The sequence below is a fragment of the Protomyctophum parallelum genome (assembly GCF_964188405.1).
Source record: "Protomyctophum parallelum genome assembly, chromosome: 15".
NCBI lineage: Eukaryota > Metazoa > Chordata > Actinopteri > Myctophiformes > Myctophidae > Protomyctophum > Protomyctophum parallelum.
The window spans coordinates 47,713,870-47,766,625 of NC_139710.1; the positions used below are offsets into that span (position 1 = coordinate 47,713,870).

General features: G+C 44.4%; 2 protein-coding genes across 2 annotated transcripts in view; one reads left to right on the top strand and one right to left on the bottom strand.

Annotated features, from left to right (window-relative positions):
* The window catches only part of LOC310872535 (polyubiquitin-C), a 3,074-nt gene extending 681 nt beyond the window's left edge, over positions 1–2,393 (top strand). Inside the window, exon 2 of the mRNA XM_083784491.1 lies at positions 590–2,393. Coding sequence (XP_083640617.1) covers positions 597–2,198 — 1,602 coding nt within the window. The 5' untranslated portion in view covers positions 590–596 and the 3' untranslated portion in view covers positions 2,199–2,393. The remainder of the gene's footprint in view (positions 1–589) is intronic.
* Positions 2,394–4,919: 2,526 nt separating this feature from the next.
* Positions 4,920–51,763, bottom strand: LOC310872628 (rapamycin-insensitive companion of mTOR-like). The gene is made up of 37 exons (XM_083784665.1): positions 51,710–51,763; positions 51,324–51,371; positions 48,050–48,147; positions 43,291–43,355; positions 42,281–42,412; positions 41,469–41,532; positions 39,227–39,353; positions 37,544–37,713; positions 35,848–35,915; positions 35,547–35,614; positions 34,954–35,036; positions 34,307–34,394; positions 33,735–33,825; positions 33,363–33,429; positions 32,857–32,937; positions 32,587–32,687; positions 31,807–31,975; positions 30,648–30,749; positions 30,517–30,563; positions 30,155–30,290; positions 29,058–29,257; positions 27,861–27,987; positions 27,188–27,352; positions 26,368–26,444; positions 25,190–25,268; positions 24,214–24,323; positions 23,916–24,003; positions 23,455–23,547; positions 23,243–23,349; positions 22,772–23,001; positions 20,935–22,063; positions 12,090–12,349; positions 11,096–11,308; positions 9,454–9,609; positions 8,457–8,580; positions 7,371–7,509; positions 4,920–7,030 (listed from the first exon to the last, which is right to left on the bottom strand). Exons 1-37 carry the CDS (start codon positions 51,756–51,758, stop codon positions 6,914–6,916), a joined length of 5,268 nt encoding a protein of 1,755 aa, XP_083640791.1. The 5' UTR covers positions 51,759–51,763; the 3' UTR covers positions 4,920–6,913.
* Positions 51,764–52,756: the final 993 nt, after the last annotated feature.

The following is a 52,756-nucleotide window of genomic DNA, read 5'->3' on the forward strand; positions in this document are numbered from 1 at the left end:
TAAACTCGTTCGTGACGGTATTATCACCGTGCATGTATTATTCACACGACAGTTGACGCCAGCATTAGCTGCAGTGACTAGGCGTTTCTTGTAGACCTCGCCGAGTAAAAGCCTGCCTTTTCTATTCGACGTCAAAATGTATATAATTTAAAATATTTTCTACGGGCGTGTAACATTACAACTAAACTAACCGTATCGGTCATGTAATGGATTCCCCCCCCCTCCCTTCCTCCTTCCCAAAATGGCCGATCTCTTATGATGACATCATCATTGATTAGAACAAACAATGGCTTCTATGTCAGCAGTTCTTTCCAGGAAGAGTTGATAGTTTCTATTAGCAAGCGTATACCAGGAAAGACTTCTTTTATTACAGCTCCATCGACGGCTTAACCATATCCATCTGTTCAGTATTATTTTTGAGACCATTGCCGAAACATGCCTGTTTCATGTTTTATGGGTATTTACTAAAACTACAGACACTTGAGATTTTAGACCAGCCTTGTCATGTAACTAGTCATTGGTGAGACTTGCACTGTTTAGAATTGGATAATTATATTATTTCCTGACCTAATTTTCATTTTTTTTACAGGCACAAAATGCAGATCTTTGTCAAAACCCTCACTGGCAAGACCATCACCCTCGAGGTTGAGCCCAGCGACACCATCGAGAACGTGAAGGCCAAGATCCAAGACAAGGAGGGCATTCCCCCAGACCAGCAGAGGTTGATCTTCGCCGGCAAGCAGCTGGAAGATGGCCGCACCCTGTCTGACTACAACATCCAGAAGGAGTCCACCCTCCACCTCGTGCTGCGTCTGAGGGGAGGCATGCAGATCTTTGTCAAGACCCTCACCGGCAAGACCATCACCCTCGAGGTTGAGCCCAGCGACACCATCGAGAACGTGAAGGCCAAGATCCAAGACAAGGAGGGCATTCCCCCAGACCAGCAGAGGTTGATCTTCGCCGGCAAGCAGCTGGAAGATGGCCGCACCTTGTCTGACTACAACATCCAGAAGGAGTCCACCCTCCACCTCGTGCTGCGTCTGAGGGGAGGCATGCAGATCTTTGTCAAGACCCTCACCGGCAAGACCATCACCCTCGAGGTTGAGCCCAGTGACACCATCGAGAACGTGAAGGCCAAGATCCAAGACAAGGAGGGCATTCCCCCAGACCAGCAGAGGTTGATCTTCGCTGGCAAGCAGCTGGAAGATGGCCGCACCCTGTCTGACTACAACATCCAGAAGGAGTCCACCCTCCACCTTGTGCTGCGTCTGAGGGGAGGCATGCAGATCTTTGTCAAGACCCTCACCGGCAAGACCATCACCCTCGAGGTTGAGCCCAGCGACACCATCGAGAACGTGAAGGCCAAGATCCAAGACAAGGAGGGCATTCCCCCAGACCAGCAGAGGTTGATCTTCGCAGGCAAGCAGCTGGAAGACGGCCGCACACTGTCTGACTACAACATCCAGAAGGAGTCCACCCTCCACCTTGTGCTGCGTCTGAGGGGAGGCATGCAGATCTTTGTCAAGACCCTCACCGGCAAGACCATCACCCTCGAGGTTGAGCCCAGCGACACCATCGAGAACGTGAAGGCTAAGATCCAAGACAAGGAGGGCATTCCCCCAGACCAGCAGAGGCTGATCTTCGCTGGCAAGCAGCTGGAAGACGGCCGCACACTGTCTGACTACAACATCCAGAAGGAGTCCACCCTCCACCTTGTGCTGCGTCTGAGGGGAGGCATGCAGATCTTTGTCAAGACCCTCACCGGCAAGACCATCACCCTCGAGGTTGAGCCCAGCGACACCATCGAGAACGTGAAGGCTAAGATCCAAGACAAGGAGGGCATTCCCCCAGACCAGCAGAGGCTGATCTTCGCTGGCAAGCAGCTGGAAGATGGCCGCACACTGTCTGACTACAACATCCAGAAGGAGTCCACCCTCCACCTTGTGCTGCGCCTGAGGGGAGGCATGCAGATCTTTGTCAAGACCCTCACCGGCAAGACCATCACCCTCGAGGTTGAGCCCAGCGACACCATCGAGAACGTGAAGGCCAAGATCCAAGACAAGGAGGGCATTCCCCCAGACCAGCAGAGGTTGATCTTCGCTGGCAAGCAGCTGGAAGATGGCCGCACCCTGTCTGACTACAACATCCAGAAGGAGTCCACCCTCCACCTCGTGCTGCGTCTGAGGGGAGGGCAGTAAATCATTCCATAATCTTAGATTGTCCATTCCCCATCTTGTTCTGTATCTGAGGGGAGGGCAAGTAAATCATTAAGCGCTTTTTTTCCCTCACTATAAAAGTATATACATTACAGGTCTTAAGAATCCAACATGAGGGGACCTGAGTAAAGTTTTTGTTTTTACCAAATATTGGCTCAATAAAGATTTGAAACTTTACTTAATGGTGTCGTTATTTTCAAACTGGTTTGAGAATACTATATGAATCTTTTTTTTTATGTGGTTTCAGTGGAGAGAAATTAGTGACTACATGTAGGGGCTTGAATATTTGCTATTTACTGGGACATTTTTGGTTGCAATGTATGTGCTGTGCATAGATTAGAGCACACCAGTCAGCCTGAATTAACCTTGTATTTTGTAACGGAGTCAATATAATCTTAGTGCTGTGACTGAATGGTCTGCATAGAGCAGATTGGTTGTATAATGTGAGCGATACCAAAATATACAGATGATGGCAACTAGAGACATTTTGTTCTCTCACACAACTGGAACAATGCCTGTCCCAGCTAGGTGAATCTGCATTTTTCTGAGCTTGATTTAAAAAGAAAATATCAGTATTGCCATACCAAAAATAGTCAACAATTGACAGTCTATATACCCCCCCAGTCACTACATGCATAGTGTGCAAGTGAGGCATTTACCCAATACCCTGTCGAGACTTTCGGTGGTTCATTCCTTCCAGTATCTATTACACTGGTATCTAAAGATTAAATGTCTCCAGCCAATTATGGAATGGCACATTGGCAAATATTACATTCTGTTAACGTGGTTTGATTAAAGGTTTAAAGCGCTATATCATAGCTATAGAGTAGTCTAGAATGTTTGTCCAGTAACGGTCTGTCTCTTTGATAAACAAAATACAATTTCAGATCTGTTGGATGTACCGATGAGACATTATGGCCGATATAATTAATTGCCGTTATGGCAGATGTCTATGATCTCATTCTGTATTAAGACAATATAATTTTGGCCACAAGCTTATAAACTCTGGGGGGAAAAAAGCAATGCCTCTTTATTCCAAGACTAGGGATGCGCCATTATTGAAATGTTGGCCCATATCAAAAACAGCTTTAATGTGTATTTTTATTTAAAAATGTTCCAACTCGTTTACCCTTTTGAAAGTTTCTCCAGAAAACAGAAATTGCAGCCTTCATAATCAAGGTTTTTTCAGGCTTTATGTTTCAACATAATTATAAAATATCTGCTATAAACCAATATATTTTACAGATACCAATTGCCGATTAATCTCCCATCACTAGTAACTATCCTGACCTGAGAATTGGGACTCCGGATACTGATCAATGTGTGTACTTTCAGAATATATTCTAGATCTTCTAAATAACATATTTTAACCAAAGAAAATTGGAGGAAAAAAATTTATAGCACCAGTTTGATTTCATATAGTGTTTTTGTAGCTTTTTGAACTGTTGGGTGAAAAGACTTACCTTTGTAGAATTTACATGAGTGGAAATGTGCCTAAGGCTGGCTACACAATCACACCTGTCCTGCACATTGGTTGCAGGGTGTGGGGGCTGGCTGCCTGTTTTGTGCAGCCTAGCTTTTCTGCCATCGTCCCTTCGACTCATCTGGATACGCTGAGATACAGAGGGGGGAAAGCATTAATTTGCTTCAAATAGACCTTTCTACTTCCACGTGTACTTAGAATGCAAAAGAAGGCTGCGCCATGCCAACAAAACGATCCATTCCCATTGAAAACCAATGCAAAAAGACAGCCACATAGGCAGACAGGCCCGTATTGCAGTCTGGCATAATTATGCCAGAAGGGCTGGGCAGTCATGGGGCCGGGACTGAGCCAAAACAATAAAAAAAAGTAATTTAAAACAATGCATAGTAGCGTCTTTGGGCCGGAGAAGACTACAAATGCCAGGGCCGATTTTCTGTGCCAGTCCGTGCCTGTAGGCAGACAAGGATAGGTGTGACTAGCATAATGGTGATCTCAAACCAAAAAAAACATTGACTGCAGCCCCTTGCCACAAAAGCAAGGAAGGTGCAACTGAGAACGAAATACTCATTTGGCTGGGGACCCCATGGAACCCCCTCACTCCTGGGAGAACCTCTGACCTAGACAACGCAAGACAACCATTAGACATAGAGGGGTGGGAGAGATTGAATATGATTTATCTTCGGTAAAAGTTGCAATAGAGTATTTGGTTTCCAGCTAGCAATCAATGTGTGACTTGGTAAAGACAACTTCAGTGCAAGCATACAAATGAGACTGGTACAGGTTATTAAGAGTTTGGGTATTTCATAATTTTTGTTTTTATTAACAAGTGTATCCCTTTGATAGGATTGTATGCTTCTTTAGGTCAGCAATGCCCCCAAAACATACTGTACACATTATACAAGGGAAACCACGATTCAGGCAAAAAAAAAAAAAAAAATCTTTTTAAATTATAATACAGTCTTGAGGAAAAAATATAAATAACTTTTTTTTCTTCTCTGGTTGAGCTCACTCTATGGTACAGACATATAATAAATAGATCGGTTCTGACATCACTCAGCTGATCTATCAATCATCTCTCTAAGAGTCCATTTGTGTAGCAGCATTAGAGCAAAAAACAAGCCAATGGAAACGAGACCTCCCGTTTCCCTGGAAAACCTTTTACGAATCCCCAAATCGTCGCATTAGCGCGCGCCCCCCCCCCCCCCCCCCCCCATCTCAGCCAATGATGATAGACAGTGATATTGCATTGTGTGAGAAGAACAATCCAGGGATAATCATATCTCTGCAATGTAAATGGCAACACGTAAATGGCAAATCTATCTCAAGTAATAAAAAATTAAAACAAACAAAAAAAAAGGTTTATAAGCATTTCTTTTTGAAGGACCATGGGTAAGGTGACTGACGTTGCAGCGTTGCCATGCGAGGTGCACATGCAGTGGGGTAAGTGTGAAGCACAGAGGTAAGAAGGCATAAGGACAGGTTCAGTAGCTGCTGGGTTGATACGTAGATTTTTCTAGGGCTAGGCAAGTCTAGGAGCAGAGAAAATGTCAGCACTGTTGTAGGGCTGCGATTATTGTGTATACAAGTGTATATAATATTAAGCTATACAATCGACTAAATCTATCAGTCGATTATTAGATCATGTGAACCTGTAGATCTGCTATTTGTATTTCATTGATTATTTTATTAAAATCGATTATACCAATATTAACTGTTGCAGCCCTACACCGTTGCCCGATTTACACTGGGTTTTGCACCGTGTCCCGTGTGGAAAATAGGGGGATTTACACGCTCACACACGGATGCAACGCACTGTGTGCTTGTAGATCTTCTATTTTCAGCTGGCTCGCGAAGCCAAGAGTAACATGTCTTCGTTTATTCAGCAAGGCAGCAGCAATTCTTCCTTCAGGGAGACCAGAAGCAAAACGGACTCTTTCAGGTGGAAGCCTCATATGTCCGAAGCGATCACTTTTCCGGATCCAAATTCATAAGCAGCATATCATCAAGCTCAAATTGCGGCACGTGCATCTGCAACTTTTGATGCTTTTGTTTGACGCTGTAGTAGTATGATCAAGTAGGGCATTCATTTTCAGAAAATAAAACGAGAACAAACAAAACACAAAAAGTTAGAATTATGGACATAAGAGGTTTCCTGCCCGACAGCAACGATAAGGGAAGCGGCACCTGCACAAGGACCAAGACAAGTCTGCAGAGGAGTCTCCTCTTGCTGGACCTTTGTACAACCGGCAAGCACACTCCTCCTAACGCACTGGCTGAAATCAAGGAGAGACCCTTACAGACAAAGAAGTGTAGGCGCAATTTAGCGGAAAAGCTTTTTGCGCGCATATGTATCGCGTAAGGTGGTGGATACAGTGCTTTAATAGAAAACACAATACTACTGGCGCTTGATTGTCTGAGACGGAAATGAGAAAAATACTTGGCTGGCAAGTGCTAAAAAAGGAAGCAGGGAGTAGAAGCGAGAGTTTTAGGGCACAGACCTGGCTATAACAGACTGAAGGGTTTGGAGGTGGGGGAATGCACCAGGCAGGGGCCTGAAGAACAGAAAGAACTAAATAAAAAACAACAGGACCCTCTGTGTAGTGTTTTGTTTCATTAAGTGGGAAGGGAGGAGACGAGTATGAGGTCCAAGAACATCACTGGGTTGACACAACATGCCTTATTCATTTCGTTACATAAAACACCACCTCTGGAAAGAGATAAGATAAAATGTCGATTTTTTGTTTGTTTTAGGTCATTTCTTTGTCCTGTTATATGTTTATTTTTTTGAACACAGCATCAGTCTTGGTCTTAATGATCCAGCTTGTCTGTAAGCAAAAAGTCCCACGTATTATTAGAGTGTGTTGCTTCTTGAGATTGCCACGTGTCCTTCTGAAGACAGTATTTGGTTAAACCGCTCCCCTCTCCTCAGTCTGAAACAGCATTAGGCGTGTTGAGTTACAAAAACAAAAAAAACAAAAACCTTTGTTAATAGACGTGGAGATCATTTGTTTACAGCTCTCGTTTGCTGGAAGAAGAAACGCTAACGAACGACGGGCCACCCTTCCTCTCCTGTTGTTATTCAAGTGACACGAACATGCCCAAATCAATGTCTTCTCTGGTGCCTCCTTGTGGCCTTAATCTATCTGTCAGTCAGTTTGTGGTGGTGAGGTTGGAAGGAGGAGGGTGAAGAGAAGAGGGGAGGGAGGAGGGGTGATCAGGATTCTGCAGGAGGGTCGCTGTCCTCTTCTACGGGGTTTGGGGGCGCGGTCAGGATGATCTCCTCTACGGGGTTCGGGGGCGCGGTCAGGATGATCTCCGCCTCCTCGTACATCTGAAAACACATGACATGGCAGTGAATGTGACACACGGCAAAATGGTGCACTCTAGATGAGCAGGGCAGGGTGGACAAAGTATATAATCAAGTAAAAACATGTAATTAGGTATACATTATGAAGTACATTTTCAGGAATTGTTTACGTAAGTACTATAATCAAGTAAATGTACTTAACCCATTTAGGACTGAGGCCGATTCTAAAAACGCCTTCTAAAAGTTTTCTGAAAACCTTCAAATATTTATTAAAATAAAATATAAAAATAATAATAACTAGAAATGCACACAAGCAGAGCGTGCCATAAGAGAGGGATAAAGAAAGAAAGAAAGAATCTCTCACTGGCGTGAAGTGCACATCCTGGAAGAGCTCCTGGATGAAGCGTCTGGAGGCGAGGCGGAACATGCAGTGGGCCAGGAGGTGGGACACCTCCGAGTACAGGCAGATGTCATCGAACGCATAGGGGAACTTCTCCTTTATCCTGGAGGGGGAGGGAGGGAAGGAAGGCATGTCAAAATGCACTGTTACATAGGGGAACTTCTCCTTTATCCTGGAGGGGGAGGGAGGGAAGGAAGGCATGTCAAAATGCACTGTTACATAGGGGAACTTCTCCTTTATCCTGGAGGGGGAGGGAGGGAAGGAAGGCATGTCAAAATGCACTGTTACATAGGGGAACTTCTCCTTTATCCTGGAGGGGGAGGGAGGGAAGGAAGGCATGTCCAAATGCACTGTTACATAGGGGAACTTCTCCTTTATCCTGGAGGGGGAGGGAGGGAAGGAAGGCATGTCAAAATGCACTGTTACATAGGGGAACTTCTCCTTTATCCTGGAGGGGGAGGGAGGGAAGGCATGTCAAAATGCACTGTTACATAGGGGAACTTCTCCTTTATCCTGGAGGGGGAGGGAGGGAAGGAAGGCATGTCAAAATGCACTGTTACATAGGGGAACTTCTCCTTTATCCTGGAGGGGGAGGGAGGGAAGGCATGTCAAAATGCACTATTCATTTCGTCGACCAAACTTTTTTTCACAGACGGGGGCCACATTCACTTAATGTGGCCCGCAGGTTAATAACCAAATATTGATATATTATTTATTTCAGCTGTTACAATTCCAAACATGACCTGCTTTAATTACTTCAGTATTAGTAGCTGAATGACTAGTGAATTCTTTTTTTGCATTTAAATTCATAAAGTTAAGTAAGTAAACGAAATTAAATAAACAGGTTACTTTTCAGGATTCCAATAAAAAAATAGCTAAAAATATACAGGGAAAAAAAAAAATCAGGACTTCAATTCAAATATAGCAAAAATATCTACAAGCTGAGCTTGTAGATCTGCTTGTAGATCTACTATAGTGGCCCTCTCCATCTACAAAGTTGCCTACCCCTGGGTAATGCCATATGTTACGGTGATGTGAGAGGGCCCTTACGTTAGCAGGCCGGTCTCATGGCCTTTGGTTCCTACAGAGGAGCTGAGGTTGACGATGAGACGAAGCACCTCCTTCCTCAGCAGAATGCGGCAGGCGGGGCCGTCTTCCGATATGGACTTGCTACCTAAACAGCAAACCACACAGATTAGAATAGAGTTGAATGGTGCATTTATATAGCGCCTTTATCCAAGGCGCTTTACAGAGATTGTGCATTACATTCACCCATTCATACACCAATGGCAGCGGAAACCATGCAAGGCACCAACTAGCACATCGGGAGCAATTAGGGGTTCAGTGTCTTGCTCAAGGACACTTCGACAGTAACTCTGGGGGAGCCCGGGTTCGAACTGGCAACCTTACGGTTACCATCCAGGCACTCTACCCCTGAGCCACCGCCGCCCCAATGCTTTAAGTGTTTTATTGATTACTTTTCGGTTTGTGATAAACGCACATTCCAATGCATTCTTATTAACCCATTAAAATGGGGAAATCAACCATGTCATTTTAGAGTTTAGTGTACATCTTTCAACATTTTGGAAAAATCTTGAAAGTGGTTTAGAATGCATTTTGTAAATGATCAACGTTTGCCTGTTATCAATCCTAATGGTACCACATCAATACAGCAATAAGACAAATTTGCATCCAACGACAACAACATATCGAGGCGAAATCTCATCAAATGGTGGTCCGTGGACCCTTCTTGATATGAAAAGGGTTGAAACCCACTGGATTAACCCATTCTGACCGGGCACCCATTTTGGTGTTGGCATCATGTTGTGCTTTAGCTATTGAAAAATAGCAGATCTACAAGCTCATATCGCGCCACCGAGTGGCGCGATACGAGCTTGTAGGTCTGCTATTTTTGAAAAATCAAAGACACTTTTAGAATCTGATCTCAGGTCAGAATGGGTTAATAATGAAACTGTCAGGATGTAATAGACATTTTTAGAATCTGATCTCAGGTCAGAATGGGTTAATGACTACGTGCTGTCCTCACCTATGACCATGTCACTGGGTGTGGGCGTGCTGCAGACGGAGCCCTGTGACACGGCTGCGTCGCTGCAGCCCGACACCCCGGAGAACTTGGACTGAGGCATCACCTCCAGCCGATGGCCGCTCTGCCCCCCCCACGACGACGGGAAGTCAACGTAGTCTAGAGGAAAGCACACAGGTTAAGGTTTAGACTTCATCGCACGACCGTTTTCAACCAGCGGTCCCTTGAGGACCACCAGTGGTCCTTGAGGGGCTTTCCAGGTGATCCCCAACTAAATGACGGAGAGTAACCAAATGGATCCTTATGGATCTTTAACTCTTGAGAGTGTTAAATTAAACAGCCATTACTTAATTTACAAGAACTTAATTTACAAGAAGTCTACAGAATTGGCATGAATTGTGGACAAAATGTCATCAAATGGTGGTCCGTGGCTCAAATGCCGAATAAATAATGGAACTTGATATGAAAAGGGTTGAAAACCACTGTCACCAATGACAACCTTTTTCAGTTGAAAATCCAGCGACACTGTAAAGGCCTGACATTGGAACACTCTGATAAGTGATTTGGGGTTTTACAATCAGTTTGGCAAAAGCATTATAATATTTTTCTTTACTTTAAAAAATCAAGGGTCTGAAATTAAAATAAACGATGAATCATGATTTTGCAGATAGGGCGGACACGCCGGACAGAGGCATTAAGAGAATGTTACGACACGCCCGTAGTCTTGCATCGTAAATGCCAACTTCTTATAATGTTTTTGTGTCACAATTTTGCCAATTTTTTCACCCAGTGTCAATTATCCAATCCTGGGCGCTCTGCTAACCTGGGGAGAGCAACAGACTGATCTCATGCTTCCTTCTGTGCATGACGAGTCCAAGCCGCTTCTTTTGCATGGATTCAGAGACACGTTATTCCAACCAGTTCCTTTCTCCTCCATCAGGCGCCCCGGCTGGCCAGGGGGAGGCAGTTTAGAAACCAGGATTACTACATGTTTGTGAGGGTACCTACCCTAGGGGACACCGGGAGAACATGCACTCGGCTACATTGAAAATGAGGGCTTGCCCTCAACTGTATTTCCGAGTATAAATAAAGGTGATGATGATGATGATGCAAACTCCACACAGAAAGGCCCTATTGTGGGGTATGTGCACTGATGACGTGGAGGAGAGAACACGCCCCCAGTGGGAATCGCATCCAGGACCTTCTAGCTGTGAGGCGACAGCACTACTGACTGCGCCACCGACGCCGTGCCCCCTCGTAATAGGCAACTTGATGAGAACGAGAAGAATGTGGAAGTAACGCTTGCCATGGGGGAAGCAATAGTTCCAAACAGCTGTTTAGTTCCAGCGTTCCAACTGTTTAGTACGTTCATTACACAAATCATGTGTTCACGGCGTGGGTCCAGCTCAAGCTACCTACATTTAGTTTTTTAATTATTATTATTTCAAAAATGTTTCATGAATTCAAAACAAATTCAAAGATTATTTTCAGTAATTTCACGACGACAATATAATAATAATAAAAAAAAAGTGCTTGTAGATGTGCTATTTTCACTAGTTTGGGTGCCACCGGGCAAACGTCTAATTTCTCTTTTGGATCTCTCGACCTGAACAGTTTGGAAACCAAACCGCGTGCATGGTCTTACCTGTGTTGCTGCGAGTGTGCGTGCTGTTGATGTGTGGCTGCGTGGGGCATCCCAGGACCATGGCTCCCACACAGTAGAGGCAGTTCTCGTCGGTGTGTTCCTGCAGGCCTGTCTCCTCTGGGCCCAGAGCGTGGTTCGGCCCCTCCCCCCGGCTGCCCATCAACTCCGATATGCTGAACTGCTGCCTCAGCACAGGGACAGAGGGACGGTCACCTATAGGGAGCAGGGGACAGGTGACATTTGATTAGTTCTTCATCAATATTCACATATTTGTGTTTCATTTTTTTTATAATGTATGTATGCACTTTGTGTCCAGGTAGCTCAAGATTCTGGGTCCAAGCCCAGGCACCTACAACTCAACCTATGAGTAGCACGGCTTGTAGCGTGCCCTGTGATTTATGGTCTAGAGGGGCTGATTATACAATTTACAGGCGAAAACAGCCATTTATATACTATTGGTTCGCCGATCTGTGCGCCCGCCCCTAGCTCTAGCGCATTGAAAAGGGGATAGACACCCCTGTTCTTAGCCAATCATGACAATAAGCCACACCCAACATATTGAAAAATAGCAGATCTACAAGCTCATACCAAGTGCCCTGCTACGAGCTTGTAGATCTGCAAAAAAAGAAAATATCGTGAAAATGTGGCGCAAATCTTTGAATATATGTTATTTCAGAATCTTTGCTTCTGGGGGGTCCCTGGAACATCGTATTTTCAGATGGGGGTCAGCTGCCAATTACATATATTCATGGGGGTCCTTGACATGAAAATGTTTGAGAGCGACAGACAGAAACATGGGGTTTTTCAGAAAACTGTCAGGATTTAAAAGACATTTGTAGAATCGTCCTCAGGTCTAAATGGGTTAAGGATGTTTAAGCATCCTGGCAGCAATCTAGTGAGCACACCATTTACTTCTAATACCTCCGAGTAGTATGCTATCTTTAAAGAGTACTTTTTGCTTTCAAAATTTCCGATTCGACGTAGCCTTTTATACCGTCTCCGTCGCCAAACAGGAATTGCTTCCTCTCGTCCGATGGCGGGCTGACCCTCTGCTGAAAGTAGGGCGTGTCGCGGATGTGGAACATGTCGCTAATGTCCATGGGCAGCGCTAGTCCGATGTAGTCGTCGTTGCACCCGTAGGTGGCGCTGGAGACCATGGAGCGTACCGAGGAGCAGCGCTGCAGCGTGCTGTGGTTGATGGGAGACAGCAGCTCCTCCTTGTCCAGGGATGCGAAGCTCAGCGCCTTCAGGAACCTAGGGAGGGAGAGAGGAGAGGCCGGTGACGAGAGGAACCAGGGGGAGAGACTGGTGGAGGGGAGGGAATGCATGGGGAGAGCGGTGGGTACACAGGATGGAGATGGAGACTTGTTGAGAAGAGAGTTGAAAAGTAAGGCAACGGCTGGCACTCTACTTATAAAGGAGAATTCCGGATGAACTGTTTTCTTACCTTAGTCGGATGTTATTAATTATATATCCAATAATGAGCGGTACAGGTGAACAACATCCAGAGTGCAGCTCAGCTCCAACCGCACGCGCTGGGGCTTAGGCTAAATCGCTTAGGGTTAGGGTTAATCCCTAACCCTAACCCTTTTTTTTATAAAGGCATATATATATATATATGAAATTGGTAGGATATTTCCAAGTGTACAAGCAATTAAAATCACGCAATTAAAAACAATGTTGCAATGCAAGTTAGATGCCATTTAAACAGTGTTTTGCATGAGAACATACATGCAAGGATTTGCGCTGCCTGAGCTGGAATATCTTTATGACTTGGAGGGACGTTGGAGAGTGCAGAGTGGACTGCTGTCTGCTGCAGTCAAGTCTCCCAACGTGGGTAGCCTACTGTAGGCTAATCTACAGCAGGCCCATGTCTTTCTGGAGTTACGGTATGTCGTATGTGGCAATCTCCTCGTCTCATCATCCTCGTTTAAAGGAGAATTCCATGCTAGAAGACCTTTTTACCTTTCTTAACTTTCTTTGTAGTCGTTACGTCCCCACCAAAGAGGTCCAGGTGTTTTTTTGTGCAAAAACTCCTTATTGGCTATTTCCCCTACCATAAGCCCTCAATGAATTGCATTGAATTGAATGGGAATTGAATGGGGCTATGGGGTGTTGTGCTAATTCGCTTATTTCCATCTAAATAAGTAGTAAAGTGTGCCGCTTGGGATATTATTTACATTATGAAGAGAGGATATATACAAAAAAATTATAATCTTGAGCAATGTAAATAAGCAAATTAGCACAACACCCCATAGCCCCATTCAATTCAATGCAATTCATTTAGGGCTTATGGTAGGGGAAATAGCCAATAAGGAGCTTTTGCACAAAATAACACCTGGACCTCTCTGGTGGGGACGTAACAACTACAAAGAAAGGTAAGAAAGCTTTTTTGTATGGAATTCTCCTTTAAGGATAAACCCGACGCGTCGCTCAAATGGCAAATGTGCGGTGCCACACTGCCAGCGCAAGTGGGGACCGCATCGGAGATAGGTAACAGCAGCCTGCAGCCCACCACCACCAGTAGCCTACCACATAGGGTAACAGCAGCCTGCAGCCCACCACCACCACCAGTAGCCTACCACATAGGCTACATTACGGTTTAGGCTGTGCATTCATATATTGACACGTGAAAGCCCAGCCACTGCCTGCAGCCGTGCAGCCAGGCAATCTAATGGGCAGCGAGGCGAGCGGGGGAAACCTTTTTATTGGCTTTCCGACATGCAACTATGGTTTCAATATATGTTGTTTGATCGTATTGCAGTTGTTCATGTCGCAAAAACGAGGGCGAAGTTTGATTTCATAGGGCTGCCAGATTGATTTCAGCAATCACATTGATCAACTAGGAACGAAATTAAGCAAGGAAGCTAGTCTACATCTCTACAGAGGTACGGGATGATGAAAACTACTTTGGATCACCCACCAGGATGACATTCTGCGGTACGGATTTATCATGTTGGCCTCTGGACACGTGCCCCTCCTATCATACAACCTGATAGACACAGCACAACATACACATTTGACCCTTCATTTATAACACAAAAAATATGGAAGTTAGATGGTGACAAATTTCCCACAACATGCCCAAAGTTCAACTTTCCCAATGTTACGTCCTGCCTACCTATCCTGTTTCTCTCTGAAATACGTCACAGTATGGAAGTTAGATTATAAAAATAATAAAAAAAGAACATCACAGTACTACAGCATACTTTTCTACAGGTTATTGCTTTGGAACAAGGCAGTGGTGGTATGATTAAGTGTTACTATAAGAAATATAATGTGAAATAGAAAACCGAACAAACACCAAATTAAATGGACACTGAAGACAATGCCACAAGTTCTAGCTAAATCATTAAATGGACACTGAAGACAATGCCACAAGTTCTAGCTAAATCATTCAACAGTGCAGCAGCGCAAAACAAAGTTCACAAGCTCACACTAAAGGACAAGCCACAACTTTTAAGTGAATGCCTATCATTCACGTATGCATCATTCTAACACACACTAGACCTGGAACCTAGAGCTTATGGGGAGGTTTTCTATGGGAGTTCAATATAAGGCAACTACTGTATAAGACGACTACAACTGTATTGTGTCTCTCAATGGGAGAGAGAGGCACTAGTATGGCGTTAAAGTCGAGGTGAAATGAAATGAGAAATGCCCTTTAACCCTTTTAGATCACATCCTGTGATTCCCGTCATATTGTTGTGCACCTATGTATTTGTAAATGTATTTTAAGGAGATACAAACTTTGTATTTTTTAGATCAAAATTAAATCATGTTTTCTTTCTATAAAACTAATAATATATACACAGGTATATTGTGACGAGGTCGATATCGAGGTGGAAAACCGATTTGTCCAAAACTGTCACATTTCAGGTTACAAATTCAAAACTATCAAATGTAGCAGATCTACAAGAGCTTGGGATCCACTCGTAATTCCGACGATGCATTAGTCCGACAGCGTGGCTTCGCGTGCGGTTAGGGACAGGATTAGTAATGGGGAGAGTCTGTCAGACCGACATCGGAATAATGCTCCGTCGGAATAATGACGCTGACCCCAAGAGCTTGCAGACATGCTACTTTTGATGCTTTTGTGTGACAATGTAATATGATAAATTAGGGTATTAATTAACAAAAAAAACACAAAAAGTTAAAACATGGAGATAAGAGATTTCTGCTACTCTTGAAGTGGAGTTTCATCTGGACTTTAAGGGGAAAGGAAGGGAAACAACCAACCGCCTGGCTTTTGTAACACAGGAGGAGTCTACTACATCCACTAAAAGATGGGTCTATTACATCCACTAAACCAAGGATGGGTCTATTAACATCCACTTTTATCAATCCAAGATAAGTTGGAAAGCTGCATGTGGAAATCACCAGCGCAGGTAGCTAGTCTACATCTCTACAGAGGACAGAGGTACGGGATGAAAACTAGTTTGGATCACCCACCGCTGCGGTACCAGGATTTGAGACATTCTGCGGTACGGACTTATGGTGCTGGGCTCTGGACACGTGCCCCTCCTATCATACAACCTGATAGACACATCACAATTTAGAACACCAACAGACAGTGGAAAAACAGTCAGATGTAAAAGGCAAGTAATGTGTGGCTTCTGCTTGCGGTTCAGTCTACTAAGCCTCCTGAAGCAGCATACCTACATGTAGGGTTGTCACCCGCTTCCAATGTTATGAACCGATAATCACCAGTAGGTTACTTATGATCACTCGAATGCAATCTCGCCAGCAGGCTCACCTGGAGCATACTGGCTCCATTGTATTAGAGTGATGAGTAACCTACTGGTGATGATTAGAGTTGTTCCGATACTGATAGGGTACTCGGGCCGATATCACAAACATTCAATTGACACTAGGCTGAACCATCAATGCAACGGGAGTAAGAACATTTTGGAATTAGATATTTTTTCAAAATCGTTTCAGGCTATTATTATTATTGTGGTAATTGAAGGGAAGGGAAAAGACCATTTGCCTGGCCGTTGTAGCACAGGGAGGGTTCTACTATCTACAGCCACTAAAGGGTTTTTATCAATCCATGCTGGGGTCCAAAATCTAGAAGCAGCAGCAGGGATGAAGCTGCGTGGGATGAAAACTACTTTGGATCAACCCACCGCGGTGCCAGGCTTTGAGACATTCTGCGGAACGGATTTATCGTGCTGGGCTCTGGACACGTGCCCCTCCTATCATACAACCTGATAGACATGGACACAGCACAACATACACATATGACCCTTCATTTACAACAGACAAAGATCTTTTTTTAAGTTAGATACTGTAGAAGAGTCGTTACAAAGTTTCCCAGCGTTGTGTCATACCTAGCCTGGCCCAGCCAGCATGATTTCTGGTATAGAGGGGCGGGTGCAACCGAGATCACAGCGTTGGCTCATATTGGTTCACCCCATAGAGTTATTATTATTATAGAGAAGGCACCCAGAGGAAACCCTGAGGCGAAATGGACATAGTGGCCGGATTTGGTATTGCAGCTCGAGCCTCGCGCTGCTCCGTTGACTATCATTGCGCACGTTCATGTGATTGGGGCCATGACACGTGAACGAATGTTTCATACGTGAACGCGCACAAACGGCACAATGATAGTCAACAGCAGCGCGTTCATGTGTTTGTAACCAATCAATCCCAGAATGCACTCTGTTCCTACCAGGAAGGAGGAGTGAATCCGCCTCATGCGCTTTTGAGCAACTCAATGCAAGTGGATGGAAGGAGAACTCGGGTGTCTTCTCTATAGATATATAACTCTATGGTTCACCCCTCTGAGCGCCCGCCGCCCCCTCCGCCCCTCCCATTACAGTATCATTACAAGTACAAGGAATGACAATTACATTACATTTGAGAAAAAGGGGGTCAAATAAGTGGTTATTCAACAAAAATAAAAAGTACTCGTATCGGTACTCGGTATCGGCGAGTACTAAAAATTAAGTACTTGTACTCGGTCTGAACAAAATGGTATCGGGAGAGTGGTTGATTTTCATTCGAATCCGCTAGGGTTGTCACAATCGTCATAATCGTGTCCATGTTGAAAAATATAAAAAATAAAAAAGCAATAGCAGATCTACAAGCTTGCAACGCGCAGCTATTTCCGCTATTTGCGTTTCATGTGGACTTTAAGGGAAGGGAAAAGACCATTCGCCTGGCCGTTGTAGCACAGGGAGGGTTCTACTATCTACAGCCACTAAAGGGTTTTTATCAATCCATGCTGGGGTCCAAAATCTAGAAGCAGCAGCAGGGATGAAGCGTCGGGCCGATACTGATCGGGTACTCGGGCCGATATCACAAACATTCAATTGACACTAGGCTGAACGATCAATGCAACAGGAGTAAGAACATTTTGGAATTAGATATTTTTAATAATAGCCTAAATCGTTTCAGGCTATTATTATTATTGTGGTAATTGAAGGGAAGGGAAAAGACCATTCGCCTGGCCGTTGTAGCACAGGGAGGGTTCTACTATCTACAGCCACTAAAGGGTTTTTATCAATCCATGCTGGGGTCCAAAATCTATAAGCAGCAGCAGGGATGAAGCTGCGTGGGATGAAAACTAGTTTGGATCAACCCACCGCGGTGCCAGGCTTTGAGACATTCTGCGGAACGGATTTATCATGCTGTGCTCTGGACACGTGCCCCTCCTATCATACAACCTGATAGACACAGCACAATTTAGAACACCAACAGACAGTGGGAAAACAGTCAGATGTAAAAGGCAAGTAATGTGTGGCTTCTGCTTGCGGTTCTACTAAGCCTCCTGAAGCAGCATACCTACATGTAGGGTTGTCACCCGCTTCCAATGTTATGAACCGATAATCACCAGTAGGTTACTTATGATCACTCGAATTCAACCGAGCCAGCAGGCTCACCTGGAGCATACTGGCTCCTTTGTATTAGAGTGATGAGTAACCTACTGGTGATGATTAGAGTTGTTTCCGATACTGATAACGGGTACTCGTACTCGGAACCGGACCCGATACTCTGACCCAGTACCAAAACATTCAATTGACACTAGGCTGAACAATCAATGCAACTGGAGCAAGAACATTTTGGAACTAGAAAAAGTGCCCTTCTGGGCACAAGTCTCCACCAGGAGGATAGGAGTGTGTGTGTGATGTTTGGCAAAATGTTTAGGAGCAATATATAAACGTGTGTATGTGTGTGTGTGTGTGTGTGAGAGACGCGGCTTGGCCTGTTGTAGCGCCACCATGAGGCTGATTTGAAAACTGTCAAGTGGCATTTCTTCCAAAGCCTAGTGGGAATATGCATGCACAGTTTCACCACAATCGGACGCTGCGTTGAGTAGTTGTGGCGATTTGCACAAATTGGGCTACTCCTGAAAAGTTTAGAAGCCAATCGTAGCCAATGAGGGTGGATTATGAGAAATCAAACAACCCCGTCTTGATCACATGACTATGGAGAGCATGTGTACCAATTTGCGTGAAATTTGGATAAAATCTGAAGGAGTAATATTAGAAAATGTGTTTTACATATGTCGGCCTCCTGGTGGCACTATAAAGAGCAGATGTGAAGAATTCCAGTCAAAGGTTTTTCCTTGGCCTCTAGGGAGTTGGCATACAAATTTATCCACAGATCTGCAGTTAGAGGTAAAAACACTTTTCGGCCAGTTACAGCGCCACCATGAGGCCGAGTTGAAAATGTTCATGTGGCATTTCTTCCTTGGCCTAGTGGGAATGTGCGTGCACAATTTCACGGAAATGACACGATGTGTTCATGATTTGCAGCATTTTGTTTGAAACTGAGCACTCCTGCGAACTTTGGAAGCCAATCTTAGCCAAACAGGATGGAGTCTGAGAAATCTGAAAGACCCGTTTCGTTGAATGGCTCCAGAGAGACTGTGTACCAATTTGCGTGATGTTTGGACAAAATCTGTAGGTGTACTGTCCAGAAACTTGTTTTGCACAAAGCGGCCTCCTGGTGGCGCTATAACAGGCCGTTCTGGAAGTTCTGGAAGGACGGACGGACGGAAAAATCGTTTCAGGCTATTATTATTGTGGTAATTGAACATTACAGTATCATTACAAGTACAAGGCATGACAATTACATTACATTTGAGAAAAAGGGGGTAAAATAAGTGGTTATTCAACAAAAAATATAAAGTACTCGTATCGGTACTCGGTAATAAAAATTAAGTACTTTTTCAGGGTTGTCACAATCGTCATAATCGTGTCCATGTTGAAATATGTTCATATAAAATATAAAAAAGCAATAGCAGATCTACAAGCTTGCAACGCGCAGCTATTTCCGCTATTCACGTTTCATGTGGACTTTAAGGGAAGGGAAAAGACCATTCCCCTGGCCGTTGTAGCACAGGGAGGGTTCTACTATCTACAGCCACTAAAGGGTTTTTATCAATCCATGCTGGGGTCCAAAATCTATAAGCAGCAGCAGGGATGAAGCTGCGTGGGATGACAAAATAGTTTGGATCAACCCACCGCGGTGCCAGGCTTTGAGACATTCTGCGGAACGGATTTATCATGCTGTGCTCTGGACACGTGCCCCTCCTATCATACAACCTGATAAACACAGCACAATTTAGAACACCAACAGACAGTGGGAAAACAGTAAGATGTAGAAGGCAAGTAGTGTGTGGCTTCTGCTTGCGGTTCAGTCTACTAAGCCTCCTGAAGCAGCATACCTACATGTAGGGTTGTCACCCGCTTCCAATGTTATGAACCGATAATCACCAGTAGGTTACTTAAGATCACTCGAATGCAATCTAGCCAGCAGGCTCACCTGGAGCATACTGGCTCCATTGTATTAGAGTGATGAGTAACCTGTGTCCATGTTCAAAAATGTTCAAAAATAAAAAAGCAATAGCAGATCTACAAGCTTCCAACGCGCAGCTATTTCCGCTATTCGTGTTTCATGTGGACTTTAAGGGAAGGGAAAAGACCATTCGCCTGGCCGTTGTAGCACAGGGAGGGTTCTACTATCTACAGCCACTAAAGGGTTTTTATCAATCCATGCTGGGGTCCAAAATCTAGAAGCAGCAGCAGGGATAAAGCTGCGTGGGATGAAAACTAGTTTGGATCAACCCACCGCGGTGCCAGGCTTTGAGACATTCTGCGGAACGGATTTATCATGCAGGGCTCTGGACACGTGCACCTCCTATCATACAACCTGATAGACATGGACACAGCACAACATACACATATGACCCTTCATTTACAACAGACAAATAATGATCATATTTTAATTAGATACTGTAGTAGAGTTTCCCAACCTAGCCTGGCCCAGCCAGCATGATTTCTGGTATAGAGGGGCGGGTGCAACCGAGATCACAGCGTTGGCTCATATTGGTTCACCCGTCTGAGCGCCCGCCGCCCCCTCCGCCCCTCCCCTCCCTGGTAGAAAACACTGACGTCACCAAATTTGGAGCGACGCCCCTCTGCACTGTAGTTCACTCCCACTCCTAGACCAGGAAATGTGTCTAGTTTCCCCCAAGCTCCCAGAGAGGCTCTCCAATGTTGAAGCACTCTGCCCTACTAGTTAGAAAGTGAACTGCAGGCGGACCTGTGGATTTATGACGAGGAAACCCCGTGCAGCTGGGCTTTAATATTGAGCGCTCGGTTGCACTTCAGCATTTGCCAACCAAAATTTGGTTGAGAAAATAAAAGCCTGGGTACCGAGGCTATATCCTGCCTGCCTATCCAGTTTCTCTCTGAAACACATTACCATATGGAAGTTAGATTAGTAACAGAAATGTAATTTCTATTCATAATGCAATTTCCAATTGCAATTATTTCGTGTGACAATTAATCCTCAACCAAAAATGTGTAATGTTGACAGGCCCATACCTGCGTGGCGTTAGCCTGGAGTCCAGGCTGCCGGTCTTCATGGTGATGGTGTCCGTGAAGAGCACGTCCTTGGCGGGCGACGCCAGCGCCTCGCTGTGCGACAGCGAGGGGTGTATCCTCTGCTGCTGGAGCCGCCGGAGCGTGGCGTAGCCCAGCGCGTCACGCGGGCTGGTGTACATGAAGCTGCAGTCGGCCAGGCTCTTGATGGTGGTCACCGAGGGCGACTTGAGGGACTGCGCCCGCCGTGGGAGGGTGTGCGAGGAGCCCGGTGGCACCAGGGAGACCGAGTTGGACTTGGGCAGGTGGTTGGCGTGCGCCTGCGGTGTGGCGAGCGAGGAGAGCGTCTTGACGGTGCCGGCCGACACAACGGTGTTGAGGCTCACGCAGTCCGAGGAGTCGGGCTCGGGCTCGGCGTGCTCGGGGTTTCCCACCGTCTCCCGGGAGGGGCTGGAGCTCATGGAGCTGATCCCGCTGGTGGTGGTGTCCGTGTTAAAGCTCTGACTGCGGCTCTTGAACTGAGTCCCGCCCCCTCCCCCCACCCCGCCGCCCCCTCCCACCCCACCGCCGCCCCCGTTCCCCGTCGAAGAGCCGCCGTCCCCGCCGGCAAGACGCTCTCGGCTGCTCTGTTCTCTCTCGCGGCCGTTGGGGGTCTCGGTGGTCCCGTTCCCTCCCAGAACCCCGAGCGCCAGGCCATCCGACACCAGGCCCCCACCTGGGGTCAGGCGCCCCTCGGCCAGCTGCTCCTCGGAGCTGTCTCTGGTCCCCACGAACGACGTCTCCAGGCTGACGGTGGGACTCTTGGGCATGCCCCTGCCGTTGAACACAGGGGTGAAGACGTCCCCCTGGCTCGAGCAGTAGATGGAGGGCTCCGTCACCGTCCTGTTCCGCCGCATGCCCCCCGTCTTGAGCTCCGTCGGGGTGCGCGAACCAGTCGGAGTCTTGGGGTCGCTGGTGGAGCGCAGCTTCTTGCTAGGGAGCGACAGGGAGTTGAGGAAGCGGTTGCGCACAAAGCGCGTGGAGGCGAGGATGGTGAACGGGCTGCGGTCCTTTATGGGCTTGGAGCGATAGTGGCCAGTGTCGTCCGACTGGTCCAGGATGTCACATTTGTCATCGTCCAGGATGTACATACCTGAGGACACATGGAGTGTGTGACAGTTAAAACGTAGTTAGAGGGGTGCAATAATCGAAACACTAAAATTAGCAGATCTACAAGCTCACAATAAAACTGCAATTGCTTCTAGATCGGCTGATTAATCATACTAATCAATTTGATAATTTTCTCATTGATTCGCAAGTTATGAAAAAACACGCTTTTCAATTCTCTGAAACTTAATCAATTGATGAATCACTAAGAAAATAATGTATAATAATGTATAGTTGCAGCCCTTCCAATAGCCGTTAGAAGAGGATCCACATAATATGATGAACCTGAGACAGTCTCTTATTTTTATCATAATACCCAATTACTGAATGTCAGTCTCCAGGTTTTTCTTCAGAATATGTATGACACTGATTCACTATGACACTATGGCACATTAGAAGTCCAGTGGTTCTAAAACCTTTTATTTTCAAGGACCCCCATAAATCGGAGTGTGCACAATCGGAACCAAATAGACCCATTTGTAGTTGTACACTCTCAGAGTGAGAGACCTGTAATGGTTCATTTGGACCACCTTCAGGCAACCCCGAAGGTCGCTCAACCCACTTTGAGAACCACAACACTAGTAGTATACATTTAGGGCTAGCTAAGTTTCTGGTAATATTAGTATGTCCGTGGAAAAAAAACTTAATCTTGACTTGAATGTCCACATGGTGATGAACCCCCGGTCCTACTCACTGGGCTGAGACTCGCTCTCGCTGTTGTGTCGGGAGCTGGTGGACTCCGAGTTCAGGCTGAGCGTGCTCGGTACGGAGGAGAGCTCGGAGACCAGCTGCGTGTCCACCTCGTCCGGAGTGACAGGCCACAGCGTCCTGCGACTGTGCCTGACCGCGTCCCAGCCATACTGTTTCAACACCTCAGAGCCCTGCCGCGTCTTCGCGATCACGCCCAGCACGTACACACACGTCCTGGAGAGGACAGGAAACAAGTGATCATACGTACAAACTTCAAACTCTTAAGTCAAATGAACTCGAGAAATTACTGATTTAACAGTGCTCAACTAAGAAAAATAGTACAATACAATGTTTTTCCAGAATATCTCACCAAAAAGTTCTCACCAATAGTGTGAGAGTTGATTAATAACTAGGCCATGAAACATTGTGAACCGACTTCCCTAAATTCCAGAGAGACAGAGCAGAGAGATCTTACCCTCGTAAGGACAACACGTCGCAGTGCTGCGCCAGCGCCAGGATGTCAGGAATCACGTTCTCCTCCTGGAGGAGATTCAGACCCCAGTTCGAAGAGCCGATGTTACCCTGCGAGAATGAAGAGAGAGAGACGCCCTTTAAAGCCCTTTGCTCATCTAGAAAGACCCATTACCCGACGTGTCATGTGAGAACACAATTGGTGACGCTACTGACCAGGGCCCAAAGTGCAGCCTTCAGTTGTTTGATTCCCTCCCAGGTGTCCAGCATCGGGGAGCGAACCGTATAGCTGAGGTCAGGAACCACGCTCTGGATGTGACACAACACAACACAAAAGAAGACAAGACAGTCACACCTCCACAAGCAAGCCCTATCCCAGCCCTTGTGATGGCCGGGCCCACACCCTCTAGAATGCTTTGAGCTGTGCTGTGCAGGGAAGCTCGACACAAAACAATCAGTCAGTTTTTGTTTTGTTCTTTTAACCTTTTTATAAGTTTCCGATTATTGTTTGGCCCCAATGTTTTACACAATTGTATCAATAAAGTAACTAATGAACTAACAATCTAAATAATTAACTGCTAACTAACGAGTACCGTAACAAATACAATGTAGTATTATTATTATTAATTAGTGCTGCTTTGTACAGTAGCTGTGTGAAATTAGCCCAAAGCAATTACCTGAGCCTCCAGTAGATGGCAGCCTGTCTTGTCATGGACGAGCTGACCATACAAGTGCACAGGAAGATAGACATTTGGTCTTTGTAACCTAAGAACAACAAGAGATATCAGAAACAGTATCACCAATAAAGACAACAACAATGACAATAATAAACCTTGTTTACCGGTAATTTGTCTAACATCATTTGTATAGTATCTTTGAAACAGGGCAGCAGAAATACTGATAAATAAACTTAGCTACACCCAAGTAAAACCTGTCCAGTTGACGACTAATGGTTTTCACTACAGTCCAGCTCACCTTTGGTTGCTGCGTCTGACATAGTTGTCTCCGTCAACAGGTTTGCGGTACGTCGTTAGTGCTTCATTTAGCTGTTCCTCTATCAGGTCCACATACTTCAGGTTATATTCCTGCAATCCAAAAGTCGTCAGGATGAGAGAAAACTACCTCTTACACCGGTAGCCAACCGGATAATGTGTTGTCCAATGTCCATATAATAACAATGTACACAAGTCGAGTCTGGTTGGACAATCCGCCCTGTCTTTATCTCCCTTTCTCTACAATGTCCTGTCTAAATAAATAATAATATCCAGTAAGATGCCCCGATAGCAAGACGCAACCTCGCCCTAAACATGCATGCATCTGCCTGGGTGACGGCAGACTGCTGGGTGAGTGCTGGCGCTTTGGCATGGGGGAGTCAGATCAACATATGTAATGTCAGAACAGGTCAGCTCCATATATTGAGATCTAAGGGTGGCAGCGGGGGTAGTGTCTTGAGGATAAGGTCTGGCCACATATATGGAGATCTAAGGATGGTCGGACCTTAATTTTCGGACCTGTTGAGAACTCTAGTTTACGCCGGCTGCCGGGAGCGTCTAGAGTTTGAATGGAAAGGTATCAGTCAAAAGGGAGACATCGAAGAGGAAGGACGGGTGGGGAGGATCAATTATGGAATGTCAGAACAGGTCAGCTCCATATATGGCGATCTAAGGGTTTGAGGTCAGATGGAGATGGACGTCAGATAGAGTTGCTGGTCAGCGGCATGATGGACTGACGGCCATATATGGTGGCGTGACGTGTCACGAGGTGTGAGGGACTGACGGCCATATATGGTGGCGTGACGTGTCACGAGGTGTGAGGGACTGACGGCCATATATGGTGGCGTGCCGGATGGAACGATGGACGGAACATCGGACTGACAGGTTTTGCAGGTTTTCAGTAATCCGTGACATGCGACCTATGGTCGCAATATTATTATTATTATCATATGCTGTACCTTTTGCCATTTGTCCAGCTGCTTGCTGACATAACCCCTCTCGTTGAGGTAGGAGAAACCCTTGGGAATAGACAGGAACCTAAACAGCAGGGAAAACATTCACAGAGGTGTCAGCGCATCTGGAGACATTATGACATTCATTATGCAAAAAGGAGTGATCTAAGAAACTATACAGTACATGTAGTTAACGCAGATAATGTGTGCTTTGAAAAGGTGGGCCATGTAAAGGCAGAATTATTTAATCTTGAGAGCCATTATAAGGATGAAGCCAGGCCAGGGCTTTCAAGATGGGGACCAAAACTGCAGGGACCAAAGCGGCATCAAAAAGTAGAGATCTGGAGCAGACGGGTCACGTTAAAATCCTTTAAATAGGCCCAAAGATAATTACTGACATTTCGACAGCAGAGAGCCTTTTTCAGAATAAAGAAGACACTGTTCTGTCAAAACATCAGCAATGATCCTTACTGATGTATGGTTTTTAACCCAATCTATGCCAGGAACACGCTTACGTTCTAAGCAATAAGATGACCCGTATGCTCCAGCACTCGTCCTGTTGTATATACTGTTACTTTCTTAGCTTACGCATGTTTCATGATAAATGCTCTTATGTGATGTATTCCCATGTTTTGTTCTTGCTTAAATGTAAGTCGCTCTGGATTAAGAGCGTCTGCTAAATGCCTAAATTGTAAATTGTAAATTGTACTGTACATTGCATAATGTGAAGGATCTCTCAATGCTAAAATAACTCCCAGTTTGCTTTTTTGGGGGGGACCCGTCCAGTGTAAAATTAAACCAAATGGACCCTTTACACAATTAGAGAATGTAGAATAATTGTTCTTTTGATCAATGCCTGTAATCTCTCCTATGGTACCACATCAATACAGCATGGAATTGTGGACAAAATCCTATCTGTCGACAACAAAATAATGAACTATTCTATGTGTTGGGTCTGAGAGATCTCATCAATGAGAAGTTGAGACGAATAACCATATAAGTCCATACTAATTAATCCATAATGTATAAATCATGGATGGATAAGGGATCGGGATAGAAAACGCCTTTTCGAGGAAGGGTCAGAATAAATTATGGACTTAGATGGTTGTTCGTCTCAACTGCTGCCCAGTAACATAATGGACCTGGAAATGAAAAGGGTTGAAAACCCCCTGATGCAGACCAACCTGAGGAGCAGCAGCAGGCCCTTGTCTCCCAGGTGGGACAGAGCCGGTTTGAGCTGGATCAGAGCGTGGAGGTTGGCCTGAAGAGCAACGGCAGAGAAAAACAAACAGGGTCAGACCAGACCGTGGCGACAAGCCACGATAGGAAACGCCACCATCAACACATTAAAAACAACCGGTCACACCAAGGACTCTGTCGTCAACCAGCGTACACGCCAACGTCACAAAACTCACTAGTGTAGGGTTATGACTGTGTGTGACAAATTATTTTCCCCCTCCATCTGGAAATACTAAACACGCACTCATTATTACGGCATCATGGCTATAGGAGGAGGCTATAGGGTCAATCCGACTGGACAGATATAAGCGCTGGACAGATATAAGCACATATTATATCTGATTTACATGATTATGTATAATATTTTTTGTGAAATTCATCTTTTATCAAATAAAATAGTAAAAGCCAGGTAGTACAACTGGGCACTATAACAAAGTGTTATCAACATGTCTCTCCATATTTATGTACCTTGGTCTAATAGGAATGTAATTTATTAAAAAAAATATCACACCGTGTGAAGTGTGGGGCGCTCTTATCATCATCTTATTCTGGCCAATCTCAATTTGCGTCCTCACTTTTGTCTTCAATGTTTGTGTTTGTTTACACGGAGCTGGACAGGCTAGCGGCGCGCCCCTCAAACAACACCTGCCCTATAGTCTTAAAAAGACTGTGTGTTGATTGCATTGATAGATTTCTCTTCTACATGGCTACTGAGCCTAATTCAGTAACAAGTGAACACAATATTGGATATAATGGAATATGGACCTTGTCCTCGCAGGCCTCGTCCAGTATGTCCAGAGCCTCCATGGACACAGCCTTGCTGTGGTCATGGAGCTGGGTGACCAGCAGCTCCATGCCCCAGCTACTGAAGAACTCCACGCCGGCACGCAGCAACACGCGCAGGTGCTTGGTGGCGTACAGTCTGCATATCTAGGGAGGGAGGAAAAGAATAATAATGCTGTTACATTATTGTTGTCGTAAACTCGTTCAAACCGGGAAAGCGTCTGTGTAATTTATTAATTTTAGATTTAAACGACTTTAACCATTATTTTATACTTTGGCTATTCAAAAATAGCAGATATGCAACCTCACAGCGTGTCAGCGATTTTGTTTTACTCAAATCTTTATCTGGGGGTAACCTCTGGAACAAAATATTTTGAGATGAGGAGTGACCACGGCCAAATCCATATAATTTTGGGGGTCCTTGACGTGAAAACGTTTGAGCCACACCGATTAGGCTTTAGGCAGCAACAACAACAACAACAACAAACAGCTGATCTACAGGCTCACATTGTGAGACTGCAGATTGGCTATTTTAGCTATTTTGGAAAATAGGGCTTAAGTGGTTGATGAGATCATGGTGGTACTTTTGCAGGCGTGTGTGTGTGTGTGTGTGTGTGTGTGTGTGTGTGTGTGCGCGCGTGCGTGTCTCTATTACATCAGTAGCAGCAGTGAGGATCTTGGAGAGGATGACTCTGGCGAGGCCGTCTCTGCTGTAGTCCAGTGTGGACACGGCCAGCTTCAGCACGGCATCCTGGTTCTTCACTGAGCTCAGGTTCAGCAAGCTGCACCGAGAAGAACACAGAGAGACGCACAGCGGAACATCAAGCTACTACTGTGACTGGGAGTAAGTCAGCGGTTCCCAAACCTATTTGGTCATGCATCCCCCGTTACGTCCCGACCTAGCTGATGCATCCCCCACATGGAAATATAAATTGCATAATCTATATACACACATATATTTCCTATTTATCCACATATATGAACCTGGATATGGCATATATGCAGCATAGGCTATATTCTGCATATACTTGCCATATGTTGGCATAATATGTTATATTTAAAATAAAACCATAGCACCACCATTAGCCTTTTCTTGTCGCGCACCCCCTAGAAGGCAACCTAGGAACCACTGAGTTAGAGGGTAGCACAGGTCTACCCGAGAACCGAGCCGGTTCGGGCCCAAAATATTGACTTGTAAACTATTCAATCAATCAATCAATCAATCCATCCATCCATCCATCCATCCATCCATCCATCCATCCATCCATCCATCCATCCATCCATCCATCCAGTAATGACAGGCAACGCCAGAAACTGCTGCTCCTCAGTAAAATATCTTGCAACTTTTTTAATGTAATGTACGGTCGGACACTAATGTATAAAAGATTATATTATCAATAATACTGATCAATTGAATTAATGTTTTCTTGTCTTCGTGACAGAATCCAAATGCATTTACTTAAAGGAGAAATTGCCAGTACGTAAACTTAAACACATCAAAACAACACTATGCTATGTGGAAGTGGTATTCACTACACTAGTGATTATTAACACACTTTAAACTGAGAAATGGCAAATTAATCAAAACTGGTTTCATTAACTAACTAGAAAATACTGTTCCTGAAGAAACAGTGTGGGCTCGAGTAGCTCTCTACTATTGACACACACTCACAGCCCCCCCCCACTCTCTCTGTCATCCTATTGGTTGATCCACATGACGTCACAGCCCAGAGGGAAAACGGCTCCGGGAATAATTACGATAACAATAGTGGACTCGCTAGTGCTCTCAAACCCACGATTAAATCCAGCCGACATTATTGTTTTTCTGCGACTGCGTCGGTAAACAACTTACCATTGGAACAGGCCGCATTTCTCCAGCAGTTTGACCCCGTGCGGGTGTGCCGAGAGAGTCCCCAGGAAGAGGAAGTAGTGTTGGCTGAGCGTGGTGAGCAGGCCGTTGCTCTGGAGAGAGCGCTCCGGCTTCAGCCCAGAGGACGAGGACAGCCACGACACCATGTCCCTCACCAGGTCCTCCAGGTAGCCTTGGCCATCCTGGTGGAGAGAAAGACAATGGACAAGAGACGACAATAGATGTAGGAGAGAAAGGGGGAGAGACATGCAAAGAGTCAGATGTATGAGTTAGCACGTTTAGCTCAAGGCGCAAAAATAGAGATTATATTAAGATGTTTGCAAGCTCACAACACGTCGCTTTACTACTTTTTAAACATTCATTTTCAAATTTATGGAATTTCTTAGATTTTCTTCATGAAATTACTGGGGGGGGGGGGGGGATCATTGAATTTAGTTTTAATTCATGAAAATGTTTGTTTTTTTGGGAATGTTTTTTTCTAAATGTTTTGAAATAATATTAAAAAGAAAACGTAAGAAACCAAAAGTGTTTATAAAGAGAAGAAAGCTCAAAGGATCCACCAAAATCTGAATGCGTGTGTGCAAGTAAGGTCTCATTCGTACATGGTTGTGTGACACGGCATGCAATCAAGGATAATTATACAGGTCGTTTCGAGGAAGTAATCTGATTGGTTAATTGGTCTGATTGGACGCCTAATCAAAACATGAAAATCAGATGCCGTTCTCCCAGAGCGGAGCTGACTGGGTTGCTAGGATAGCAATCTTCACATTTGTGGTCATAGTGGCCACTGGCCACATCTGTCATTAAAAGAAAATATGATTTTTTTTAGCAAATATCTTAGTTTTAATGAAATTGCATCAACGAACGTGTGTGTTTTTAAGGGTAACTGATGTATAATCTCAATATTACACTCGAGGGTGTAATAGATGGTGTTCTGCGCTGCTTACGGAACTCGCCTATATCGGCTCATTCCTTTCCATTTCCATTAATGACGGTAAAGCACACCGTCGTCTCGTGTAAAATGGCTTAAATCAGGCATAAGAGGTGTGGTGTTGGCTCTACATGTGTCCTCCTCTAACCTCGTCCGAGTCCATCAGGAACTCCACAAACTGACAGCCAGCCACGGTGAGCTGCCTGGCCTTTGGGTGGTCCAGCTCCAGCCCTGCATACAGCTTACTGCTGGGCTTGTAGAAGTACAGCAACCTGCGCACGAACCTGCACACACACACACACACACACACACACACACACACACACACACACACACACACACACACACACACACACACACACACACACACACACACACACACACACACACACACACACACACACACACACACACACGTTTCAGGACAGACAGCAGTTACACTCATACCTGAAGTTGTTTTCATGCCGTTCTAATGGTTAAGGCGTTTCGGAGTGAATGAAGGGATCTTACTTGTGCATCTGTTCATCTTTGTTGTTCCTGAGGTTTACATTGGGCCACTAGGAGAGATGTATGAATCATTAGCAGAAATGTTTAATTAAAATGCATGTGTGCTTTATGTTCTTGGCACAGATCGTCTTTACCTTGAGGATGGTGGCGATCAGAACCCAGTTCCATTCCAGGTTCTGCTTGTGGTTGAGAATGTGACTGTCTCTCAGGTTCATCATCAGTGCTTCCTCTGTGTCCTATCAAACACGGACACAAGCACCTGCATTTATGCCATCCCCACTGGGGTTTAGGCCCGTCACAATTATTACATAATAGTCTAATCGCAATTATTTTGAGATGTTGAGATCAACTACTGTATTTCCACTATTATACCGCTATTATAATACTAACCCTTTTTTGGAAAGAAAAAATATATATACAAAAATATTAAATGTGTCAGTGATTTCTTTGAATATTTAATCTGGCTTGTGCAATTTGTGATTACAAAGCCTAAAAGGCAAACAGAAATACAAATTTTAACGTTCCAATGTTCAATAAAAAAAAAACATACACAAATAAATCGTTAATGGCAATTATTTGTGTGACAATTAATCGTCAACTTAAATGTGTATAGTGACAGCCCTAATTAGCCCTTCGCTAATCCCCACCCACTCTACTCTGCGATGGCAAGCTCTCCTTCTCACCCATTGAGATGCATGTTAATTGACAGGATTTGTAATGCCAACAAGTCATTGGTATTCTTAAGTCAAAGATTCTTCTTTTGTTCTTCACTTCTGTTATTATGAGTGATCTTCAGTACTGTAGTACCACCTGGTATGGATGTTTGTCCGCAGCCCTGAAGTCACTACTGCTGCAACAACTGAACATTTGTTCAAAGATTGTTGGACAACCACTTCAGAGGCTATATACATCCACATATGAGTTGGCAAGGAATATCATCTCAAACACTAGCCATTTGTTGTATGGAGAATATAGGTTTCTACCTTCAGGAAGGAGATAATGATGTCCCAGCATACAATAAGGTCAGACTAAAGAGGTCCTTTGTCCACCACCAGTCGACTTTGAGGCTTAATCAGGAGTTGTAGCCAGGGGTAGGCTGAGTGGTGAACATTGCTCCTGTCTTCATGTCTTTATGTATGTATTGTATGTGATATTGTTTTGTTCTTTGTGCTATGTCAAATGTGTGTATATGTGTTCTGCATACATGGCTGCTGGGTCGCTAGACAAAGTTCAGTGTGAACTGACAATAAAGTACCATATCATTATCATATTGTATTGTTTTCCGTGTTGTACCTTAATGACATAGATGTCCCTGTGCGAGCGCGAGTGCGACTCTCTGCTGCGGCCGTGCACCGACGCCGACTTGCGGACAATGTGGTCCAGGTAGAGGCTGTGTGGCTTCAGCCCACGTCTCTTCTTCTCGTGAAAGCGCTTCAGATGGTTGACTGCTGCACTCGCCCGACTGGAAAAAACACACAACGGTAAACATGGGGGATGTTTGTGTATGCTCAAGTGTGTGTGTGTGTGTGTGTGTGTGTGTGTGTGTGTGTGTGTGAAATGTGTGTACTCTTTGACAGTTTATGTGTATAGAAGCCTTGGATGAACATCAAGTCTTTTTTTGATGTGGAAAACTCTCACTCATGCAGATTATATTTTGGGTCGATACGAATGCAATTCATGGGAGGGAGAGGGAACAACATCTCTTCAGGGGGCGGGAAAGGACATTAAGGCACATTTAACACAATGTGAGAGAATTCTAAAGAATGCATTTGGATTACATCGATGTCCTCAACACAAACAATGTTTCTGTGTAAGTTCGGTTAGTTTGGGTTGTGCGTTAGAAAAAGAAAAGGTGTCAACTTGACTTTCTCAAGGATTTTATCTCAAATTCTCGTACTAATTATTTTTACCGCTTTAACCCAATTTAGTCATTATGCCAATTAACTCGCCACACATTGCTGTGTTGTCACAAGGCTTGCGTGCGCACGCACGCACGCACGCACACACACGGCCCTTCAGTTTCTCCACACGGCCCTTCAGTTTCTCCAAGTGTATGCGTGTAGGTGCACTCACAGTCGCTTCTCCTGGGGGATGTCAAAGGAGGCCGCCATGTTGATGAGGGTAGGAAGGCAGTGCAGGTGATGGCTATGGGAATGAGGAAGGATGGTGTTTGCCTAAACAAGAAAAAAGGAGGGCATAGGGAAAGACAAGCAAACAGGCATCATTAACATTCAGGTGTTCCAAGCTGGTGTTCTTATTAGAGGCAACGTACAGGAAGTGTGATAGTAGAATTTAACCCTTTTTTTATGTCAAATGATGAAATGTGTCACGGATATACGCTACCATGTGTAGTAGCTCTCCCAAGAGGATAGTGGCTCTCACAGCAAGCTGCTCATCACTGCTGGTGATGACCTCGACAAGACCCTGCCAAAGTAAACGTGAAACTCTCATATTTATAACAGAACTATCACATATAAATGTAATAAAAAATAATGCAGAGTGAAGAATGCATGAACAAATAAATTATAAGAGCAGGCCCACAGACATTTCTTTTGAAACTCCAGCAAGCCATTATATATTTTTGTTCTCGAATATTTCAACAATGTATTGTAGGGGAACACATTTTCTCCTTTCCATCACTGTCCTGTTGCTTTCCTCTTTAACAGCAGTATGATTTCAGTATGCAAAAGAGAAGCTTACCATGACAGTATATATTGTTCATTTGTGTAACTACATTCTGAGAAAACAGCATTGGTCATACAGAATATTGACATTTGGTGCTTAAATATTAGCTCAAGTCATATCCAACAGCATTAGGCTCAACGCTGTTTCTCTTGATCTCTCCTCACCTCTAACAGTCCACTGGAGATGAAGGCCGACAGGACCAGAGCCAGGTAGTTGTCCATCAGATCAGGTCTGAATGGCAAAACACTGAGATTAATACATCTATAATGTATGTATCTGCTGTCGGGCATAAACCGGCATATATCTCCATATTTTAACTTTGTGTTTTTTCGTAAAACTCATTGCCTGCCAACAAAGACTTTCACTTCCCCAAAAGAAAATCAGGAACCCAAAATTGCCATTACTACATCCATCTAAGAAACTTTATTTCTCTTCAGAAACGTTAATATTTTAACCGTTTAATTAAAAGTAGCAGATCTGGGAGCTCGAGTCAAAACGTGACGCGAACGAAGCATGTTGTGTTTTTAACATCTAACCTGGAGCGGGCCCGATGGGGCAGGATGACTTTGGCCTCAGCAGCAACAAAGCCATCAGATAGCCTCCAACTGTCCTGAAACCTGCTGGGGTCTGAAGGACACATAACATGGTTCAGTTGATAATTATCATCATTTATCTCATCAGAAACCAATGTGACAAAGAAAAGGAAAACTAATTACTAAGTAATACACACAAACCTCATCAGCCTTTACAGTGTGGTTTCACCACTAAAGACCGCATTATGATTTGTTCACAAACTGTGCACATAGTAACTGAGTAACAATAGCTAAACATTGGACAGGGGAGACACAGCTATGTCTTGTTTAGAGTAGTCTACAATACCTATTTTCCAAACTACGAGTAGTTGCATGAAACCATTATCCCCAATGGCAGTTGCAAGGAGTTGCATTGGTGTGACATGTCCTTAAAACCGTTTTGTTGCCAGGAGTTGCATTGGTGCGGTTTGGGCCTTACAATACCTTTTACATTCAGAAGAGAAATAGACTAATTTAACTAAAAGAAAAGGTCCAGAAAATAATGGAAAATACAATAGAACTGTTTTTCTTCTTACCAACACTGAGAAGTGCTTCTGTGAAGTCTTGAGTTACAATGGGCAGAGGAAGCCTGAATATCTCATATAACACCTCCAGTAAGCCTTTCTGCAGGGCAAAATACAGTATAGGAATCAGAACACGTATCAGACAGACATATTGTATCGTGGCATAAAACAAATAATTAAAAGAAAATGCCTAAACGATCCTAGAAGAAACAAAAATCTTAAGTCTGGATCCTGCTTTTGGTTGATTGATTAATTGACTGGTTGATTGATTAACATTTGTATAGACAGATTGTAATTTGCACATATCTGTCAAATGGGATACAACTATTGTGGTCCTTTGAGCTACACATTTTGTTTAAATGCTTTGATGTTGTTAATGTGTTGCTGAAGGAATTGCGTGCGTGCCGTGGAATACTATTTTATCGAAGTTAAATAATTTCCATAGAATAATTCTAAACACACAAGCAATTACAGCAGCCGTATTGGTGCTATGAGAGAGCCAGCTCCTAAATCATCATTTTGACGGCAGACTTTGGGAAAGGTTTTGTATGATAATAAATTAATCCACTTCCTTAGTTCATAGAATTGTTTGAAAACGATGTTATCCACCTGGTCCCTAACAGACAGATTTGGTGCTATGCAGATGTGTCAATACTCACCCTAACTTCCATATTTGGTACACAGAGTAAGCCAATTAAAGATTGGATTCCAGAATTCCCAGCCTTGCATAGGTTGACAATTCCTGCAACAAGAAAGACAGACATTCATAAACCACACAACAATACAAGAGACCATGAAACAAACAAGAATCAAGTGCCGCCTACAAATGTGACTTGTACAAGAGCACCGAAGTCTGACGTTAATATCGGTAGAGGGCGCTAAGTCCACGGGTTCATGTACTTTTTTATTTGCATTGTAATCCCCATAGGGGGATTTTAGATCGCCTCATGTAAAAACTGTGTTTGAAAAATAAACAATTCATCCTGGATCTGAAGAATCAACTGACTGAGAGAAAACGCTGATGTTACTGCTGCTGAATTAGTTATGTTTTCGCTAGAAACAGACAACATCAAATATGACCGAGGTAAACGATACAGAGACACGATTTTAAGATGACCCCATGTTATTCTCCATAAAGAAAAACTTCCATGAACCAGGGGATGAGCGAGTGACGTCAGGACTTCTGCACTCTATGGGCCCAATATAACCAGTGTGATCCTCATGGAAAGAACATGGGGCTCTGGATCCTTACCAGACCAAGAACGGAAGGCTGCGACTATGGCCATTCTACTGGACAAGAAACGGGCCTCTCTGTCTTCCCTGAGAACACACACACCAACACAAACATGAACCCATTAACGCACGGCACGCACTAACCCATCCGTACACGTAGCATAAACACTATAAGAACTCCCCGGCTCGTTCAACACATAATATTACCAATAGTGGAACAGAGAAAACAGTAAACACATGGCCTTTTCAGAACACTAAACTCTATTTGTTTATACTGCAACACACACACACACACACGCACAAACGCACGTCACACTCACTTGAGCTGCCCTTCAGCCGTATCTGCGTTGTGCCGGTAGTGAAAGTCTGTGAAAGGTGCAAGGATTTGCTGGGAAGGCAGACAAGAACACGCAGAACAGATGGATGAGTACAAAATACAGTTGATGTAAAAATACACACATTGCTACAATTTTGAGAGAGGAACCGAAACGAAATAATTTTACTGTTACTGAGGTGTGTAACAAACATCCTGAATCTTGGAGAAAAATAAAAAACAACTTTGGTTTACTTTTTCTTTCAGTCAACTCCCTTATCAGAAACCCAAGACAACAAAGCCATATTTCACACAAAAAAAAACAAGCAAACAAAACAAGCTTCAAGACAATTGAGCTACTATAGATATTACATGACATCCGAGTGGCTATTATGATTGCAAGTACTGTACATGAGGTGCCACTGTTCTTCTTCCAGGTATCCGTTTACAGAGAGGATGTGTCGGAGGAAGAGAGAGGGGGAGGAAGAGGGAGAGAGAGAGAGGGGGAGGCAGAGGGAGAGAGAGAGAGGGGGGAGGCAGAGGGAGAGAGAGAGGGGGGCGGCAGAGGGAGAGAGAGAGGGGGGCGGCAGAGGGAGAGAGAGAGGGGGAGGCAGAGGGAGAGAGAGAGGGGGGAGGCAGAGGGAGAGAGAGAGGGGGGCGGCAGAGGGAGAGAGAGAGAGAGAGAGGGGGGAGGCAGAGGGAGAGAGAGAGGGGGGCGGCAGAGGGAGAGAGAGAGAGAGAGAGAGAGGGGGGAGGCAGAGGGAGAGAGAGAAGGGGGAGGCAGAGGGAGGGAGAGAGGGGGGGGGGGGGGGGGGAGGCTTTAGAAGACTGATGTAACTGATCGCTGTAATCTCCATGGGAAAGAGACAGGGAACCTACTGCTGCTAATCCCGAATGGAATGACTTCCCAGCCCGGCTTAATTGTGAACAGTAGCTTCCTCTGAATCCTCTTATTTTTTATCCCACGATTTTGTAACCCATTTTTCACCCGTGTCAATTATCGAATGTGTCCAAGTCGCTCCTTTACACCTGACAAGCACCCTGGGCAAGACCTAAGCTGAAAAGACTATCAGCGGATGTTGCGGGATTTTAGCGGAAGTGAAATCGTTGATGCTTTACAAATCAGTTTACATTCTCCGCGAATGAAACAAGTGTTGTGATTGGTCTGGAAAATATCGTATCCGGGGGAAATACATTTGACGGCTGTTCCGGAGGATACAACCGCCGATAGCTTCTCTGCCTTAGGTTGTGACCAGGCTTTTCTTTTCGCAGATAAGTAAGCCTGGGACCGAGGCTACCTGACAAGGGGGAGTTTCCCTGGTTGGACGTTGCACGTGGAAGGAACACGTTATTCCAACCAGTTCCTTTCCCCTCCATCAGATGCCCCGGCTGGTCAGGGGGAGTAAGTTTAGAGACCAGGATTACTGGATGTTTTTGTGAGGGTACCTACCCTAGGGGACACGGGGAAAACATGCAAACTCCACGCAGAAAGGCACTTTCGCCAACCCCTCCTCAGGTATGGGCACTGATGACGCGGAGGAGAGAACACGCTGCCAGCACAGCACCCACAGCGTCCCCAGCGGGAAGCCAGGGTGAGGCGACAGCTGTGAGGCGACAGCAATACCGACTGTGCCGCCACCGTGCCCCTGAATCCTCTTATTAGATAGTTCATAACTCTGTGTGTGTGTGGGGGGGGGGGTCACCTCTAGTTCGACGTCGGCGCGCACGTACTGCCGGGTGCGCGGGTGGTTGAGGAGGTGGAGGATGGTGGTGATCAGAGCCTCGTTGATGCGACTCAGCTGGCAGTCGATGACGCTCTTCAGGATGGTGCTGAGGCCGCCCCGCTTGGCCACCACCTCTGGGTTCTTCAGAGCTAAACACAGACGGAGGCAGTGTTGATTTGGACACAACACTTTGATTTTGTTTTAGTCACAGTCTTTTGAATACAATTCTGTTTAGTTATAATCGTATTTTAGCCAACTAAAATGTTTGACTTTTAGAAAATATCATAAGATTTTAGTCAACTAAATCTACAGTTTATTTAGTCTGCTGGCCGTGATGCCATCGAAGTGGCTGATTGGCTGAAAATAGCCGATTTACAAACTCCAAAAATAGATCTGCTATTTTCGGCATGCAGCTAAGTGAAGATCAGCCATTTCGATGGCATCACGGCTGGTCGACTAAATCAACTGTAGATCTAGTTGACTAAAATCTTAACATATTTTAGTAAGCCTGTAGATGTTGTAGCTATTTTCGGTCTGTGACACCTACATTCAACCAAATATAAAATGATTTTCCTCTACTGGATCTCTTCTCCACTAGCCCCCCCCATCGAGTCTAGTTTTTATTTATTGACATAATTCTGTGAATATATTTAGTCTTAGTTTTAATTGGTTATTATGAAGTTTTCATTAGTGAAAAAAGGTAGTTGATGAAAAAGAAAAAAAATCTTCATAGTTTTAGTCGACAAAAGCAGAATTAAAAAGGTTAACGCAAGTTGATACATTTCAGGCATTCCACCTTTAAGTTGAAAGTTGATAGTACAAGTTAATTGTGACCGTAGGTCGCAGTTTACTATGACAAAGTGCATTTACTATGACAAAGTGCATTTCATGTCAGTCAGTCAGTCCGTCACACCACCTGCATTTCATGTCAGTCATTCCGTCACCCCTCGTGACACGCTCCATATATGTCCGTCTCCACATATGAAGATCACCACATTGACCTCATCAAACCCTGGATAGCCATACATGGAGAAGACTGGATCATCACCTAGATCTGCATATATGGAGCCAGCCCTAAAAGACTACCAGTCTTACTGGTTATCGATAGTTCGAACTATAGTTTGAATTCTTTGTCTGACGATGTTGTCGAATTGCAAATGCAACATCCCTGACCCCGACTATTATTTTGTGTAAAGACGGGAGACAACAATAAATTGTGAACAGAACCAGTATCTTTTACAAGTGGCGCGATACGAGCTTGTAGGTCTGCTATTTTTTGAAAAATCGAAGAACGACTGACATTTTTAGAATCTGATCTCAGGTCAGAATGGGTTAATCAGACCAGTGTATGTCCAGTGGAAACCTCGTATGAATCTGATCTCAGGTCAGAATGGGTTAAACAGGACGTCATGGGCCGCTATGCTCGATAACTGGCTTGATAAGTCCAAAGCTTATTGATACCGGGTACTCAATAAGCTTGTTATTTTTCGGGTGTCGGTTTTTTAGCTCCATCCCAGTCGTTACCTGTGGCGTTTCTTTATCTGCATCTTGTGTCTTCTTTCAATGCACCGCAGCGAGGCCAATGACTAATTTCCACAGCGTGTCACAATAAAGCTTCCCTTTCATCCACGACCTCGGTTGGACAGACCCACTCATACTCACCTAGCTCACAGACGATGGCTATGGCAGCGCGTACCATGCGGTCTCTCTCCTGCAAGCCGTCGGTTCCCACAGCAATGAGGGAGTTGGCGATGGATGTGGGGAACAGCATTGCATTGACTGTAATGATCTATGGAGAGAGGCGACATGAGGAAACCAATGTAGGTGAATCGTCAAACAGGACGTCATTTTCAATGCAATTCAACTGCATTATAACGTTCACAGGCAAAAGTGTCGTCAATATCATTAAAATATGAAGTGATGAAATGGGAGGAAACATCATTTTAGCTTATATATTTTTATGGAACGTACAGTAACTGTATGTATCACTGCCTGCGGTCATTTGCTGAAACCAGAGCCTGGCTGCCTTTTTTGCGTGAATGTGCGTGTGAGAGATTGAAGAAAGTTTACAGTAAACTACAGAAGAAGGAGCTATAAATATCCCAGCCCGTGGACGCGTACACACACACTGTCACCAACGCAGTGCTCTGGTGGTGGATGTGTACACACACACTGTCACCAACGCAGTGCTCTGGTGGTGGACGTGCACACACACACTGTCACCAATGCAGTGCTCTGGTGGTGGACGTGTACACACACACTGTCACCAACGCAGTGCTCTGGTGGTGGACGTGTACACACACACTGTCACCAATGCAGTGCTCTGGTGGTGGACGCGTACACACACACTGTCACCAACGCAGTGCTCTGGTGGTGGACGTGTACATACTACACACACACTGTCACCAATGCAGTGCTCTGGTGGTGGACGCGTACACACACACTGTCACCAACGCAGTGCTCTGGTGGTGGACGCGTACACACACACTGTCACCAACGCAGTGCTCTGGTGGTGGACGTGTACATACTACACACACACTGTCACCAATGCAGTGCTCTGGTGGTGGACGTGTACATACTACACACACACTGTCACCAATGCAGTGCTCTGGTGGTGGACGCGTACACACACACTGTCACCAACGCAGTGCTCTGGTGGTGGACGTGTACACACACACTGTCACCAATGCAGTGCTCTGGTGGTGGACGCGTACACACACACTGTCACCAATGCAGTGCTCTGGTGGTGGACGCGTACACACACACTGTCACCAACGCAGTGCTCTGGTGGTGGACGTGTACACTGTACACACACACTGTCACCAACGCAGTGCTCTGGTGGTGGACGCGTACACACACACTGTCACCAACGCAGTGCTCTGGTGGTGGACGCGTACACACACACTGTCACCAACGCAGTGCTCTGGTGGTGGACGCGTACACACACACTGTCACCAACGCAGTGCTCTGGTGGTGGACGCGTACACACACACTGTCACCAACGCAGTGATCTGGTGGTGGACGCGTACACACACACCGTCACCAACGCAGTGCTCTGGTGGTGGACGCGTACACACACACTGTCACCAACGCAAGAGGCAGAAACGTTCTATCGTATTTTCAGCTGTGGGTGCGGCTTCAGTTCAGGTGGATCACCTGATTGGCTGCTTCCCTGATTGGGCCAACCCAAACTGTCGGCTTCACGGAATGGCGGAGCGTCACGTCAGGTTTGTGCCGCTAAGCCAATATAAGTCACTGATTGGCTAACATTTGTGCCAGATACTGTAGTAGTATAAATGGACCGACTTGCATCGTTTGCGATGCATGGACTCAAGTAGGCCAGCACCCAAAGGGTCCTAGTAGTAGTAATAATAATAATTGTATTAGTAGAAAATAATGAAGTGTCAAAATAAGAATAGAATGGGATATCTTGCTTAATATTGAGAAAATAGTAATGTAGAGTTTACTGTGGTGAAAAATATGGGGGAGATCACCAATGAGTTTAAGGGACATAAAATCTCCTGGGAATGTGCCAAGAATGGTGTCAAGCTCCTCTAGAAGAGCTTTGACAGCATGTTATATGACTGCGGCAGTGCTCTGTGGCTGCTGCATGTTGAGTGCTCCAGTGCAACAGTGAACACACCTGTGATTAATTGGGCTGATCGACTGGTGTTCTTTAGAAGGCCGTCAGTAAGCCGTCTATCTCTTGCAATGCCACATTGATGGAAAAACGGATTTGATGTAAAGGACTTGGACTCTAGTACTAAACACTAGAGTGCTAAAGAAAACGTGCGGAACAATGCTGTCATGAGCATTTTCTCTTCTCTTCAAGACAACGTTAAATACACTGCATGGTTTCTCTAGACATTCGATCCGATCTTACTCTGAACCTTAGTCAACGTACCTTTCTGACCAGCCTCAGAGCCTGGGTCCTCTCTCCCTCGTTGCTTTGTTGGATGTCGATGCACCTGAATAACAAAGACAGCAATCATCAGCCATCAACAATTTTGTGCAGTCGTTGTTTTAATATTGCTGTCAAATGACAGCACGTTAAACAGACTCAAGTGAGGCACAAGCACAATCACAACTAAACAACGCCATTGACAAACAGAGGAACAGAATCATTTTCATTTGAATTGTGAAAGGTTTTCCAAAAATAAGGACTAAAGCTGGGAGACACAGTTTAAAATGTTTTAATGGTTTGATACTTTTAGACCAAGAGTTTATGCTGCTTGCACAGGAACAGAGTGCACTTCATGACAGTGGAAAAGAAAGTACAAACACAGTAAGGTTTGAATCGATTCAAAAGTCAAAAAGCAGTGCTGCTTGATCTCGCCAATTTATCCTAAAAACAGCTGCTTTGATCTTATTGACAGCAAATGGCAGCAGACTAATGCGCTGTTCGACATCAAAGTATAACCTTCTGTTGGCGACAGCTCACCTTGACCCGTTCATTATATTGATAGATTCTCGTTATAAGGCTGTTAAACACAGACGTACGTGTTCACACAGATCCACTCCATAATACACAAATATCTAAATTCATATCATAATCACTCGTATTTCAGGTCTGTCTATAATTATGTGTAATCCGAGAAGACCCGCACTACTATGTGTGACCACGTGTGCATGTGCGATGCGCTGCAATCACGGAACGGGTTTGGGACCATTTCTTTGGACCCATGAAGAGCTCTAGGTCAGAGAGTGGTTGCTCACCTGGCGATCAAGTAGTCCACCCGTAGTCTGAGGACTTTCTGCAGAACGCAGGAGTCTCTGATGATGTACCGCAGTGCCCGCAGGCCCGCCGCACGCACCTCCTTGGCCTCATTCAGAAGAGCTAGCCGCAGGCTAGGAGGAACACAAAGCACACAATCTGATCAGCCCTTTGACATTTACCTCACACTTATAAAGATCTGCCATCAGCCCATCTATTAGATGTTAACCCATTAAGACCTGAGGCCGATTCTACAAAATGCTTTCTAAAGCAGTAGTTCTCAAACATTTGTTCGTTTGGGGACCACCTATTCTTGCGTAGCCAGACAACTATTAAACAATCTCCGAATGCTATACCTCCCGAAAGAGTAATCTGTTTGTCATTTACTTACTTATCTTTACATTTTATTTCCATTTCTGTTAAGCAGCAAGCTATATATATGCTTAGATGCTTTCGATTTACATAGGGTAAATGTATGCGTCTGCATGTATGAGTTCATGATCAGAGCTTCCGTGCTCCAGACTGTATGACGGAAGCATTTGAAAACTGCGAGAGGCAACAGTCTTGCCATGCGAGACTAGGGACCCCCCAGAAGACAAAATTATTCACAATCTTTCACACTTTCCAAGAGTTTTCAAAAATGTCTAAAAAGCTTGCAGCGGGCCTGAAGTGACGTGTCGTGAGCTTGTATATCTATTTTGAGAACCGCTGTTCTGAACCAATGTTCTACAAACATCCTACGTTTGCTGAAACACATGTTGCTATACATTAACCCATTAAAAACGGCCTAATGCCTTTAATGTCTTAAATCCTAAACATCCACTGGCTAAATGTTTTACTTGGCTGCTCACAGGTGTGTCGCACAACAAAAACTGCAGATCTACAAGCTCACAATGTGTCGCGGCTTTTCCGAACAATAAAACTGAAGCCATTATGGAAAAATGAAGCACTATCCAATATGATTACATGCATGTCACATATTACGGTCTGTTGTAGACACCACAAGCCTTACCAAATTATGATTTCTTCGTACGTAAACCCAAACTTCTCCTCATGGTGGCCAACGCTGCATAGCAGCTGTGATACAAAGAGAGACAGGGGGCAGGCAGGAAGATCAATATAACAACACACTTTAGCAGTGCAGAAACATAGCTTTCAGACAACATAAATCCCAGCTCAAACAACTCTGAGAGAGGGATTATTTTCTTCCAGTCATTATGGTGGTGACGAGGCTCTGCGTTCACGGCAAGTTTGGTCATGTGAAACATTAAGAAAGACTATCCCTTAGCAGAAAAACTTTACATTCTCAGTGGGCTATTATTGCTACTTAGTTACAACATAAAAAATGGTGCACTTCAACAGTTAGCTCTAGGGCTGAAATAAATTCTTATGCCCTCTACAGTAAATGGCAGAGGGGAGAGGGAGGGAGTGTTGGGATGGGTGGACAGACAGACAGAGGTTGGGGGGGGGGGGGGATAGGAGTGATGTCAGGGCCCAGGCAGGCAAGAGGGTATGTGACACTCTCTAGGGGTATTAGGTCACCCACTCTGTCCTGGAATCCTTATAAGGAGACACTGTCCCGGTGTTCTCCAACACACATATACACGCATGCACACACACACTCGGCTGTAAACAAGAGAATCAGATGTACGAATGACAGACGCACTTAACTTCAGCCTGTTCCAGTTCCCCCCCCCCAAAAAAAAACACTCTGGCTAGACGGACGCAGATTATCGGTCAAAAGGCATCATTTGCGACCAGCAGTCCGAAGCGGTTCGAGGCAGTCAGTCACTCACTTGGAGTCTGAATCACAGCATGGGTTGGCGGCCGGCAGGCGTTATTATCGATCCCAACGCAGTTCTAGGAAAGCCCCACTGTGATTGACAGTTATCGTTTTTGCAACTATGCCTAAACCACAGTAAAACTATGCCTAAACCTAACCCTAATCCTAACCTCAGTAAAACTATACCTAAACCTAACCTTAACGCTAAACCTTACCTCAGTAAAACTATGCTTGCCCAGGAGCCAACCAGACACATGTTAAGGCGGGTCTAACCTAGAACGTTGGTGCGATTCATAATCACGTGGCCGGGCAGCAGTGCGTTAACACTGCAGACAGAGCCAGGCCGGTCATCTGTATATTTATTACATTTCTAAATTGAATAGATCGGAAAGTGACTGAAAGTGAGGTGACAGGTTTCCTCTCATGCTCACCGTTATGTTTCATGGTGTATGTTGAATCAGTGTGGGCCAGATATGTGCACATGTCTGACATTGAATTTAACAAGATTCACTTGATTGTTTCAAGAAAGCACCAAGCAAGCGAGGTAGTCATTAGTGTTGCTGTAGCCAAAATCAATCTCACAGGCTTAGGGCAGTCTTGTACATGGTAGGCCTCATTTATGCCTCATTTATGCTCTGTCACACGTGTTGTGGCACTCAGACAAACAGCTGATCTACAAGCTCAACAGGAGCAACCACGTCAAACAACAACAAGGTATGAATCGGGCTTAATATGCCCATAAAAACCACCGCTGGCTAGCAGAGACTTGGACAGACTTCCTGTCTTTTGACGTCTTGAACAGACTGGTAGGATGCATAGACTGTAAAAAATATGGACAAAGCGTTCCCCGGGTCTAACATGAACGTAAAATGAAGCCTGTAATAATATGCTAATTCCTGATGTAAGTCGCCATCTTTGGTACCAGCTGGCCATTGGCTGGCTCCGTTTTGTATACCAGCTGGTCATTGGCTGCCCAGACAACGAGGCGGGACTTCCCCCCTTCTTCTCCGTTGGTTTTTATTTTGACTCGAGTGGGTGGGGAATCCCGATCATAGACTGTAACGGTAGCCACGCCCCTCAGAACATACGCGACTTTATGGTCATTTTTTTAATTAATGGGACCATAATTTTCCAAAAAGAATATTATGACATTAGAAATGAGACTTTAAACTAGTGACTGGAAGAAGAAAGTATTCATGACCATGTTTATTAAGGTAATACAGTCTAGGTGAAGTTGGGCCAAAATACATGGGCCTCTATGGAGCTATGGGGCTTTTTGGGTCCAGTCCAGCGCCACAACAGGCCATTATATGAACTACCGATTTCAAATGAGGCTTCACGAAATATCTGGCTGACTGCCCCCCTGGTAGGATGTCACCACAAAAACAATAACAGTACAATTTTCCAATGGCTCCCAAAAGACAGAGAAAACACTTGACAGTACTGTACAAGAAGATGTTTCTGTAAATTAGGGCTGCAACTATAGATCACCTACTAATGATTATTCTATCGATTATTTTTCCAATTCATCAAAACATCAAGATACAAGTTTTTGTTTTTATTTTTGTTTTTTACCCACTTATCCCTGTTATACTACATCACGCAACAGTGTCATGCCATTCTATCTTTTGAATAGGTTTGTATTTAATGACATGCCCAAAATAGGGATCTATTATTAATCTATTATTTTGATGGGCTACACAATATTTCTTACCATTATCAACAACTAATGAAAAGCACAGATGCATGCTCATTGCTAAACGGTACAGATGTAGACTTATATATAACAAACTGACCAAAAAATAGACTCTATATGCTAGTTCGTATCCAGGGACGACAGCTCACGACTGTCAGGAATATCATCTTGACAACCATCCAATAACAGACAATAATATTCAGTGTTGGCGTCCATCTGGGCTATAGGACTGTGGTCATGACTACAGATCCCAAAGACCTGGTTCTCAAACACTGGTTCACGGACCAATTTTGATGGGTCACGACTCCGTTGATAGTTGTGTGCGTGTATAAATTCCATTAAAAACAAACAAATCAAAGAAATTCGATGATTGAACATTTAATCTCTCCATTGGATCTCGACCTGAAAGGTTTGGGAACCACTGCCGTAGGCCCGTAGACTATGGGAAAAATATGAATAGCCAGAATTGGCTTCCTCACTCCCTGCATGTGCAAGTGTCAATGCCCATGTGCAACATTTCAGATTGATTTGTCAACCAACTGAGGAGAAAATAGGACAGACCGACAGAATTGTGTTCATTAATTAGTAGACCGCAAGATATTGCTCTCGGGCAGAAATACTTCCACAGTATGTAAACTTTGTGTTTTCTCAAATGAATGCCCTTACTTCGTCATACAAGACTTATCGCAAAAGTGGCAAAAAATAACCAATCTACATGCGTGATGATTATGAATTTTGAAAGTGAAAGTGGTTACCGGTATGTCTTTCAGCTTGTGACTAAAATAACTCTGACTGGATCCATTGGAACACCGGTTAAAAGTAACAATTTTTGACATCGGTTTCCAACCGACAGCAACGGCGCTAAATAAAACGTATGGGTTTCCAAGGCTACAGCAAATGCTAACTAACTACTGTACATAGTGACTACGGTTCAAAAGAGCAACAATAACCAGAAATTGGAAATCTCTGGTTTCAAAGTCAACAGTGCTGGCGTTGACGCACCATTAGGTAAATAAAATAAACGGTAAAGGCTGCATTTATATATCGCTTTCATCCAAAGTGCTCCACATAGATTGCGCATTACATTCACCCATTCACACACACATTCATAAACCGATGGCGGAGGAAACCAAACCACGCAAAGGACAAACCTGCACATCTGGACCAATTAGGGGTCCAGAGTCTTGCTCAAGGACACTTAAGACACAAATTCTGGGAGAGCCCAGGATGGAACTGGGAACCTCACGAATCCGTCCGCTCTACCCCTGAGCCAGTGCCGCCCCTGGTTACAGTTGCTTTCCCACACATTTCAGCCCGTGACCCATATAACAGAGATGAGATGTTTGCCTGTGACCAAAACTACTGAAAATAGCAGATCGGGTATTTTCACTACTATTTGTTTTCTAATTTATGGAATTTCTTTGATTTTTCTTTGATTTCTTCTTCATGAAATTACTGGAAAGAAATCTTTTAAGTTGGTTTTTAATTCATGAAAATCTTAGCTTTTTGGGCAATGTTTTTTGTGAAAATGTTTGGAAATTATAATTAAAGACAAAATGTAGTAAACAAAAAACTCATAAAAGACCCCTACAAATGTGTCCGTGACCCACAAATGGGTCCTGACCCACAGTTTGGGAAACGCAGTGCCTTAGAGCTCCCGTTGCACTCTACTCGCTGTCAGCATCACAATGACAGGCACAGTTACAACACCCAGGAGGAGAGGACCAAGGAGAGGTCACTCAGTGGCTATGCTAGCGGTACAGTCAGAGAGGAAAGGGAACACAGGCAACGAGTCAATCTCTGCAGATCACTTAACAGCGAGTCACTCTCCCTACGCAGTGAGCTATGCCACTGCAACCACATCCTTAGCGCAGTGGTTCCCAAACTTTTTAGCCCGTGAACCAAAAGAGAAATTTGAATGTCTCCCTCAAACTAGTGAAAAAAATAGCAAAATAGCACATTTTCACTACCACTTAAACATTTTTCAAATTTCTGGATCTTTTTTTATATTTTTCTTTTCTATCTTCACGAAATTACTGGAAAACAAATCATTGGATTGGTTTTTAATTCATGAAAAATGTTGCTTTTTTTGTTTTTTAAAATGTTTTGAAATAATAAAAAACTAAAAATAAAGGGGCCCATAAAAATGTGTCCTTGACCCACAAATGGATCCCGAGCCACTGTTTGGGAACCAGCGGCTTAGCGTTCTCCCTCTCCTCTCGTTCTTCTGCAGTGATCCAAGGCAAAACAAAATGGAGCGACACACGGTGACATAATTTGACAGCACTATACCTTTATGAAGTTGTTCAGGTGGCCCAGTTTTCGCATGTTACTGACTCCATGAGGCTTGGCCACATTTTGAAGTATTTCACGGAAGTTGTCAGAAGGTTCTACAGAAGGAGAGAGAGAAAACAAAAACACATTGTAACCAAGACAAGGATTTAGGTAGTATTTCCATAATATGAGTCATCCACTGAACCGTAATTGATATGTTGCAGGAAGTAAAGCCCGAGTTATGCTTGGTTTCGCAAACTAGAAAACCGACAATCTATAAGCTCTCAACACGTCACACTCCCAACTTGTTGTGAGCTTGTAGATCTGCTATTCCCGTGCGCAACACAGTGTGCCAGGTAAGTCAGGAATAAGATGCTTTTGGTGTACAGACTGACTGTGTACAGTGTAGACAAGCTGAGAACCGACACATTGAATGAAGGAATATGGGATTGGTTCCCAAAATGTTGTTTGAATGAAGGGAGAGGTGGATGTTACACTTCAAATGTTTCTTTTTGTCTCCACCAGGCCGAAGGCATGGGGGGAGAGTATGTTTTGCACTCCGTCCGTCCGTCCGTCCGTCCGTCCGTCCGTGTGTGTGTGTGTGTGTGTGTGTCCGTGAGCAGCTAATCTCGGCCACCGTTAACCCGGTCGATGCCAAATTTTGCACACACACTCCCTGGATGCCAACGATGAACCTCTGCCCCAAACTTTCCAGAACGGCCTGTTATAGCGCCACCAGGAGGCCGCTTTGTGCAAAACAAGTTTTTGCACAGCACACCTACAGATTTTGTCCAAACATCACGCAAATTGGTACACAGTCTCTCTAGAGCCATTCAACGAAACCGGTCTTTCAGATTTCTCAGACTCCATCCTGATTGGTTAAGATTGGCTTCCAAAGTTCACAGGAGTGCTCAGTTTCAAACAGATGTCCTACATTCCTATCCTGGTGGAGACCTGTGCCCAGAAGGGCACTTTTTCTAGTTAAGAATGAGTTCCCAAAACAGTGAGAAGATGATTAGATCTAGTATATATTTCACCTGATACATTAGATAGCTCACGTGGTGAATACAGAGATTAAGAGTGTAACTATGTTCATGTAAATACTGTATGAAAAGGAATACATACTAGAACACTATTTTGTAATGAACAAATTGTTTACCAAATATTGCATGTAAGGACACCTTGGCATCACAGATTGAAATTTGATTATTTGCTTGGTTGTTGACTAAAAGGCATCAATGTTTATTTAAAAAAATAGAACAATAAATGGTGCATTTATATTTTATCCACAGCGCTTTACATAGATTGTGCATTACATTCACCCATTCACAGTTTCACACACACATTCATACACCAATGGTGGAGGAAACCATGCAAGGCACCAACCTGCACATCGGGAGCAATTAGGGGTTCAGAGTCTTGCTCAAGGACACCTCGACACTAACTCTGGTGGAGCCCGGGATCGAAATGGGAACCTTGTGATTCCCATCTGGCCACTCTACCCGTGAGCCACTGCCGCCCCTTGTGTCATGCTACTCTCACTACTATACAGCAAGTGAATTTGAGAAAACCCTGCACTTGGGAATGGAGGAATGACAGAACATGCATGGACTTCGCCTACATGCGTTTAGAAAGGAGACCTGGCAACCCTAAAATCACCCATACTACATAGTGCATATCCAATTTAAATAGAAAAGCCAGCGTGGGGATTTTCTTCATATTTTGAGTGGACTTTTCTCATGCCAAGGCAGGACTGAAGAGTTCAATCCAGGCTTGTGCAAATAAAACATTCACATAGTCATGCCATGTGTACATACATCATTAGCTTATATGCACGCATATGATGATGCTGAAGGTTTGAGACTGTGTGTACAGTATATGACTGTAAAACGGTCCTACAGGTTGTAAATGTGACACCTGGCACTCACAAAATGACAATACAAGATTGCTCAAACAACATCCTGTCATATTTTCAGCAACAGCAAACAAATAGGCTATACCTACTATTTGATTGATTCATTGGTTTGATTGAATACTTTATTAACAGATTGCATGGACAAGCACAAGGATAAGTACAGTACAACACACACAGCGGGTCTCCTAAAAGGATCAAACCAAGAAAACCTTCTTTCGGCTTGTTTCCATTGGTGTCATATGTACTCAATGAATCTATGTAAACAGATCGCCTATGATGATGCTGAAGATGTGACATTGACCTACAAGGTTCTTAATGTAACAACTAACTATAGTCCAAAATCCAAGATAAATTTTAAAAAATTGATCATTGCATTGGAGATGCTGTGTGTAATTGTTTATGTCCATCCATTCCACTCGCAAGCTCACCGCCTCCAAAAAAACCTTTCATTGATTCAGCCAACAATGAACAACAACAATAACCACAACCGCGCGGCCGCCGCCGCCGCCGCAGTATAACGCAGGTTGTGCTGCTAAATAACATCATCAGGCTGAGGCTTGTGTGTGAAATGTGTGATCTGTCCCATTCACACCAATCAAAACAACATGGCTGGCTGGTTATAGCTGAGCTCTGCTGTGGCAGCTATAGCTAACGCTGCTGCTGCTAACCCAAGCTATAGCCCCAGTTTAGCTAGCTTGCCCTAGCTCGCTGTTATTATATGGCTGTTGTTACATTGTTGTAAGTAATAACCTGCGGACAACAACAACAACAACAGCACCGGCAGCCAGACTGCCAAGGAGGAATCAATGATCCTCCGACACACACTGTCCAAGACAACAACGATTAACGTATTAGCGGAGGCTATTAAGGGCTTTTCCACGTATGTCATTATACACACACACACACACACACACACACACACACACACACACACACACACAGTACAGTACAGTAGCATACAGGGGGCTCATTCACTGCTTTGCAGCCAGAAATGAATGATACTCATCCATTTTTGGACAATAATCTTTCTCACTGTTGCTGTTATGTGAAAGAAAAGCAGGGGACTGCAGGTTTATGTTATGTGTTTAAATATATATATAAATATATATGTATTATATATATATAAAAGACATTTTAATATTACTTTCGACTGAGTAAACTGTTTTCTCACGCATGCATGCATGCACGCGTTGGGACAGTTTACACTCAAAGTTAGAAATAACGTCATTTTTGTTAACGAAGGGGGGCGTCTCGTGCGACCAACAGGGAAGGGGAAAGAGGGGGGAGTCTTTATTTTTATTATAATAGCTTGTTGTTTGATTATAACGTTATTATAATGACTCTATCTATAGTGCTGCTGCTGCTGCTGCTTCTTACCTCTGGTCAGATCGAGCGGTACGTTCTCTTCCCCGCTGTCATTCCGACCTGTCACACACACACACACACACACACACACACACACACACACACACACACACACACACACACACACACAAATAAAACACACAGACACACAGGTTAAGAGGGGGAGAGACACAGACAGACAACGGTTATTAAGAGAGAGAGAGAGAGCAAAGAGAGGGGGTAAAAAAAGCAACGGCCGCCGGCCGAGGCCGTCCGTCGCTCGAGCGGCACGACTACGTATTAAAAATCTTAATTTGCCCCACACACAATATCCAACAAGATGCCAGGCGACGGTGTCTTAATAAAAAAGCTCCCCCATTGCTTTCATTCTTGCTCTATGTTTATTTTATTTTTTTTACCTCGCATCCGAAGACTTCGGATAGGACGGCCGCGGAAGCTGGCCGCCATGTTTGTCCAGGAACATAATACAACACACACAACACCGGAAACTTCGTGACTTCTCGCGAGAGCGATCGAAGACGATGATGATGTTGATGATGATGATGCTTTTACAGTATATGTGATGTGATGGTGATGGAGCCTGGCTTGGAGCCTCCAGGGCTTGGGGCCACCAAGCCAGCCCATAGGTTGGAGGCCTGAAGCTGAGAAAACCGGGCCCGGTTTAATGAAATACACACACACACACACACACACACACACACACACTGAAAAAAACATCTGATTTGACAACAATGCTCATTGCTCAATGTGGAGCAGTGATTATTAGTTATTTTCAAGGACCACAACTTGACAGGCATCATGATTCATGGAAGGCCATGGACATTTTAGGTAAGTACAGTAGAGATAACAGTGAAATTCCGAAATAGCCTTTCTTGTACATTCTTTTGTATAAGAATGTACACAAGGACCCCTGGGCCAGTGGGCCTCCCCACCCAGACGGACCCCACATTAAGAACCACTGATGTCGAGTAAGCCATCTACTTCTCAATACAGATGCATCATCATTACATTGATGGAAAAAATAAACAAAATCATCGAAAATCAACGATATGAAATCTTTATTGCCATTGGCTACATTTGCAGGAAACATCAATCAGGAAATCAAAAGCACGGCCAAATGTAGGCCTATTCATCATTAATAATGCAGTATATTTATACAGGCTGTCTACTGGTGAATCATGGCATTGTCTTGGTTCCATTTTTAAAAGTCAGTTTGGTTTAGATGAGTTTAGTTTGCAAGATGTTTAGCCAATTTCCAATGATAAAACAGAGTGCAAACCTATAGAAACGGAATGCACGCACACACGCACACACACACACACACACACACACACACACACACACACACACACACACACACACACAGGTATTGACACAGAGCACAACAAAGTGTTAAAGAAAATAAGCAATATTTGGGAGTGAAAAATTAAAATAAATTATAAAAT

Bases quoted from the DNA above. Each gene is read 5' to 3' on its own strand.
- LOC310872628 (XM_083784665.1), bottom strand. From the start codon at position 51,758: ATGGCGGCCAGCTTCCGCGGCCGTCCTATCCGAAGTCTTCGGATGCGA. The intron at 34,395-34,953 runs GTGAGTATTGAC...TTTGCCCTGCAG, and splicing joins TACCAAATATGGAAGTTAGG to AAAGGCTTACTGGAGGTGTT. The intron at 27,988-29,057 runs GTAAGTTGTTTA...TTCTCGGTGCAG, and splicing joins AAATGCGGCCTGTTCCAATG to CTTGCTGAACCTGAGCTCAG.